Here is a 72089-nt window from a genome sequence, read left to right as displayed (position 1 = left end):
GGGAAAATTGGCCCTGGACATCAGCAAAGGCTTTCAGGACAGTGGCTTGACCTTCACTGCTTTAATTTAGTGCCTGAAATGCCATCATCCTTTGAGCCCAGATGTTCCTATTAAAATTCAATAACAAACACCTACACAAAAAGGCTTGCATCCTAAGTCATTATCCCCTTGAACTTCCAACTTCACTGGGGAGAAAGGGAAGTGTTCAGTCTCCTGTCACTGGCCAGTGTGCAAAGACTGAGACGCGTTCTGGGCCCAGGGACCTGAAGGTCCCTCTCTCTGAACCCCATTCTTCCCAGCCCTCTCCACCTGGATGCCACCTGCTATGTGGCCTCTCGCAACTTCCTTTTTAAGGTATCTTTGTCTAACCCCTACCCTTCCTTCTCAACTGCCCTTCCCTCCTTTCTCCCAGGTATGGACATCTGGGCACACAGCTCCCCCATCACTTATATGTTTTAAATACTTCCTTTTCTTCAACAACACAATCCTCAGGAATCCCCTCCTCTGGAAAGCTTTCTCTGACTTCTTTTTCCACAGTCGGTAACTCCTACCACCAATTGATAACAATAACGGTTGTCATTACAGAGCAATTACAGTGTTCAAGGTTCCATGCCAAGTACTTTATGCCAATGATTTTTAAATATTTTCATTGAAGTGTGAGCTGCTATTATCATATCTATTTAACAAAAGGTGAAGTGCCTTGTTCAATGGGACTGTTTTTAAAAACAGAAAGTGTCTAGGAGGGTAGAGAGAAGGTGGGGAGGGGAGGGGACAAAGGGGGAACCGACCGCAATGATCAGCACATAACCACACTCACACCTCCAGGAGACGAGAACAGAAACCATGGGGGAAGGGAGAGAGTGGTCTGTGTAAGATATGAAAATAATAATAATTTCTAATTGATCAAGGGGTCACGAGTGTGGGAGGAGTGAGGAAGGGAAAAAAGAGGAGCTGATACCAAGGGCTCTACTAGAAAATACATGTTTAGAAAATAATGATGGCAACACATGTACAAATATGCTTGATACAATTGATGTATGAATTGTTGTAAGAGCTGTAATAGCCCCCTGTAAAATGATCTTTAAATTAAGAAAAAAAGTGCACGCTTAGGATTCCCAGTTCTAATTTGGTCTAGCAGATTTCTTGCTGGTTTGTTTGATTCTAACTCACAGTGTTTTTAATAATAATAATAACTGGCTGACATTTTAAAAATAAGAGATGCTATTTAAAATACGTTTGACTAACCTTGCTTGAAACTCTGAAGGGCCAGTGAAATATTTGACCAAAGCCTTTGACTTGGAAAGCGCGCTCTGGCATAGAGCAGTCCTCAGCAACCCCAGGAGCGCATCCTCAGCTGACTTTATCTGCCTGCACTTGCTAGCCTTAGAGGGTGTGACCAGCCACTGCCCCTGGCAGGAACCTTGTCTTATTCATATTTGCATGCCTAGCCCCTGAAAAGCGCCTGGTAAATAGAATGGATACAATCAATAACCTTGAACTGCTATCCTATTAGCTTTATATGTGAGTTGTGTTTGGGGGGCATGTTCCTGGCTCATTTTTTCTTTTTACTCCTTCATAAATTTCCAGACCACAGTATTGCACTGGGCCCTGGTCAAATCACTTCCACAAGTAACCCGCAAACCTAGCCTTCCAGGGAAATCAGGCTCTTCTTCCGTACTCACAAAACCATTAGCAAATGGCACCGAGCAAAACTAACAAAATGCTACACAAGATGGGCAGATTCTAGAGTTGAACCCCCAAATTCAATTTCAGCTTAGTTGGTTTCAAATAAAGTGTATGTATATATGACGATAAAAGTTTGCTAATCTGGGCTTTTTATTATTATTATGATGATGATGATGATGATGATTACCTAATCTGGACCACTCTGATCTCTGAAACTAATATATGAGTTATCTATCAGGGTAGATTTTACCAAGCAAAGTAATAATCAATCAATAAGCGCTCCCTGCCAGTGAGTTGATGCTGACCCGTAGCAACCCAGAGGACAGAGTAGAACTGGCCCTGTGGGTTTCGGGAGCTGTAAGCAGAAAATCCCTCTTTCTTCTGCAGACTAGCCGGTTGCCTTGAACCAATCGCCGCCAAGTACACCACTATGTTGCCACTAGAGCTCCTTTAGCACAGGAATAGTGTTCATAAAATGCACAGCGTCAGTTTAACCTGCTTAGCAAGAGAGGAGGGGGTAACGATTTATAAGTTTCACTGAATTAATTTATGGCTTATGTGCAAATTGTATTGATTTCCATGAGTCCTCAATTACTTAAAATAGAGCCAGTAAGACTTGTCGAAGTATTTTATTGGCAAAGGTATTGACTTCAGTGAAAGAAATTTTCTGAAAGGAATGACTGGTTATTTTCTTAACACTTAAGTTCAACATTTTTTACTAATTCACTGATGGTTCACAATTAAAATTATACCCACAGAGCTATTTTAATCATGTGACTTGACAGTATATACATGTTAGCCAAATCCTTAATCTACTGATAGTTTTTAGTTAAATTTATCTTTTTTAATTAAAAAGATATATGTTCATTATAGAAAATTAGAAGAGAAAAAAAACTAAATGTCTCACAGTCTCAACTACCCAAAGATAAACATTTAGTATTTTGGTATATTTAGTCTTCTTTCTATGCATATTTTTGCATAATTTTAATCATGAAGTAAATCATTCTGTATATTGCCTTCTTTAAATTACAGCTTAAATTTATTAATAGCTACATATTACATTGATGTGTGTACTCTAATTCAAGGAATTCTGGCTGCTCAGTGATAAACTGCTAGGCTACAAACAGAAAGGTGGGTGGTTCAAGCCAACCTACTACTGCAAGGGAGAAAGATGTGGCTTTTCTTCAGATGGTGCCTGGCTATTAAAAGACTAGCGCATGGAGTCTAAGAAACTTGAAGCCAAACAAGTGGCCATCTAGCAGGGAAGCAACAAAGCCACCTGGAGGAAGCACTCCAGCATGTGTGATCATGAGGTGTCGATGAGAACAGGCATCAGAATTCCAAAAATAACCTCACTGAAGTGAAGAGGTCAAACTACAGCCCCAGAGCCCATCTGTGCATCATCGGACATCCTCACACAGAGGGGCTGCGCAGAGGGAACAATGCGTCCTTGGGGCGTTGAACACCGACAAAATACACACAGCACTCTTCTGGTTCTTTAATCCTTCAGTCCAGTATTAAATCCCTGTTAGTCCAGTGTACAGACCATGACACATAGGAGAGCTTTCAATATACAGAATTCAAGAAAGACAACCCCCCTCAGGAACAGTAATGGAAGCAATGATTCCAGGAGGATAGGGAAGGGAAGGGAAGGGAAGCAAGGTAGGAATGGGGAATGGATAGCAATGATGGCAGAATAATCCCGTCAGGGGAAGAATACCAGAATAGTGGGTGAAGAGATAGATTGGGTGGTGTAAGATTGTAAAAATAATAACAATGCATAATAAATTAAGGGTTCAACAGAGGTTGCAGGGTGGAGGAAAGATACTGTTTAGAAATTGTTGATGCTAATTATTGTATATGTCTGCTTGAGACAATGGATATATGGTTTGCTATAATATATGTAAGAGGTGCCAATAAAATGATTTAGTAAAATAAATAAAGACAGAAGCAATATTAAAAAACAAAGAAAGATGTGGCTTTTCTTAAAAATTTGCTTTCTTAAAGATTATAGCCTTGGAAATGCTAAAAAGGAGTGGAGTCAATTCAATGATACACCCTAACTCTAACTTATGTAGCTATTTCCCCATTATTGGACATGTGTTATCTTTGATTTTCTTTAATCTTTCAGGAAACAACTTTATGCATGTTTCACGTTTTGTCCCTCAGGTACATCTCCAGGTTAGGATCACAGTACTAGAATCTCCACTTGTCTTACCAAACTGCATCCAGGATGGACAGAATTTTTTCTGTCCCAGAAAAAGTGAGGAAGTGGGGAGTTTAGCCAATCCAGTCTTAATCAAGAGTTCTCTCTTGTGGATCATTTTCCACGACGAGGTACAGAGAGCTGGCTGTGCACACTGTGGAGAAGTCAGCAAAGCACATTGTTGTGGATTGCACTCTGTCCCCTAAAAAGGCATGTTAAAGTTCTAACTCCTGTACATATTCATGTGGCCTTGTTTGGAAATAGTTTCTCTTTGAAGATGTTCTGTTCAATTAAAGCTGTACTGCAGGACAGTGCGTTCTAATCCATTCTGAGAGCAATCTTATAAGAGGGGAGCTCAGATACAGAGAAGATAGACTTGGTGGGAAGATGCATCTACAATTACAAAACAAGGAATGACAAGAAATGCCTGAGGCTACCAGAAGCTGAGTCTAGAAAGGACCTTACCCTTGAAATTGCAGAGAGCACAGAACCCTCCACCAAACTCAAAACCAAATTTATAGCCATCAAGTGGATTCTGACTCATAGTAATTCTCTAGGACACGTAGAACTCTCCCTGTGAGTTTCCAAGACCGTAACTCTTGACCAGAGTAGAAAGCTTTTCTCCCACAGAGCAACTTGTGGTTTCCAACTGCTGACCTTAGGGTTAGCAGCCCAATGCATACCACCACATAGCCCAGAGCTCTCCTGTATAAAACCTTGTAGGTGACCTGAATCAGACTCCTGGACCCCAGAACGGTGAGACAATATATTTCCTTTCTTGAAAATCACCTATTTTGTGGTACTTTTGATAAAATTGCCAAGGAAACTAAAGCAGATATCCCCCATGCTGCACCACTTCCACTGTCCAATGTATGTAACAACCTCTCCTCTACTTCTCTGTGCCCCTTTTTCATTTAAGGCACATAGTGCATGTAGTGCAGGAATCCCTTCTGCACCTACATGCTACAGGACTGAGAACCATACTTAGTAAGGAGTAGGCCTGATGGCACAAGTGGTTAAGCATTCTCCTGTAACCAAGTTGAGCTCTTAGAGAACATTTGCATCTGCAGTATTTCCAGGAGCTTCAAGGTCAATGGAAGGCCTTGAGGTAAAGGATGAGCTTGGGTCCCTGGAACCTCATCAACTTAGGGGACTGCTAACCTGTTTGGGAAGAATAGTTTTAGTTGTAATGATCTTTGTATATTTTTCATGATTGTAAGATCAATATGTGCTTTTCGGTGGTTGGAGGTGGGTGGACAGCCCCCCATCACTAATCACGGGTCCCCTAGGCTCAATTGTACTGTGGAGATATATAAATAATATATTAAAGTCATCCGGAGCATGAGAGATAAAAGAGAGATTGAAATAATGGAGTCAGACACATTTCATGGTAGCAATGCTCACCTCAACCCCGCTTGGTGGTCCACATGGAGAGAGAGGGAAGGGAAGGAGGACAAGTGGAAAGGGAACAGGGGAGCGAGGAAGGAAAAGGAGAGGGGGAACTGATGAGAGGTCCAGGGAGGAGTTGAGAGAAAGGGACCTATTACTAACCCAGGGCTATATACCTTTGGGGGGCGTGCAAGCCCACTAATCACAGGTAAAGGCATACGTCACAGAAGGGGGTTGCACCATAGGTTATACAGCAATGAAAGAGGGACAATCTAGGGATACACACTCAATAGGAAGAGGAGCAGTTGGGGGTATACATGTGACAAGAAGGGCAGATCCTAGATTCAGGATGGCAACTTAACTTGATGTCACTGAGGGGTTTGATCTGTTCTCTGGATCTCCATAGGAACCAGTATCAGTAGGGTGTAAACCCCACCTACAGGGACCAAATCAATGACTGCAGGCCTGTCCATTGTCCTTAACAGCAGGGAGTGGGGTGGGGCCTACCGTAGTCTGGTGACTGACTGTCTTCAGGGAGAATGTCTGTAAGCATCTCACCTCCCCCCACACTCTTCCTTGAAAATCTGAAAAACATTATCTCTAAAAGTATAAAGAAAACAACCATCGCAGGATCGACTCACCCATATCATGTTATTTACTGGGGAGACTCTGCAGGGGCCGTCCTCTCATCATATACACCTATAGACTCAGTAGCCTCCAGGAGGAGCCTAGGTCCTGCCTGCCTGCCTTTGATTAACTCTCACACATGTCTACTCCCCTAGACTACTAGAATTTAAAGCAGAAAAGGCCATTGTGTCCCATGGAAGCTTAGAGGCTTTTCAGCAGCCCACCCCAGCAGTGCTCCCCCATCGTTGCTTAGATGATAGCACACTTCCTGTCTGTGTTTGACATTCAGTGGTATTTCCTGGAATTCAACTAACTTCCTCTCTGAACAGAGGAAGGGGACAGTTTAGACACCCAGGCTCCCCAACATTTGAACCTGACCTTTTCTTTTTTTTTAATTTTAACAGTTTTATTGGCATATAATTTACATAACATACAATTTAATAGTTTAAACACATTAAGAAGAGTTGTACAATGTCCACCAAAATAAATTTTAGAACATTTTCCTTTTGCTTGTTCTCATTATTATTACCCCTATTTCCTCTGAAAAACCCCCTGCCAAAACCCCAAGAAACTAATCATCTAGTTACTGTCTGAAGAGAGACTTATCCTGGAGTTCATATAAGAAAAACATACACACACACCCACACACACACACACACACACTGAAACACGAAGGGAGCACAACAGAGCAGCAAGGGGACCAAAGGAACTAAGGCCCAGAGGAATCCCAACTACAGACTTCAGTCTCAGAGGGCAGGGCTTGGCAACTCAGCAGACTGATTGGAAAACATACATAAGGGCCAGCAGACAGACCTGAAACTACTGACAGGCCCGTTTCTTCTTGCTTCTTTCTTTTCTTCTTCTTCTCATGTCTTATATAACATAGGCACAATAAACAATCCCAAGGAGAAAACAATGGAAATGACAGTTCAGGGGGTGGGAGTGGGGTATGGAGAGGGCAGCCAACAAACCCAGGGACAAAGGAACAACAAGAGATCTAAAATCAATGGCAGAATGTCTGGTGGGGTTTGATTATGTGCAATGATCCAAGAGGAATTACTGAAAACCAAATGAAGGTCGAACATGACAATGGGACAGGTGGAAAGTAAAAGGAAATAGAGGAAAAAACTAGGAGGCAAAAGACATTTATATAGGTATAAATATAGAAACATACACATGTAAATATATTAATATTTAATGATAGGGATATGTCTATGCACATATATTTATATGTTAAGTATCAAGTCAGCAGACTGACATTAGGTCTCTACTCAAGTCCACCCTCAACACAAGAACACTGTTCTAATAACCTGGCACTCTGTGATGCTCATCTTCCTGACGTGATCACTGAAAACAAAATGGGTGCATAAGCAAATGTGGTGAAGAAAGTTGATGGTGTTCAGCTATCAAAAGCCACAGTGTCTGGGGTCTAAAGGCTTGAAATTAAATAAGCAGCCATCTAGCAGGGATGCAACAAAGTCCACATGGAAGAAGCTCACCAGCCTGTGTGATCACAAAGTGTCAACAGGTCAGGTATCAGGCATCAGAAAACCCAAAACAATCATATTGATGCAAACAAGGGGAGTCAGAGTGGAGCACAAAAGCCTGTCTGTGGACAATTAGACATCCCCTCACAGAGGGGTCACAAGGGAAGGATGAACCAGCCAGGATGCAGTATAGCACCCATGAAACACACAACATTCCTCTAGTTTTTTAATGTTTCCCCCACCCCCACTATCATGACCCCAGTTCTACCTTACAAATCCAGCTAGACTGGAGCATGTACACTGGTACAGATAAGAGCTGTCAACACAGGGAATCCAAGACAGATAAACCCCTCAGGAACAATCGTGGAAGTAGTGATACTATCAGGGTAGGGGAAAGATGAGGGACGAATGGGGAGAAAGGGGAAACCGGTAGCAATGATTGACATATAATACACTACACACCCTGGCAGGGAGCTGACTAATATAAGGGAGACAGCAGACAGCGTAAGATATGAAAATAATAATAATTTATAATTTATCAAGATTCATGAGGATGGGAGGGTAGGGGAAGGGGAAAAGAGGAGCTGATATCAAGGGCTCAAGTAGAAAGAAAATGTTTTGAAACTAATGATGGCAACATATGTACAAATGTGCTTGATGCAATTGATGTATGGATTGTGATAAGAGCAGTAAAAGCCCCCAATAAAATTATTTACTAAAAGAAAAAAGCTAGAAAATTATTCCTCAGTGCAACTTTCCTGTCTGTTGTCTTACCAACAGAGTTTCATTTTCTTAAAATCTCTTCCTAATAAGGTCTGTGATTATCACATGTCCTTTGCAAAAATTTATCAAGATTATACCCTTGGGATCCAAAAGGAGAAACAGCTGCCATGGTCTTCTGATCTTGAACTTAAGTGGTCCAGCAAACCACCCTGGGAAACTACTTTTTTTGTTGGACTTTGCTGTCTGGATCATATTGGTGAGACCAAGATTCGTCCCTGGTTATAATTCACCCCACATTTATAATTCACTATCTTTGACTTTGCTCAAAAGACTAGTGGAAAGATCAGCTTTAAGCTGGCTGATCTTGGCACAAAGCTGGCTGATCTTGGCACAATGCTTTTTTTTGAGTATCCTTTTTTCTAAAGGCATCCTAAAAAGACTAGATTACTGAGAGAATTTGTCTGAAGCCAACTACTGATCATAGAGACCTGTTTAAACATGGTTTGTCTGCAATGAACCTGTGCGTGTATGAACTGGAACGCAAATCTCAATAGTGTTTTACTTGTATGTATCATTTGCTTCAGTAATTCCACTTCTGGGTTGGACATACCCACATAGGAAATGAACATGTATATGGAATTTATTGCAGCATTTTATGAGCACAAAATATTTGGAAACAACCAAAATGTCTAGCAGTAGGAAACTAGCTAAATAATTTAGGATGCAATCACACAGTGGAATGCTATTCAGATATTTGACAAAATGATGTGGCAGACACATAGCATGATAGAGCAAAGACATATCATTCATGGGATTTAAAAAAAAGGATCTTCATTTATAATTTTTTTCAAGGGTGGTTGGAAGGGGTGCCAGCCCCCCACCACTAATCACAGGTTCGATAGGCACAATTGTATGGTTGAGATATATAAATATTATATCAAAGTCACCGAGAGCATGAGAGATACAGGAGAGATTGAAATAATGGAGTCAGACACATTTCATGGTAGCATGCTCACCTCAGCCCCACTTGGTCATCCATGTGGAGAGAGGGGAAGGAGGACAAGGGGAAAGGGAACAGGGGAGCGAGGATGGGAGAGGAGAGGGGAGCCGACAAGAGGTCAAGGGAGGAGCCGAAAGAGTGAGCTCTTTATTGCTAACCCAGGCCTACATATCTTTGGAGGGGCGTGCAAGCCCACTAATTACAGGTAAAGTCATACGTCACAGGAAGGGGTTGCACTATAGGTTATACAGCAATGAGAGGGAGACATTCTAGGGATATAAGTGCAAAAGGAAGAGGAGGGATTGGGGGTATACATGTGACAAGAAGGGCAGATCCTAGATAAAGGATGGCAGCCAACTTTGGATGTTACTGAGCCAATTTGATCTGTTCTCCATAGAAACTTTTATCAGTAGGGTGTAAACCCCACCTACAGGAGCCAAGCTAATGGTAGCAAGCCTTTAGGGAGTAGCCCATTGTCCTTAATAGCAGGGAGTGGGGCCTATCTGTCTGGCAATTGAATGCCTTCAGGAAGGATGTCTCTAAGCACCTGACCTCCCACCATATGCTGGCAAATAGCCCCTAATGCTTGGCATGTCTTTGGGAGACACAAAGATGGGGAAAAGTCTCTTTATAATCCCACATTCAAGTTGCTATTGAGTCAACATTATAACTCCATGTGTGTCAGAGTAGAATTGTGCTCCAGAAGGTTTCAGTGAAGTGTCTTTCAAAAGTAGATCATGGGTTCTTTCTTTCAAGACACTACCCTACCCTTTCATTAATCAATTGCACCATCCAGCGACCATTCTCTTACAATATGTGGTATATGCTATGCATTCATAGCATCTTCTTCATATACAACATGTAAGGAATGTATCTCATAGAATTATATTACTAGGAGGTACACACACCTTAAAATAAGAAACCATGAGAGATCAAAGTGAGAGATTCTTCCAGGGACAACATTTCTTTTCCTTTCTCAAAGTTTTCATATGAGTTTGGAGAGGAGGAATGGAAACAGAAAACACAAGGAGGAAATGGGGAACCAATGGTAAACTGAGGGGTGCCAATGGATTAGAGGAAACAAGATGTGTAGGAACTGTTGGCTGTAAAACTGATGATCTGCTCTGTAAACCTTAACCCAATTCACATGAAAATGAAGGTCAAAATAATAAAAAACCCCAAAAGGATGACATCAAAAAAGACCCCAATGTGAAATGTGCCTCCACCACTAAGAAGCTATGTGATCTTGGACAAGTCATTCAATTTCTCTGTGTCTCCATGCAACCACCGATAAGGTGGGGATAATAATAGTACTTGTCTGAGAAGATTGACAAGAAAAGTAGCACCTCGTATAAGTGTTAACTGTTATTATATATTATTAAGTAAAAGGAAAAAAGCTTAAAAGTGATTGTGTTAGTCTGGGTACTTTAGAGAAACAAATCCACAGAAACTCATGTATAAGAGAGAGTTTTATATAAAGGGTAAGTGCACATCAAGAAAACATCCCAACCCAGTGCTGCCCAAGCATACAAGTCCAACATTAACCCATATGTCCGACACCAATTGACAAAGTCCTCCTCCATCTCACAAAACACACACTATGGTGCTGACTGCAGGAGGAAAGCCGAATCAGTGAATTGCGTAAGCATCTCAGCGCTGGCAGGGGTCGCCACACGGCTGCTCCAGCACCCAGGGCTGCATCTGGGTAGGTCCATGTGGCTTCTCCTCAAGGTTGTCTTGCAGGAAGTAAGCCTTGCCAGATGACACAGGGAACTGGCTAAGGCAGCTGCACCCTGGTCCGACCATCAGAAAGCAAGAGACCAGAGAACTAGAAAGGAGAGGCTCACTGAGCCATTTATCCCTCCGCCCTTCAATTAACCCCACATGTGTTTATCGGCCAGGTTGGTACAATAAGCTAACTACCTCAGTGATTAATACGCACTGATGAAACATACAACATTCCTGCAGTTCCTTAATGCTTTCTTCCCCTTCCCCACCCCCACTATCATGACCCCAGTTCTATACAAATCCAGCTATACCAGAGCATATACACTGGTACAGATAAGAGCTCTCAACACAATGGATGGATGGATTGTCATAAGAGCTGTAAGCACCCCCAAGAAAATGAGTTTTTAAAAAGAATGTAATATTTCACACACATTTTTAAAAAGTGATTCATACACTACCTTCTGTTGGAAAAAAATGAGAGAATGCATATGAACCTGTATGTACTTGGTCTTCTTTGCATGCTGAGCTGCTAACCCCAGATCAGCACTTCAAACCCACCAGCTTCTCCACTGGAGAAGGATGAGGCTGCGTACTCCCATAAAGATTTACAGTCTTAGAAACTCCATTCGGTCACTATGGGTCAGAGTCAACTCAAAGGCAACGGGGGTGTTTCTCTTAGCTTGCTTGTTGGTGCACTGGGGAGATCCATGAAGCTAATGAGCGTGGACAACTACAGTGCAGCAATAAGAGCTTGGGAGGCTGCAAGCTGTTGGAAGCAAACTATTTCATTACATCCCGTGAATGTCCTTTTGATATTTTTTGAACCATATGAATTCAATGCCTATGCTTTTTAAAAATTTTACTTTCAGTAAAAAGTATGGTCCTTGAATTTGGAGTGAGGCTAAACCCTGGCTCTGTCTCTCACTTACTGCAAGGTCGGGCATAAAGTCTGTAATTTCTCTAGCCCCAGATTCCTCCCTCCATATAAATAACATTCACTGAAACTGCAGTATTCAAGTGAAGTATTTGACATGTGCTGGCCTGAGGTGAGCGCACAGGAAATGTCAGCGCCCAGACATTACTCTTGACTTTAACTTTTTTTCCAGGTGGCCCAAAGATACTGATTCTCTTCCTCACACTATACTAATTCCAGGGATGGGGTAGGAACAGTTCATGGAATAGGAGAGCAGGCTTTGGAGTAAACACAAAGGTAAGATCAAATCACAGCTAAGGCCATTCATACTAACAGCATGGACTCGTACAATTGACATCAGCCCTTTGATTCTCAATTTCTACTTTGTTAAAGTAGACATGATGGCAATATTCAATAACAACCACTTAGGGTTATTGCATGGACTAGAAAAAACATTTATAAAGTGCCTAGCACAGAGAGGAGCCCTGAAGGGGTAGTGATTACTCGTAGGGCTGGGATCCTTGAATCTACCCTCAGCTCCACGGAAGAAAAAGTGGGCTTTCAACTCTCGTAAACAGTTAGAGCCTCAGACCCCACAGAGGCATCACTATGAATCAGCATGAACTCAATGACACTGAGTTTGGGGTTTTTTGGTAGCGCAGAGAAAACCCGAGTTCATGGGCATTATTATGAGAAGAAGGAAATTATCAAACTTAAAAATCTGTTGTGCTCAAGTTGACTTCAACTCATAGCTGCCCCCTGTCTACAACACGGTACGTTTTCAGTGGTTGATTTTTCTGAAGTAGAGCATCAGGCCTTTCTTCCAATGGGACCCTTGTGAGATTCTCACCTCCAACCTTTTGCAACCTTTAGCAACCAAGATCTTTGACCATTTATACCACCCAGGAACATTATTATCATAGTTAAGGGTTCCTCGTAGACTGATTTCTGGGTAGATTACGAGTCAGGAAAGATGTTTGGGTCAATTAAATAATTAAAACAACAATTATTTGAGCACCTACTATGTACCAGACATTGCTCCTGGCACTCAGGATAAAGCCACAAACAAGACAGACGAGACCCCTGCTCCCACCTTACTTACATTCTCTCACAGCCATGTAGTCCATTCTGACTGGTAGCCACCCTTTCGGACAGGATATAACTGACTCTGAGTTTCCGAGACTGTAGCTCCTTATGGGATTAAAAAGCCATGTCTTTCTCCCATAGAATGGGCTGGTGGTAACGAACTCCTGACCTTGCTGAATCACAGCCCAGCTCACCAGGGCTCCTGACTTACGTTCAAAGGAAGTGAAATGACACCAAACAAAGATGCATAGAGCAGTCGCAAGGGAGCTTGGGTAGTGGACTTAGGTTTTTCAATCTGATATTTTCTGCCTGATTCTTTTCTAGTCTCAGTTTTGAGAAATTAAAGAGGTTGGAAAGGTTTTTACTTGTTTGTTTTTCTCATCTGAAAAGGACAAGTCACTTTAAAGCTTGACCACCATTTAAACGGTGGCTGCCCCACTCACAAGGGTGTGTTCCCTCCATTGACAATGGTAGTGATTGGGCTAGAAGACCAGCAGCGTCCTCTCCAGTCTCCAGCATGACACTGGGGTATCTTGCTTCAACTAAGCCTTAACCAACCATAATATCATTCGGATGTCATTTCAGAATTAACCATTATATCAATTGTATGCCTATGTAGGCCTTTATCTCTTCCTTCCCATCTTGCTAAAAGCTGTGTTCTCTGGAGTCAGGTTTTTACTATTCTGGAAACGAAACACCACATTTTGGCAAGATGCGGATAAGTGAAAACCGGTGTGTGGCTACAACACCGAATAGAATTTGCAAAGAATCTCTGATTATGAATCCAGATGCTTCTCAAATTATAAGTATATAGTTTTTAATCCACACTTCTTTTCAGGACTGCAGGAAGTAAACTAAATCTTCTCTTTTATATCCAAGTGCCTCAGGAAAGACTGGATTCTCTGTAAAGAGCTACGGGTGATGATGTAAGGCTATTACAGCAAGCCTCTATGCATGTTGGAGTTTTCCGTGTGGACCATGAGCAAAGGCTCTGTCTACATCTTTGCAAATGCTGTATCCTTTCTCTGCAGTGCCCTCTGTGTTCTTCCCCACCCCTTATCCCAACTCACTGCTGTGGAGCCCAGTGCAATGCGTGGAGACCCCAGAAGACAGAGAGCCCAGCTCCACAGCAGTGCTCAAAGCTGTAAACAATTCCAGGAACAGACAGCTTTCCTCTTTTCCTACAGAGCAGCTGGTTTGAACCTCCAACCACGGTGTTAGCAGTCCAACCCTTAACACACTGCACCACTCAGGCTCCGTTCTCCCCATCCTGCTGATACCTCACTCACCCGAACCATTTCTAATTGTCCTTCTGTTTCAACCAAGACATGCCTTCCTCTAAGAAGCCTCCCTTGATTTCCCTAAGACAGGGTTCTTGACAGTCCTCTCTAGTCCCTTAGCGACCAGAGTATTTGTCAAACGATTTCAAACATCTTTGCTACATTATTTAAATAAAGCTCTTTTTTTACTCCTGACCTCAGACACACAGAATGGGTAAAAAATAATGCCTGGTATGTGATCCCTGGTCCAGCCTTGGTTCTGCTTTATAAGCATAATTGTATTTTATCTGTTTATTAACTTATAAAAGCACTGCTCAATAAAAATATAATGCAAACTACATAGTTAGTTTTACACTTTCTAATATCCCCATTCAAAAGGTGAAATTTAATTCAAGGATATGTCCATTAAATAGACTCATTAATAACATTTTGGACCCAAATATAAAATGCTATCGCTTCAATGTGCAATCAATATAAAAACTCCTAATGAGATAGTTAGGTTCTTTATTCCATAGTATGCCTTCAAAATTGATTATGTGCTTTCAGTTTAATGTATACTACAATTAGGTCTTGGGGAAACCTGTGGCTATGTACTGGCTAACAAAGATTTATAATATAATCAACCCCATGAACTCACTACCCCCAATACAAAAACTAAATTACCAATGACTAGCATCTCCTATGGCCTCTGAACTCCGCCCTCTTCTTGCTTCTTGTCTGCTACTTCAAACTAAGTTCAGACACACACACACACACACACACACACACACACACACACACACCCGCCAGCAGTCAGAGGAAGTACATTCGAGATGTGTGTGTGTGTCGCATTGACTTCTCAAAGTATGATCACCAGACCCATGGAGGTCCCTGAGACCCTAAGTCAGAGCCATTTTTATTATACTATTAGGCATTATTTGTCATGTCACATTCCCAGGAGCTGTCAAAGTAACGGTGTATGATAAAGAGGACGGACAGAAGTGGCACAAATCAAGGCAGTAGCGCCAAACATGTGAGCAGTCATACCGCTCAGTGCTGTCCTGTCCCCGACATGGCAACCTTAGAGGAGTCCTGGTGGTGACGGAGGTTGGGCACCGGCTGCTGAGGTCAACAGTGTAAACCCCCAGTCACTCCACTGTAAAAAGATGACGGTTTTTACTCCCGTAAGACTCTTGGAAACCCACGGGGCGGGTCTCTGTTCCAGAGAGTCAGCATTGAGTATGAATTAACTTGATTGCAGTGAGGATTGTTGGGGTTTGATTCACGCCACGAGGAGCCCTGGCGGTGTAAAGGGTGAAACATTGGACTGCGAACGAAGAAGTCATCATTTCAAACTCACCAGCTACCCTGAGGAAGAAAGATGGCGCAGCCTGCTCTCATGAAGAATTGCTGTCTCAGAAACACTGAGGATCGGTTTTACTCTGTTCTATTGGGTTGCTCTGGGCCAGAATCGACCCAGTGGCAGCTATGCACCATTGGTTTAAAAAAAAAAACCAGGATCCGTGATGAAGCAGTAAAATGCATTAATTTTATCAAGCCTTAACCCTGGGACGTTTGTTGTTTTCATATTTGGGGCGATAACTAGAAGGATGCAAAAATGCACTGTGACCCTCAGTGGTTGTCCTGGAGAAACACGTGTGCAGTTGCTTGTGAGCTGAGCTCCTGACATTTGTCACAAAAGACCACTTTTTACCTGCAAAAACAACTGGCAGACAAACAATGGCTAGTCAGACTTAGGAATTTAGTGGAGATTTTCTGAAAAATAAACAAAGCAAAGTTGACATTTCAAAGAAAACTGGCAATGTTTATTACCAACGATAAAAATTTGAACCTTCAAGTAAACACTCAAATGTGGAAAGTTTGTACCCACCATTATAATTTTCAGAGATACTCAAGGCCCGAGGACTTTTCCGATGAGCCCATTGGTAATACTGAGGGAGGCGATTTGTTGGTTCTGTTAATGCATCATGACATCTGGAAGATACATTCAACTCCAATCCAAAACCAAACCCACTGTCATCGACTTGATTCGGACTCGTAGCGCGTCATAAGAACCCGTAGGAGGGAGTAGAACTGCGCCTGTGGGTTTACAAGGCTGTCCATCTGTACAGGAAGAAGCAGTCTCATCTACTCCTGTGGAGCGGCTGGTGGTTTTGAACCACCAAATTTGCTGCTAGCAGTCCAACATGCAACCCCCTACCAGAGTTCCATATATAGAATTGCGGCAGCCAATATTTTCCAAAAGACTATGAATGCTGTTACAAAACCAAGGAAGACCTATTCAAAGTACAAGAAATGCCAGTGAATCGTAACGTTATTAGAGAGCAAAAAGTTCAGTGAAATGGTTTCAAGTTCTGCATGGCAACTGACTGTTAAGAAACTGCTACTTGCTGAATTTTGGTGTATTATCAAGGAAGATTATATACAATTATCTAAAAAGACAACTAAAATGCTTCTTCCTTTCCTAATTATATATACTTACTTTCTCCTCATATACTGCAACAACAACAACAAATGTCACAGCAGATTGAATGTACCAATAGATAAGAGAACCCAACGGTTTGGGGTAATTGGTTTGCAAAGATCTAAATCAATGAAACTAATTTTTTGATTGCTTTGAGAAATAGAAATATTTTTCCATGTCGCACGGTGTTCATGATATGACTGTTGGATATTCTTGCTGCTTTTACACAAATCAATATTTCTTTTTTATTTCTCCAGCTTAATTTCAATTATAGTGCATATTGATAGGTGTAACCTACATAACTAAAAGCTCTTGGGGACAAACCATTTTTGAGAGTGTTACACATTTCTTAGTTTAGAATGGCATCAAATAGTTTTACTTCCACCTTAACCAAGTGACCAAGCTGACCTCATCGGGATGGCAGCTGTCAACACCACACGCCTCTGGATGTGACGCTCTGAGAAAGACACAGCATCTCTGTGGGACTCTGAACAGAAATGCGTCACCAGGATCTAAGCATGAGGAAACATCAAACAAACCCAAACTGTGGGGCATTGTTCCAAATACGTCACCTGTGCTTTTCAAAAAAGTCCATGTCAAAAAAGGCCAAGCAACTAAGAAACAGTGTAAGTGTAAAGGAAACAGGAGACATGACAGGAGGGTGGCCCGTGGCATTTGAGAGTGCCTTTGCTGAATAAATTAATTCCTGGCAATTGGGGGAGAACACGGAATGCGCTCTGTAGATTGTTTTTAGCTGTCATAATCATGTTAATGTGCTGATGTTGATGACTCAGCGAAGAAAAGGAAGGCCCTCCGTGAGACAGGGTGCCGCCGTGCCTGCAACAACAGGCCCAAGCAGAGCGGCAACTGTGAGGGTGACGTAGGCCCGGGCAGCATGTCCTTCATTGTCTGCACTGCAGCGGCTCCCTACCTGTGGGTCACGAGCCCTTTGGGGGTCGAACGGCCCTTTCACAGGGGTCACCCGATTCATAACAGTAGCAAAATTGCAGTTATGAAGTAGCAAGGAAAATAATGTTATGGTTGGGGGTCACCACCACATGAGGAAGTGTATTAAGGGGCGTGGCTTGAGGAAGGTTGAGGATCACTCTGAGCGTGCCCATGAGTCACAGCTGGCCCTATGGGACTAACAGCAGCAGCAGCAGTCACGTGATAGGGTGTGATTCTTTGTAGCGAGCGTACACTGAACAGAATGAGAGGGTGTCGTGTCCGCAGCACTCAGATCATTCAGAAGGCAATGTGAGAGAGGAGAGAGAAGGAAGCAAGTGTGGTCATATGGTAACATTTGTTAAATCTGGAAGAAGGGTTCTCAGGAGCTTGTTAGATGTTTTCGAACTTTTCTGTTAGAAATGATGCCAAGAGACTTGAAAAAGGTAAAAAACGTGACTAACTAAGTCTTTTTCTAGATACTGCACGTTCTTGAGCTTCTGAGCTTAGGCCAGAGTGTTCCAAGACTCAAGTGAGAGAACAAGAAAAGTCCCCCGTGGTTGCTATTCTCACAGCCTTACATCCCTTCAACAATATGTGCGAAAACTGCCTCTAACATGCACCTCGCCTTGAGATCTCTTTCCTCCTCGATGAGGAAAATTCCTCCCATCTTTGCCTTCCCCAAGTTTGAACTTTCATTGCATGAAGCCCTGACCTCAACATTATTTTCTTTCAACTATGATGTGGGAGAAGGAAGATCATGTGGCAGCCTCCAACCTTGAACCTGAAGAGAAAAGAGTAATGATGATGTTACTCTTAGAAGACTTGAGAGGGGGTGGTTTGCAGGGAATGTGAGCATAGCTGCTTCTCACTTGGAGTAGGCTTTTGGTGGCCAGCCCAGGATCAGGGACCCCCACTCCACCATCACTTTGGTCTTAGAGTACACGGCTTGCGGCCTCATATGGCCTCACTGCCAGGACAGTCGAAACGGAGTCTGGACCTTCTAGGACTGACTGGAAATGTGTGTGGTTAAGAGTCTAGTCTTGGATATAATTAGAAGCAGATCATGAGAGTAATCAAGTGACTCTGGGCTTTTTTTAAACAGCATGCCTTGGCTTTTCTTAACATTACCATTCTGCAAAGGGAGTCTCACGGGCCTCCCTCTAGTGGTCCTGAGGAGGATCCCTTTCTCCAGAGAAGCCATTGTGTCTTTGACAGTGGTGTCCCTGGGGCTATGAGCATTGCTTTCTCTGTTTTCAGAGCAAGAACCTTAAAATGAGTTTGATTAGCCTGGGTGAAGGTAGTTACAATCCATAGAAGTAAAGGACATCTCCCAAGGTCACGGAGCAAATTAAGGGCTCCGGCAGGGCAAGAAGGGCCATCAAAGCTGGCCCCAGTCCAGCGTCCCTCCTCAAACACCTTGAAACAAATACATGAACTTCCCCAAAGCCAGACTAGTTGCAACTGTGTACCTTTTGCCTCTTGGTGGCCCCACATGGAACAGAAAAGAGTTGTACTCCAGGTGGTTTTCAATGGCTGATTTCTAGAAGATCATGTCGTGGTCTACATACATGTTGGGTTGTTAACCCCACGGTGAGTGGTTCATACCCATCAGCCACTCCACAGGAGGAAACTTAGGCTTTTTGCCTCTGAAAACTGACTGCTAACCAAATGGTCAGAGGTTCAAGCCCACTCTAAGGGGCCTCACAAGAAGGGTTTGATGATCTCTCCAAGCTCAGAGCCATTCAGTCAATTTCAACTCATAGGGTTCCTGTAGGACAGGGTAGAACTGCCCAGAGCTTAACCCACTCCACCACCATGGTTCTTTGATAGAATGGGAGAAAACATATGGAACATAAACTCAAATTCTTAAGAAAAGAAAAGTTAGGAGCCATCCGTAGCCTGTCATCTGACCTGCTATGTGACCCACCAGTCTTGGATTCATTTACCTCTCTAATCACAAGTCTCGTTCAGCTGATCTTGAATTCGTTTACCTGTGCAGTCTGTGGTGTTTCTGCTACTCCGGGGTTTGCTAGCCCTCAAAGCTATGCAAGTCAAGAGAGACTCCCACTTAACACCTGACCCACCAACCTCACCTAGCCACTTCTACAATAGTGTGAGCCATTTTCTTGATATAAATGAGTCTATCTGTGTGTGTGTGCAACAGAGAGACAGAGAGAGAGAGACTGCTTTTGCTTCTCTAGATAGTTCAGCCTAATGCAGATAGAGTTTGGTGGAACCCCTAGACTATGCTCCTTGGTCACGCATTGGTTCTAAAGCTGAACCAACTCCCATGACTCGGTTTTCAACGAAGCAATAGGTAGGTCTATGAACTCCGAACTCATGGCCATTGAGTTGATTCTTACTCAAAGCTGCCCTTGAGGACAGAGCGGAGTGCCCCTGTGGGTTTCAATGAGCAGAAAGCATCACCTTCCTCCTGCAGAGTGACTGGTAGGTTTGAGCTGTTAACTTTATGGTTAGCAGTCTAACACCTAAGTCATGGAGAATAATGAAACTCTTGGTGTGCACACACCTTAGAATATCAGTCATTTGGGATCAAGGGGACAACCCTGGACCAAGGGCAAAGTACAGAAGGGTGAGGAAAGAAGGAATGGAGGCTGGAATCACAGGGAAGAGGTGGGACAGATGATATTCCATTAAGGGGAATGCACTGAATGAGATGAAACAGAAGGTGTGTGAATCATTGAATGTAAAAACTGATGACCTGCTCTGTAAGTCTTTACCCAAATCATAATAACAAGTTAAAAACAAACAGAAAAGCTGAGAGTTCTTGGTAAAATGAGCCCCAGTAACAGCTGCTAGCTGAAAGGTTAGAGATTCAAACTCATTCAGTGATTCTTCAGGGCAATGGCCTTATGTTTACCTAAACGTAACACCCAAGAAAATCCTATGGGCAAATTGACCGTGTCACTTAGGGTCACTATGAATTGACTACAACACCCCAAAACAACAAAAATCATCTCTATGTAAAATTCAGCATGTGGGATGGGGAAATGAGGGACTACCACATCGTGACTGCCCCACATCAGGGGATGACTGAACCATTCCTTGACTTTCAGACAAGCTGGGCTAAGAAGTGGGTGAGTGGATGATGAGATTTTTCTGAGTCAAAATGTCCAGCGTGAGACTCTGCAGACTCAGCAGAGCTATAAGTATATAGTTAAACAAAAGTTTTAAGTAACGTTCTAAAATATTGTCAATAGAGTGAACTCAAAGGGAAAAAAATTATCACTAACTCCTAGACAAGCAAATTTTAGTTTCTTTCATTACTACAGGACTTGTCATAGCCTTTCATATACTAACATAAATTGTGAGTCTCAAAATTGTGGTTGTTAAGTGCTGTCAAGTTGGTATGACTCATAGCGACCCTGAGCACAATAGAACAGATCCTTCTTACCCACTCCTGCACCATCCTCACGATCCTCACAGTTGCTACCCTTGAGCCCCCATTGTGACAGTCACCCCATCCATGCATCTCCTTGATAGTCTTCCTTTTTTAACTGACTTTCCTAGTACACATTTTTCCCACTAGGCGATCATCAAGCAACTCACTCGGAATAAGTGCACCCAGTGGCGTCCCCTGGAAAGGTTCTTGGTAAACATAGTGAATTTTTTCATGACAGCAGTTTCACCCATTTAAGAGAACAGCGTGCAGCTGTGAAATTTTGTTTCCTACTCAGGAAAAAATGCCTCAGAAACTGTTATGACATTGAACTTAGCTTACAAAGACCACGCTTTAGGAAAAACTCGTGTATAAGTTGTTTTCTCATTTCAAAAAAGGTGAAATGTTGATTGATGACAAACCTCATTCTGGCATCCATCAACTTCCCTAATGAACAAAAATGGTATCTCGTAGTGCATTTGGAGTTCATTCCACAGGTCAGATAGTTAATCAAACTTTCTATTTAGAGGTTCTGAAAAGATAGCATAACAGTGTACAACACAAAAGGCCTCATTTGTGGCAGATGAGGGACTGGTTTTTCCACCATGACAATGCAGCTGCTCACACAGCCATCTCAGTGCACCAATTTTTGGCAAAAAACAATGTGGTAGATACATAATCTGGTGTCATTTGAGAGGATTAAGAGTGAAGGGGTGGAGTCTAGACCGTCAATCAGGACGTAGCTTGAGGACCTCATTTGGAGGTGCTAAGGAGATAAATAGGTCGCTGGAGGTGGGACACGCACTCAGTCCCTGAGAAACTCTCTACTGACAACACATGGCTCTGTGCTGATGGCAGAGAGAGCCCTGGACCTGGAGGAGCCACATGAAGACCAATGCAGGGCTGAGATGATTCCACCATCACTGAACCCACAAGACTATCCACCCACTGGTCTGTGATCTTCCTGCATTCGGCATTATTGTATCACTGCGTGAATCTAACAAGGAATTTATGGACTAGTATTGGACATTGGGCTAATATTGAACTTATGGACTTGATCTGGGATTTTTTATCAATATTCAATTGCTCTTGTATACAAAGCTCTTTCTTATATACATATGAGTGTGTCTATGAATTTGTTGCTCTAGTCTAACTGGATTAATACAAACAGCATGCCTCTCTTGCCCCATGCACCTTACTCCCCTGACCTCACTCTGTGCAACATCTTTTGGTTTCCATGAATGCAGAGGAACATGAAAGGAAAGCAATTTGATGATATAGAAGAGCTGAAGAAAAAACTGAGGGAGGTGCTATCAGTCATTCTAACAGATGAGTCTGAAAAATATTTCCAAGAATGGAATAACAGATTTGACAAATATATGAGGTGTAATGGAGAGTATTTTGAAAGTGATAAGGTCATTTTGTTTAAAAACAATATCTAAATACATAGTTTGGGGGAAGAAATAATCCAGTTTTTTTGGGTTCCCCCTCATAAATGTAAAATTTCACAAGAAAATTCTAGCCAATAGAATTCAACAAAACATTTTTAATGCCTCAGGATTAAATGGGATATATACCCAGTTTATAAGCACAGTTCAATATTAGAAAAATAATCAATGTAATCCACCATAAAAATAAAACAAAGGAGAAGAATTACATGATTATATCAATTGTCGTAGAAAATACATTTAGCAAAATCCAACATCCATTCCTGATAGAAGCTCTCAACAAAACTGGAGTAGAAGTGAAATTGCTCAGCATAATAAAGGTCACACATGCAGAACCAGCAGCCAACATCTCACTCAATGGGGAGAAATGGTGAGCATTCTCCTGGTAAGTGGAAACTAAACAAGGTTTCCAATTGTCACCATTCTTATTCAATATTGTGCTGGATGTAATAGTCAGTGCTATTGGACATGAAAAAGAAATCAAAGGCCAATAATATGATTCTATACTTAGAAAGCTCCAAAGATTCCAGAAAAAAATAATTAAGAGATTAGACAATGTGACAGAGTACAAGATTAACATACAAAAATCAATCAGAATTTTATAGACTAATGAAGAATGCTCTGAAAAGGAAATTAAAAAAAATAAAACCACTTATACTAGCCATCCAAAAGATGAAATATTAGAAATAAAACAAAACAGAAAAAACAAAAAAAATTGAACAAAGAAAACTATAAAACACTAGTGCAAGAGACCAAGAAAGATTTATTATATAAGTGGAAGAATATACCATGTTCATGGAGAAAAAAGATGTAATCTTGTGAAATACCAATACTACCTACAGCAATCTATAAATGGAGTGCACTTGCAATCCAGATCCCAGCATTATTCTGTAAAGAGATGAAAAAATAATCACCAACTTTATATCAAAAGGAAAGGGACTGAAGATAAGCAAAAGCACTACTGAAGAAAAGGAATCAAGTTTGAGGGCTCTCACTTCCCAATCTCAAAGCCTACTTTGTAGACACCATATTCATACCACCCTGGTACGAGTATGATACATATGTAGAGGAATGAAGCAAAATAGAAAAGCCCAGAAGTGAATCCACCCACCTAAAGACAATTTATTTTTGATCAAAGGGTGAAATGCATTGAATGGGAAAGATACAGTCTCTACAACAAACGTGGGTGGCAAAATTGGATCTCCATTTGTAAACAAATGAAACAGGACTCACACCTCACTCCATAAACAAAACAAACTCTGTTGGATTAAAAGCCTAAATATAAGCCCTGGAACTGTACATCTCATTAACAAAGGAAACGAGGGAGAATGTAAGGACCCAATACATGGCATAAACATGTTGTCAAACATAATAAAAATATGCACATACTCAAGCAGAAGACAAAAGAGATGAATGAGACCTCCTAAAAATAAGAAACTATGTACAAATAAGGACTTTGTCAAAAGTTAAAACAGAAAGCACAGACTGGGAAAAAATTGGAAATCATATATCACACAAATTACTGATCTCGACAATCTATGGTAACCTTTAACATTTCAACAAGATCAAGATGAATAATCCAGTTTAAAAATGGGCAGGGAGCACGAACAGACCGTTCACCGAACAAGACGTCCAGGAGGTCAACAGACGTATGAAGAAATGCTGACAGTCACTAGCCATTCAAGAGATGCAGATCCAAAGGAAAATGGAAAGCAACAAATGCTGGAGAGGGTGTGGAGAGAGAGGCACCCTCATCCACTGCTGGTGGGACTGCAAAACAGGATCACCACAGTGGGTGATAGTACGACACTGCCTCAAGCACTGGGAGTAGGAATACCACGTGACCCGACAATTCCTCTAACTTACTATTCACCCTAAAGAATAAAAACATCACACAACCAGGTCCATGCACATTCATGTTCATCATAGCGCTGGTCTCAATAGCAAGAGGATGGAAGCAATCTAAAACAACCATGGGGAGAAAAATGGATAAATGAACTTTGGCACATACCCACAATGGGATATTATGGATCATTAAAGGATAATGAAGAATCTGAAGCATCTCATGACATGGATTAATTTGGAGGACATTATTAGTTAATCACAAGAAGGATAAAGAATATATGAGACCATTTGTGTGTGTGTGTGTGTGTGTGTGTGTGTGTGTGTGTGTGTGTGTGATAAAGGTTTTCATGCCAAAAGAAACAGACATTGATGGTTCCATGGAGGGGAAAATGGAGGAAGGAGAGGTAATAGACTAGATCTGTGTAACTTGGGTGATGGCGCAGATAAAGACCTCTAAGAGGAAGATTGGGTGGGGGGAGAGTGTTAAGCACAGGATTGGGGTCAGTGGTAAAACAAGGAAAGCTAGTGGGAGGTTTAATAAGTTATTTAAGGTTTTTAATGCAAAAATGGTCATCTGTTATGTAAACCCTCACCCAATTCACATTAAAAAAAATTTTGTGTTTTCTTTAATAAACAATAGAAATATATTATTTTCGAGTCCCAGGAGTCAACATCTGGAATCAAGTTGTCAACAGGAGCATGACCCCCCTGAAGGCTTTCGGGAAGATTCCTGCTTTTCCTCTTCCAGCTTCTGGTGGCCTAGATATGACTTGACCTGTGCAGCTGAACTCCAGTCTTTGCTTGCCTCATCTCCACACGGCCTTATTAGCTGTATATCTCGGTAAACTCTTATTCTTATAAAGTCACTCAATGATTTAGAGTCAATTCTAAATCCACAATGATTTCATCTTGAAATCCTTCTCTAACGATATCTGCAAAATACCCTATTTACTAATATAGTCCCATCCTGAGCTTCCACGTGGCCAAGAATCTGTGGGAAGGGCACCACTCACCCACTCAGAAAGAACCCAGGTCTGGCTACCTACCACGTGTAAAGCCAGTCAGTAGATTTTATTTATCATGTACCTTTAACCACAAGGATGGAGCGATGCATTATGAATATCCCCCCAACGTTGGAGGACTGGACAGACTCTCCCATAGACATCTATTCAAATCCAATAGTTCATTGAAAATACGGCTGCTTCTTAAAAGCACTTCGCTCCCTTCTATGTAAATAAAGAAATATAATTGCCTCTGATGATGCAGGAGCCTTCAGTTCCTCAGCATCTTGATCCAGAACACGAGTTTTCCTCCGTGGGCATGGACATACGAAGGGGTGCCCCCTCAAAACAGAATTGCTCTGAATGGAGCTGAGTTTCGTAGTATGCATTTTTCATGCTAGGCAAGTACCAAGCAACTCGCTCTGAGTTAGTGCACCCAGTGGTGTCCCCTAGGAAAGTTATCTCTGGTCACAGTGAATATTTTTTGTGAAATCAGTTTCACTCCATCTTGTTTTTTTGTTGTTGTTTTTTCCACTCCAGTGGAGAGTTTTTTTTAATTATTTTATTGGGGGCTTGTACAGCTCTTATCACAATCCATCCATCCATCCGTTGCGTCAAGCACATTTGTAAATATGTTGCCATCATCATTTTCAAAACATTTTCTTTCTACTTGAGCCCTTGATATCAGCTCTTCATTTCCTCCTTCCCTCCCTCAGGAGCCCTTGATAATATATAAAAATTGTGTTCATGTCTTACACCAACTGTTGTCTCCATTCACCCACTTTTCTGTGGTCCATGCCCCTGGGCAGGGGTTATATGCAGATCCTTGTGATCGGTCCCCCCTTTCTGGCATGCCAATGTAAGAGAACATAGCAAGCTCTCTGGGCTTCACAGACCAACAGAGTTGCAACGCCTTCTTCACTTTTCAAAGTATAAAACCTTAAAATTACGCCAGGCTTGCTCCTGTGAAATTTTGTTTCCTGCTCAGTTTAAATGCCACAGAAACTGTTGTGATGTTGAACACAGTTTACAGGGACAGCACTATTGGAAAAATTCAAGTGTACGAGTGGTTTTCTCATTTCAAAGAAGGTGAAATGTCGATGAATGACAAACCTCGTTCTGGACATTCGTCAGCGTCCCTCATGGACGAAAATGTCATCTCATCTCACAGTGCATTGAAGTTCATTCCACCAGGTCAGACTGTTATCAAGCTTTCTAGTAAGAGGTTCTGAAAAGATAGCATAACAGTGTACAGCCAAAAAGGCCTGCTTTGTGGCAGACGGGGGACTGATTTTTCCACCACAGCAATGCACAGTCATCTCAGTGCACCAGTTTGGGGCAAAAAGCAGCTTCCCTCTCTTGCCCCACTCACCCACTCTCCTGACCTCACCCCATGTGACTTATCTTTGTTTCCATGAAGGAAGAGAGACATGGAAGGACAGGGATTTGATGATGTAGAAGAATTGAAGGAAAAAATGAGGGAGGTGCTGTCAACCATTGTGCTAGTCCAGGTTGACTAGAGAAACAAATTCACAGACACACATATGTTTATAAAAAAGAGATTTATGGGGAAACCGATCACAAGGATCTACGTGTAATCCCTACCCTGGGGGAAGGGCAACAGAAAAGTGGGTGAAGGGAGACATTGGACAGTGTAAAACATCACAAAATAATAATAATTTATAAATTATCAAGGGTTCGTGAGGGAGGGGGAGCAGAGGGGGAAGGGAAAGATGAGGAGCTGATATCAAGGGCTCAAGTAGAAAGTAAATGTTTTGAGAATGATGATGGCAGCAAATGTACAAGTGTGCTTGACACAATGGATGGATGGATGGATTGTAATAAGAACTGTACGAACCCTCAACAAAATTATTTGGGGGGAAAAAAGAAAGAGCTTTATATACAAGAACAATTAAATATTGTGGAAACATCCCAACCCAGTCCAGATCAAGTCCATAAGTCTGATATTAGCCCAGATATTCAAACCAATCTATACATTCCTCTTCAGACACAAAACACATGTATTGACGCCAAATGTGGGAAGATCACAGGCCAGTGGGTGGAAGCTCTTGTGGATCCAGTGGTGGTGGAAGAATCTCAGTGCTGGCGTGGGTCTCCACATGGCTTCTCCAGCATCATGAATGTCTCCCAGGGAGTGTGTTTGTATCCTACCTCCTCCTTATCACCTTCTTGTCTCCAAATAAAGTCATCGAGCTGTGACTTGAGTGACCAGCTAGACTCCAGGCCTCCGCAAGTTGACACCAGATAATGAAACAGCCACCCAAAGTGATGAGTTTGAAAAAACGTTTCCAAGAATGCAATTGCAGATTTGACTAATGTATTAAGTGTAATAGAGAAAAATTTGAAGGTGATAGGGGTTTTTTGTTAAAAAAAAATTTTTTTTTTGAAACATAACTTTGGGGGAAAAACATCGGTTTTGGGGGGTACCTCTGGTCTATGCAATATGGAGGATATGCTGACAGCGCTGACTATCTCTGAAAGGTCGATTAGCACAAGAGAAGTTTTGTTTGGGGGAATGTTAGTTTCTCTCTAAAATTTGAATCATGAGGGAAATTTGGTTGAGTAGCAGTATTGGTGGTAACTTCACTGTGCCAGATTTCCATTGTCTGCAGTCACTAACCCAAACCCATTGCAACTGAGTTGGTCCAAAACAGCAAGAACCGATAAGAAAGTAGAACTGCCCACGGGCTCCGAGCCTGTAACTTCACAGAAGCAGACTGCCACACCTTCTCCAGGGGAGCAGCCGCTGGCTCGAACCACCAACCACCCGTGTCACTCGGCTTCTGCCTTTCAGCTATTAGATCCTCCATAGTTAATGCCATCATTTTGGAAATAGAATGACTTCAATCGTGTTTTTTTCTTGCTCTGGAAATTTTCTACATTGGCTCAAATGGATTTTTCTTTTCCGTTTAATTTATACAGTATAAATACGATGTTGGACTTCTTTGGAGTTAATAGTTTCACTGTGCAGCTGTTTCTTGAAAGCCTTTTCAATTCAGAGGGTTAGTTTAAAAAAATTTTTTTTATTAGCCTGGCTAGCTGCCAGGAAAAAATTTTTTTAAAATTACTATTCCGTTTTGCATGAAACGGTAAGATTTTTCTTTCTTTCCCGGTTCCCTCCCTTCCCCCAGCTACATGGTTGTTAGGATTAAAGATACCATAGTGACCTCTGGTGGCCAACCACCAAAGCAGCACAAAGTGGTTGAGGCGCGCAGCTAGGAATGACCAAGTTCATTCTCCCACAATGCGTCTTGATTTATTTGATTTTATTTACCATTTGCCTCAAATTGTTCTATAGTTCCAGGTTGTTTGTCCTGCTTTAAGGAAAATGCTCGACTTCAGCCCCATCCAAAGGTTAGACACGTGTACATATGTGCTTGACTCAATGGATGTATGTATGGACTGTGGTAAGAATTGTACGAGCCCTCAATAAAATATTTTTTTAAAAAAAAGAATAATGAGGATAACAAATGTACAAATGCGCTTTATACAATTGATGTATGATTGGATTGTGATGAGTTGTATGAGCCCCCAATAAAATGACTTTTAAAAAAATTAGAAGGGCGACATAACTCGAGCTTTGACTTTTTTTTTTTTTTTAACATTTTATTAGGGGCTCATACAACTGTTATCCCAATCCATACACACATCAATTGTGTAAAGCGCATTTGTACATCGTTTCTCAATAGCTTTGACTTTTTGTTGAACTCGTAAAAACAGTATTTCGCAAGTTGCTCAGTTAGGGTCCTGAAAAGGTCGTCAAGCCTCCTCTCTTCAACATGAGAGCAAACGACGATCCTCCATGCAGGCTCCTTCAGTGCTCTAGTTCTGGTCTTTCAGAAAGCAGTCAGTGCGCTGTCTACTTCACTTAGCCCTTCAGGGAAAACGGGTCAATCGAGTTTGCCATCCCTTCTCCCAATCCAATGCCAGTGGAGATCAAAAGCTATTTGCGTAATTCCTGACTTTTCAAACAAAGTGTGCAAAACTATGATGCAATAATAAAAATTACACTTAAGGAAACGTTTGGACAACCAAGATGCAAGATAGGATATAATGTTTATAAAGCAAAAATTATACGTATATTCCTACATACATATCTAGATGTATGTACTTGCTTGTTTAACATAGCAGAAAGATATGACATTATGTTTAAAAAGCCAGGAAAAAATGATATATACCTAATATGCCCTTGTATACCTATCAAGATGTATATGTGTTGTATGTGTACGAGTGTTTGCCCTCATACTTATACACAATGATTGGCACAGTGGTTAAAAATACACCTGCTATCCAAAGAATTGATGATTCAAAACCAACCAAGCGGCTCTGGCAATCTGCTTCCATGGAGACAATAACTGATGCAGTGGTTGATGGGAACGGGATGAAGAAGACAAGAAATTGGGGGGCAAACAATGAATGTGGGGGGGGGAGCATTAGAACTAATCGTGATGATGTACATACAACTCTTTTTAAAAGTGATTTAATTATGCAAGTGTATAATATGTGAATTTTATATCAAGAAAACTATTTTTTAGAAAAGAAAGAAAGAAACCACATGACCTACGGTTACCATGGGTGAAGGAGGAAGAGTTTGTATTTAGGGGAGGCATTGAGTTTATGTTAATGGTGGTGGAATAATCTGAAAAGGGATATCAATAATGGTTGTACAACACAAAGAGTAGAATCAATTGCATTGAATTATACGTGTAGAAGTTGTTGAGTTGGAGAATGCTTTGTTGTGTATACCTTTGCCACAATAAAAAATATTACACGAATAGCAATGAGTACAAGAAAGAGGAAAGTGTTCTAAAATTGATTGTAGTCATGACTGTATCAGTCTGGGTTGACTAGAGAAACAAATTCATAGACACTCATATGTGTATAAGAAAGAGGTTTATATACAAAAACAATTGAATATTGTGAAAACATCCCAGCCCAGTCCAGATCAAGTCCATAAGTCCGATATTATACCAATGTATAAATTCCTCTTCAGACTCAAGTAACATATGCAATGACACTGAATATGGGAAGATCACTGGCCAGTGGGTGGAAAGTCTTGTGGATCCAGTGGCCATGTAAGCATCTCAGTACTGGCATGGGTCTCCACGTGGCTCCTCCAGCTCCAGGGCTCTAGTGTAGCTCCATGTCTCTTGTCACCAGGAATATGAAGCAGTGAGTGTGTGTGTATCTGGCCTCCAGTGAGCTGTTTATCTCTGGCACCTCCAAATGAAGTCATCAAGCTGTGACCTGACTGACAGGCTAGACTCCACCCCTTTGCAATTTGACACCAGATTACGTAACTACCACAGATTAGATAACTCTTCTTGATTGTTTGAACTATTGAATTGTATGCTATGTGGATAAAGTGCCAAAAAAACTGTTATAAAAAAAAAAAGACTGCAGCCAAAGAAAGGGGGCAGATCTCCTGTCCCATGGGGCTGATGACTCAGAATTGACTTGACAGCACACAATGGCGTATCTATTTCTACACAAGAATAATGTCAATATCAAGGTCTCTGCCCATGGGGGTGAGGATATGGGCACAGAAATAAGCCCAGAACGAAATACAAGGGGCTTCCAAAAGTGTATGGAAAAATTTGAAGAAAAGAAATGGCAACTTTCCACAATTTTTTTAAGCTTCTCCACATTAATAAGTCTTTTATCTTTTGTGCTACCATAACTAACCTTTAGTTTTCTTTTATTCTATTTCCCATTGTTTTCTTAAGTGTGCATAAGTTAAAATCATACCATATATATTCAAGTATAAGTCGACCCGAAAATCAGCCGAGGCACCTAATTTTACCACAAAATCTGCATTTAAAATGTGCTGAAAAACTCGGCTTATACATGAGTATACATGGTAATTAGGAAAACACTACATTTTGGGTTTTAAGGATCAACATTCTGTTTGTTTATACATCAAATATCTCTACTTCAGGGTGACTCAGAGATGTGAAAATGTTCACTGCAAAAGTGTGATGTGTGACATTGCAGAGAGACCCAAGAACCTGAGTGAATCTCAGACAAACACCAAGACACGTGTGAAGGACTGAAACTCCAGCGCCATAAAGGCTGTTCTGCCTCTTAGGAGTGGGAATGGGTCTCCCTGGAGGGCACAGGGCCAGCTCTGTAGAAGTTTGCCAGTGCCTTCAGGGAAATTGTAAAATAAGTATAAGTCGACCCGAAATTCCTTTAAGATCCATAAAAATGTATCTGTCTGTCAAGGGTCCCTTGAATTCTACTATTATGGTTGATATTATAGTCACCTGTTCCTCGTGTTTCTTTGGAAAGGTGAGATTTCTGTTTTCCATGGGAAAGAGTGGTATTGGGGAAACACTTCTGGTAGCTCTCTCTACCTGTTATCCCCCTTGTGTTCATAAGTACTGTTGTAGCTGGTGGGTAATTTGCGAGAATCTGACATCCCCTGGATCACACTAACTACAGTTCACATAACATAGAATTTCATTGTAAAGGTAACATTCCTAAACTAACCAATACAAGTAATAAACTTGTATTGTCAGCTCCCTCTAAACTAACCAATACAAGTAATAAAGTATTGACCTTTTAGCTAAATGATTGGATTCCAAAGTTTAAATGAAAACAAATGAAGCAAGAAGAAAAAATTCAACAGATAATTAATTCAGAAAAAAGAATTATTGTAACAAGATATGAGAGGGTACCCAAAACAAACAGAATTTTTTAAAGCTATGTATTTAATTTTGTTGACAAAACAACCTTGTCACCTTCAAGTACTCTCCATTACACTTACCACATTTTTCAAATCTGTGATTCCGTTCTTGGAAGCGTTTTTCAAACTCATCTGTTTACATGACTGATGGCACCTCCCTCTTTTTTTTTTTTCTTTCTTCACCTTTCTACATCATCAAATCGCTGTCCTTTTATGTCTGCATTCGTGGAAACAAAAAGGAGTGAGGTCAGGTAAGTAAGGTGCCTGGGGCAAGAGAGGCATTCTGTTTTTTGCCAAAAACTGGTGTTATGAGATGGCTGCGTCAACAGGTGCTTTGACATGGTGGAAAAACCAGTCCCCACCTGCCACCAATCAGGCCTTTTTTGTTGCACGGTTACATGATCTTTTCAGAACCTCTAAATAGAAAGCTTGATAAACAGTCTGACCTGGTGGAATGAACTCCAAATGTGAACTACAAGTGGACATTTTCATCCCTTCAGGAAATTGATGGACATCCGAAATGAGGTTTGTCATCAGTCAACATTTTACCTTTTTTGAAATGAGAAAACCACAGGACACTTGAGTTTTTCCCATAACACTGTCTTGTAAGCTTGGTTCAACATCACAACCGTTTCTGTGATCCTTTCCCAGACAGGAAACAAAAATGTACAGCTGCTTGCTGTTCTCTTAAAACGGCCATCACAAAAAACGAGGTCAAGTGAAACTACTTTCATGAAAAAATTCAGTGTGACCAGAGAGAACCTGCTGGATTACCTAGTGCACCACTGGTGCACTAACTCAGAATGAGTAACATAGCGGGGGGTGGGGGGTGGGGGTGGTGAATGCATACTATGAAAGCTCAGCTGCACCCATCGCAATTCTGTTTTTGGGGGGTACCCCCCACATATTTGTCCAAGGCAGACATTAAAGCACATTATAACATGATAATGATTTTAAATGTATGGTGCTGAGTAGACAGACAGACCAACAGAAGAAAACAGGAAGTCCAGAAGTAGACCCAAAGATATACGGAAACTGAGTATGTGACAAAAGATTAATGTATGTTAAAATAGAATCTTAAATCAGTGGGAAAATAGATTGCTCAACAAAAAGCTTTAGGTAATTGAGATGGACACCTAAAACAAAAGCTATTGGGTTCACACTCACTGGATGATCGTCTAAAGAGCAAACAAATTTAGTTCCACACCTTACGTCTCATACCAAGATATATTGCAAATGTTCCAAAAAACGTAAGGGAGAAATAATGGAATAGTATTGAAAGTAATATAAGAAACTCTGAGAAAAGTATTTGGCAATGCCAGAGTGGAGAATATCATTTTACTCATCATGCACAAAACACAAAGGCCACAAAATTCTGCAGAAAAATCAAAGTGAAAAAAAACAAATGAGAAAACTGAAGAAGTTATTGGCAACAGAGTACTAATTTTTCAGGGTACATAAAGAATTTCTAAAAATCAACAAGGACAATAAGCAAAGGATATGAACTCTCACTTGCAGCCAAAAATTGAAAGCAATGGAAACAAATAAACCTAAAGGGGGCCTTAAGCCTATGAAAAATGGCCAAGTTAATTCACAATCAGAGAGAAGTGATGGTTTGAACCTAGCACATCGGCACCAGTCAAACTCTTGGAGCAGGTTGTGCTGGTCCAGAGGTGGGGAAACAGGCATTCCCCTACACCTCGTCCCCCCAAAGCTCGTCAAGTGAAGTCCATGATCAAAATGATGCTCATTTGTTGTTTTGATATATAAAGAAACTATTATAGGAAAAATAAACAAATAGGGGTTCCTGTGGGAGAGGGGGGATTTAAAGGGGAGCTGATATCAAGGAGTTCAAGAAGAAAGAAAATGTTTTGAAACTGATTGTGGTAGCAATTGTACAATACTATTTGAAGTGATCGAACTATGGAATGTCTGTAAGAGCGCCCAATAAATTTATTAAAAGACTAAACTAAAGTAGAAATGCTGAACCATGTGAGTTCCCAGCTTCAGTCACTATCGCATCATTTCCGATCCACGGTCTTCTTCCAGTAATTTCTGGATTCAGCCACTGTTCCTTCATTGCTGGAGCTTGGCAATCTCCCCCCTCGTGGCTCATGTTTGAGGTCTTCTGGACTTTGCTGGATCCCGCTAAAAGCTAGTGTTTTATGTGTGGCAGGATTCTTGTAAACTTGTTACAAAACCTCAATAATTGGGGGAAATATCCACTTGAGAATTGTTAAAATTTTGTATTTGCAGTGACCTCAAAATCATTTTTTTCCCATGGCACGAGAAGTGTCATTTTGTGAAGTCATTCCAAAAAGACAAAGGCGAGCGTAGTACAGAAAGAACTTGTCTGCAGCCATACATTGCTGGCAGAGACGTGTTTAAACATGTTTCATTTGGAGTAAACCTAGACATCTATGAACTGGAACCTGCGTAGCAAAACGTCTTGAATTATGGATATCTTTTTGAACTATGGACTGACTGAGTCGAAGAAAGAGAAAGCAGATGGTTTTCTGGCTATTAGAACGAAGAGCATCTGAAACCTTCAAGGTTTGTCTTAAAAGCAGCAGCTTTGTAAGTGAAAGCATACCTGCCCGTGTGAGCCAATGACTGGAAAGTAAAATCCAAGACCAAAGGGAGGGATTGTATGCCAGTTTACACTCTGAACACCGAGTTGGCAGAGGCCCCATATGGAGTAGGCCTGTGGGGCACCCCTCTGACCACTGAACAGAGATGTGACTAGCCTTGCTGTCAGCCAGAGAGCACTCAAAAGGAGATCACTGCAGAAGGAATTGGGTTAAGATTTAACAGCGTATCATTATTTTCCCTTTGGATCCATTTTACCTTTGCTCTAGTTTTTCTTATTTTCTGCTTTCTTTCTGGCTAGAGGGTTTTCGATGTTTTGTTTTGTTGTTATTGGGTTTTATTGGGTTTTGTTGAGGTTTGTCTGGTTTTGTTTTTCGGAAGATTTTCTTTATATGAACTCCAAGAGTAAATCTATGGAGACAGTAATGAAATAAGAGTTTCTTAGGGTTATGACAGGAGATGTTTGTGGGAAATGGGGATCAAGTAATAATAAGAATGCAAGAATGAAAAAAATGTATTAAAATTGATTGTGATCATTATTGCACAGCTCTTTTAAATATATTTAAACCATTGGATTATATAGTATGTGAGTTATATGTCAATAAAATTGTCAAGATTTTTGACAAAGATGGACTTTGACGCATCTTACACTAATATTGCCTAATTGCACAATAAAAAAAGAACCATTCCTAAATAGTGGTATAACCGTAGGTATGCCCCCAAACCCACTGCAAATTAATTCTGACTCATAGCAGCCCTGTCGGACAGAAGAGAGCTGCCCTGTGGGTCTCTGAGACTATAAATCTTCACCATAGTAGAAAGCTTCACCTTACTCCCGTGGAGCAGCTGGTGATTTTGAACAGTTGACCTTCTGACTAGCATCCCAGTTCATAACCCAGCACACCATCTAAGTATAGGAGTGAGGATTTAAAAGACATATTTTGCAGGGGACAGATTCCAATGCACAGTATTATCCAATACCCTCATAAGAGTAAGAAATGCACTCCCATGGTGTTTTAGCCCTTATAGATTTTAGGATCTCTTTCTCACAGCTATTACTTTGATTCAGATGCATGTCAACGCCATGTGTGTCACAGATAAACTGTGCTCCGGTTTTCATGGGCCGATATTTGAGGAAGTCGCTTGCTAGACCTTTATTCTAATCTTGGTGAATGGGAACCTCCAACCAGCCAATCAACAGTGGAGAATAACTGTTTATGCCAGGCAGGGGTCGCTTAGCCTTTTCGATTTAAGTAATTATACATTATTCATAGGTCACGACACTTTGAAACCAATGACAGGAATCCCCACACGTGTGTGGGATGAAAAACAACGATGATTAGAATGGCAGCCTCTACCACCACCTGGCTTCCCTGACTCTGTACCAGGGCTTCTGGGGAGTGGATAGCCTCCACACTCTCACCACCCTGAAATCGGAGTTTGATATTTACTAGGATTCCCTGAGTCATCTCTGCTTCTGAGGCGATGATTTCCATCTCAAACCATAAGCATTCCAAACAAGAATTTTTCAGTAATGGTCTGGACTGGAGGAAACGGGTACTTCGAGTAACATCTGCTACAGACAGGTTTCCGGAGCACGTGAACAAAACGGTGACCTTTCTCAGTCGGATCAAATATCCAGGAGTTAAAAATAGAATCTGTCTCTACAGGTCTTTTTGTAGTGCAAATAACCATAGCCCACAGTCCCTCTCTAAGCACTTTATTTTTTTAATCATTTTATTAGGGGCTTACACAACTCTTATCACAATCCACACATACAACAACTGTGCAAAGCACACCTGCACACTCATTGCCCTCATCACTCTGAAAACATCCGCTCTCCACCTAAGTGACTGGCATCAGCTCCTCATTTTTCCCCTCCCTCCCTGCTCCCCGCTCCCTCATGAACCCCTGATAATTTACAAATTATTATTTTGTCATATCTTGCCCTGTCCAACGTCTCCCCTCACCCACCCTTCCGCTGTCCGTCCCCCAGGGAGGAGGTCACATGTAGATCCTTGTGATCGGTTCCCCCCTTCCAACCCACCCTCCCTCCACCCTCCCAGTTTGAAATGCCCATAGACGACTATTTCTTTTAGTGAAAACGTATACTCTGCCGAAGTTATCAGCTATGATTCCATTGAAGTAGGGACAAGAGGAGAATGGAGGGAAAGAGAAATAGAAAACCCTAAGGTGCAAGAGAAGCAAGCCAAGCACAGAAGGACAAGTACAGCGAGGCCACTGAGGTAAGCTTAAAAAGCACACGGGTGTAGGGGGAAAGGCACTGCAGACTCAACCCAGGGATGCCTATGGCCGCCAACTAAAGAGGAGGGAAAGAAAAAAAAAGAGGAGATGGGTAGTGAGGAAACAGAGCACTAACCCGCCCACCAGGAAGGTACTATTGATGTCTCCACAGGAAAGGGGGAGAGAATCAGACCTCAACCTGGTATGTCAAGCCTTGAGGGCAACATACCGACAGGAAGAGAGAGAGAGAGTGGACCGCATCCTGGCCCACCAAGCTCCCAGGACAACATTCCTGCTCAGAACAGCCAAGGCACAGAGAAGACTACAGGGCCAGCCGCACCATGAGACATGAATTCTCCTCACTGACTCACAGCATTGCAGAGAACAGCACTGGAGATACAGTGCAGGAATTGTACCCAGTCTGACCCCTGAACGCCAGGGCGAGACATGAAGGGAACATAAGAGAGCAGCAAGGGGAACAAAGCAACGAGGTCCCCTAGAAATCCCCAAAATAGACTTCCGACTTGGAGGGCAGGGCTTGACACCTCATCAGACTCAATCGAAAAACATACACAAGGGTCAGCAGACAGACCTGGAACTACTTATAGGTCCCTTTTTAAATCTTTTTCCCACCCCCTTTGCCTCTCTAGATAGGCAAGATAGGCAATCCTGAGAAGAAAACAATGGGACTGATGGTTCCAGGTGGATGGGGAGAAGAGGAGGTGGGAGGAAAAGAGAGAGATCTAAAATCAATGGCTTGGAGGATGTAGAATTCTTGGTGGCATTTGATCAAGTGCACTATAGCCGAGAAGAATTACTGAGAGCTGAATGAAGGTCGAACATGATAGTGGGACAGGAGGAAAGTAAGAGGAAATAGAGGCAAGAACTAGGAGGCAGAAGATATTTATAGAAGTCTAGATGCAGGCATGTGTACATGTAAATATATTAAAATGTAATGATAGATCAGTACATCACAGTTACAGGGGGACTACAGAAGCAGGATTGGGACCATGATTGGGACATGTGCATTATGTTAGAGAAGCTTACACGGGGCCTTGGCTCTCACCCTTCCTCCTGCTGTGGCCCTGCCAGACAGTGCCTCATGTGGTGGGGACCCCCAACCCTAACATGATTTTTGTCGCTACTTCATCACTGTCATTTTGCTACTGTTATGAATCATCATGTAAATATCTGCTATGCAGGATGTATTTTCATTGTTACAAATTGAACATCATTAAAGTATAGTGATTCATCACAAAAACAATATGTAATTATATATGTGAAATATTTATTTCTAATGACAAATAAGTGAAATGTTGCCTTGAAGCACGGTGTAGCGTGGATAGCAGTCTTTACTCTGGGTCCTCTAGGTGGACATATCTGCATGTGGGTGGACTCGCCTGAAGACGGATAGTTCTTCAGACCACCAGAAATCTGTTTTCTGATGGTGACCCCAAAGGGGTCGTGACCCACAGATTGAGAACCACTGGTCTAGGGCCTTCCATCCACAGCAGTCAGGGCATGGCTCATGACTCTGGACCCTGTATAGCAGTCTCCGCCGAGGACACACCAAGGCAAGCCCCTCAGGGAGAGTGTCTCTCCACAGGCTGGTCGACTGTCCAAGGCACTGCGTTCACGTCCATGGTTCATGGTCAGAAGGAATTCAGTGGGGGATTCTGCAAATGGATCTTTGCATTCATTGTTAGCCACAGCCTTCTGCAAACCAGGTGTTCAGAATTGAAGCTCTAATACCGGGGCTCGCAGGGGGCGGTAGGAGAGATGCCAGACCCTCCGTGACCCCCAGTGCATGCACAGACGAACACATGCAGGACTGCACGAAGAACCGGTGGAAAGCACTTTTAAACAAGAACACACAAGGAAGACACAGTTCTCACCTGTTATCTTAGAAATCTCCATGTCAGGAGCAGCACATACCTCCTGCCTTGGCCCAAATTTTCTTCAATAAGCACATATAACCTTTTTTTCCCCTGATTCAAAAATACCAAAGAAGAAAAAAAAACCAAAAAAAGCATCAGCCTGAGTACACCAAGTCTTTCATTTCAGCTCAACTCAGATATACTGAATCAAAATCTGCAAAAGAATAACCTGTGGATTTGTTAAATGTAGATTTGAGTCACTGTGTCTGCCTTGAAAATGCAAATTTCCAGCAGGGGGTTGAAGTGGAATAAGCCCTTTCACAGCTCTGCTGGACACCCGAGTCTCTTAGTACAGTCTGGAACTGTACTAACTCTTAGTACACTCACTGCCCTGCAGATCTGCTGGGAGGGCCTTGCCAGCCTGTCTCCCGTCCCCACCTGGTTATCCGCTGTAGCTTTCTCTGGCCTCATTCAGCCACTGGTGCTCTGTGACTCTAAATGGTAAAATATGCCCCTTCGAAGGGTCTCCTTGAATTGTTCCCCCATTATTTGGATTGGATAGAAACATGCTCAGGAACATCGGATGCCAACAACTCTCCAAAGACATCAGCTCTAAAATCTCTCTTCTCCACTAAGCCTTTTCAATACGCTTCCTTTTCTTTGGCTGAAGGATCTAAGCAGAGCCTGCTTCGTGTACACGATTCTTGTGCCTTTGCACAGGGCCTCGCCCTTAGAACATTTGATGCTCTGCTGTTGGCTGGAATTGCTTCATTTATTTTCAGGCGGCCCTTCTTCCTGTGGATTCCTTAGCTTCTTCGGGCTCTCCCCACGCTTCTGTCAGTTTGTCGTGCAGTAGGTTTCGTTTACCTGCTGCTGAGCTGTTGGCAGCTATGCCGTGGGTGTTTCAAATATCAGCAGGGGCGTCGATGGTGAACAGGTTTCAGTAGAGACCCCAGACTAAGACGAGACTGTGGAGAAGGAGGAGGCTATCCGTTTTTGAGGGATTAGTCTCTGTAAGCTTTATGACTAGCAGCAGAGCATTGTCTGACCTCGTGCCAGAAGATGAGTCCCTCAAGTTGGAAGGTACTCGAAACACCACTGAAGAAGAGCTGGCTCCTCAAAGGAGAGTCAACCTTAAGGAGGTGGGTGGAGCAAAGCTTTCAGGACCTTCATTTACTGATGGGACACAACTCAAAAAGCAAAGAAACAACTGCAAATGAGGAGAGACTTCAAAAACCAACACTAAATTTGGCACCATCAAGTCGATGATGCCGCATACCACCCTATAGGGCAGGTATGTTGCCCGGGTAGACTACAGAAACAAACCCAGGGAGACTCATATGTGTATATGAAAAAGCTTGATATACAAGAGCAACTGAATATTGAGAAAACATCCGAGCCCAGTCTGGATTAAATCCACAAGTCCGATATTAGCCAATACATCCAATATCAATCTATAAAGTCCTCGGCAGACTCACGAAACTCATGCAATGATGCCGAAGGCAGGAAGATCGCGGGCCAGTGGGTTGAAAGTCTTGTGGATCCTGTGGCATTGTAAGCATCTGAGCACTGGCAGGGGTCTCCATGGGGTTCCTTCAGCTCTGAAACTCTGACTGCCTCAGGGGAGCTTCCTGTGACTTCTGGAGTCAGCCTTGTCAGTAGAGAGTCTCCAAGGAAGTGAGTTGAGAGAGAGTCAGTCTCCCACGCCCAAGGAGGAAATCCATGAGTTCCCAGAATCCTCAGGAGAAGGCCAGGCCCATACAGAGGTCTCACTGATTGTGATCTGATTGACAGGCTAGACTCCACCCCTACACTCTTAATCCTCAAATTGACAGAAGATTATATAACTACCACAGCAGGGTAGAATGGCCCGAGTGAGTTTCCTCACTGGGAAGAATGGAATTCTTTATAGGAGTAGAAAGCCTCATCTCTCTCCTGCCGGGAGAAACTAGTTCCTGGAAAAGGACATCAGGCTTGGTAAAGTAACCAACCAAATAGAGGTCAGCAAAAAAGACGAATATCACCAAAGAGCTAGGCGGGCACAGTGGCAGCAACAATGAGCTCGAACACAGGAACGATTTCGAGGCTGCTGCAGGACCGGACCAGGCTTTGTTCTGTGGAATGCAGGGCTGCCAGGAGCCTGAGCCAACGCAACGCACCAACCGGCTTCTGCGTCTCAGAGGGGGTGGAACTGGGTTTTCGTGCCATTCTCTAGTAAACTGTCCATCAAATATTAAATTTCTTGATAATGATCTTATTGACCTTAGGCAAAACTAAGATGAGAAGTGTCTCCCCCTATCATCCTATGAGATTCACTTATTGTTTATAATGTCTTCCCGTCGAGGTCAATTAAAGTCCATCAAGGCTAGATCCACATCTGTTTAGTTCAACACAGTACTCACATACGTGGATCTTAATCAGTTTAGTGAGTTCTCGTTGACTAGAGATTTATAGGAGATGTAGCAGTGTGCTTCCGTAAGATTTACAGCCTAGGGGAACCCTGAGTCAGAACCACGTCGATGGCAAAGAGATGGTTCCTTGAAATCTATTAACTGAGCTGCAAACACAGGGAATCCAGGACAGATAAATCCCTCTGGAGCAATATTGAGAGTAGCCATACCAGGAGGGGAAGGGGAAGGTCGGGGGAGATAGGGGGAACCCATCACAATGATCTACCTATAACCTCCTCCCACGGGATGGCCAACAGAAACATGGGTGAAGGGAGACATCGGTCAGTGTAAGACATGAAAAAATAATGATAATTTATAAATTATCAAGGGTTCATGAGGGAAGGAGGGAGGGAGGGAGGGTGGGAGAGGGAGGGGGAAATGAGGAGCTGATACCAAGGGTTGAAGTAGAATGAAAATGTTTTGAAAATGATGATGGCAACAGATGTACAAATGTGCTTGACACAATGGATGGATGGATGGATTGTGTTATGAGCTGTACGAGCCCCCAATAAAATGATTTTTTAAAACTCTATTAACTATTGTAACATATTATTTTCTCAAGAGTAGCACTAACATTTTCCAGAGTATGAGTGCTCATGAGGCTGAGCAAATTTCAGCAGAGTTGCCAGGCCACGATAGACTAGCAGGAAAGGCCTGGTGATCTAGCACATGATCATGGGCATGGTTTGGCCTTTTTTGTGATGCTGAAGCCCCTCTAACCCTAACATTGTGTTGTACATGGGGTCGCTTTGCTTGTGAATCAACTCAACGGCATCTAGCAACACCACTGACACCTACTCTATGAAGCATCGGTGTTTCAATACTATGCTTCCTGCCTTCCTTGCAGGAGGCCCGGTCTGATTCCCAGTCGTTGCACCCTGGGTGCAGCCTCCTCATGCGCAGTCTGTCACTGGAAACTTGTACACACAGACCTGGTCTCCTGCACCACGCCATGAGGCTGAGCAAGTTTCAGCAGAGCTGCCAGGCTACAATAAGCTAGCAGGAAAGGCCTGGTGATCTAGCTCCAAAAATATGCTACAAATTGGTCCAGTCATGTCCAGCCATGGTCCAGTCAGCAGCTGATAATGGGGAGGGTTCAGAACCAGTTAATGTTTGTCCCATTAAGCCTGGGACTCCGGAAATTGGGGTCTAACAGGAGGCAGCTAACTAGAATACAGTTTAATCTAAAACACTCAATGTGCAGGCCTGTCTCTGCTCTAGTACCACACCCACACTCAGTGTGCTTGCTTCAGAGTAGAAAACTGCTGCTAACTGTAAATGAGTAAACAATACCAGAGCCGTCACCATGGGCAACTGCAGTCCTCATGCAGAGGCAAAGGACACTAACAGAGCTGCAGCTTTGTGTCTCCCAGTCATCTTGCCGCGTGGCGACAGCATAAACCACCTGACAGCTCACGCAGGTTGTCAACCAGGAACTGTGAAACAAGGTCCCCATAGTTGGGATATTTGTATTATCTCAAACTCCACATAGAGACATTCTTCATCAATTTCATATTTTGTGCCATTAGCATAATTAAATGCACACAAAGGCTACCATACTTTATGCCACTGGGCTCTCTGGGTTTTTTATGTGTGCAGAAACACACGTCTTTAGACCAAACCCAATAAATAGTAGTGAATAAGCAAACAAGCAATAGCTTGCGGCAGTTCCAGATAACCTGAAGTGGCCTTGGCCACACGATCAACTGCAAGAAATATTTCTCTAAATCCATTTTCTCCACACAGCAAATGAGAGATGAAATGAAATATCTAATACCTAATATTTAAAGCCCAGACAAAACATTCCAGCACAAATAGGGAAGATCTTTATTTACTCTGATCCGAGTCAGAGGTAGCTGGATAATTAGTTTTCTTTAAACAGCATTCAGCTTTGCTGACATCTCATTTTCCAAAAGCAGCTGTTAGCCAAATATAGTATTGTTTATTCACTCCCTGAAAAGCTGGTTTTTAAAATGAGCTTCTTCTGGTAAAAATATTGCATCACATAATTGGAGATAACAGGAAAAGTAGGAGTTGCTGTTTATATTTAAATAAACATCTGCACAAAAGTCCAGTTTTCAGCTTGTGAATAATCCTTTTTGTTTGATTTTATTTTCCATTAGGCGCCATTGAATTATTGCTGCATTCATTTCTTGCTTTCTTGGCCACCATAGGAAATAATTCAAACATGCTGACCCATGAGAGAGTTCTCTTGGAAAAAGGACAAAAGGAAGGAGGAGGATCGTTTGTCTTTTCCATTAATACACATGGCAGATGATCCTGTGCCAGACTTGATGACTATGTAGTGTCAGTTAAGAAATATGCTTCTATCTATCAAATCCTTTTAGGCATGTGGATATGTACATATGTAGGTATATATGTCTGTGTGTATCTACATATGCATATATTAAGGTCTGTAGCATTTGAGACATATACAGGTTTGTTATGAGCCAGAATCTACTCAATGCCCATGGCTAGGTAGTATCTGGGCTAATTTCCAGATTATTCTCTAAAGGAAGGTATGGGATGAAAAACATGATTCCTCTTACAGAGAAGACACCCAATAAGTATAATTTAGAATGTGCTAGTTATATAGCTACTTGCATGGGAATGGAAAAGTCTTTCTACACAGCTTCTCTGGTCTGATTCTATTTTCTCTCCACTAATCATTTGGGTTTGGGTTCTCTCATGCCTCAATACTTAAGGAGCATTTCACCCTTAAAGACATTTTTGTCCGGGATGCTATTCGTTTCCATTTCAATACTGAACTTGTTGAAAATAGGGTGAAAGTGTGTTTACACTATAAATCAGAAAACCCCATTGGGAATCTCTGGATGGTGCAGTTAATAGGTTAGGCTTCTAACTAAAAAGTAGGTTGGATGTTTCAGTCCATCCAGAGGTGCCTTGGAAATAAAAGGCCTTGCCAAAAAACTAAATTAGCCTTTGAAACCGCTATGGAGTACAGTTCTACTCCGACACACATGGTATTGATTCCTCATGAGTCAGAATGAATTCAATTTCAACTGTGTTTGTGAGGTGTTTTTCTTTCTTTCATTCTTAGTCACTGAAATCCACAGGCTCACCATCGGGAAAATAAAGAGGGTTGAATTGAATGATGTCCAAAGTTTCATTCATTTCTGAATTTTATTTCATTAATTAGGAAGTAAAATTTGCCAAGAGTGGATGGATTGAAAAAACAAAAAAACCTAAAGAATATCGAGTGGATGGATCCACAGAAAGTGAATGGTAAAATTTGGGAAGAGGTGAAATGTTTGTCATTAGGGTTACCAAGCGGCTTTGACTTTCTTCTACTGAATCAAACCACCGCCATTGCCATCCAGTCTACGTCACAGGGACTCGTCAGAACAGAGAGCAGCTGCAAAGTGGTGGTGCCTTGGGCTGCTCCCTGCAAAGTACGGTAAGCAGGTCCAAACCTCCAACTGCTCCACGGGAGAAAGCCGGGCATTCTACGCCCTAAAGGTCTACAGTCCTGGAAACTGACAGGGCACTTCTACCTTGTCCTACAGGGTCACTGTGCGTCAGCTTCGACTTGATGGTAGATGGTGGTTTATCTGTTTTGAGGGGTAGGGGTCGTGTCTAGGGTTACCCAGATTGTAAAAACTTTATTGAATCAGAAAGCTGTCTTTCTTTGAGGAGCAACTAGTGAGTTGGAGCCTCTGACCTTGCAGTAAGTAGTCAATGCTTAACCCACCTCACCGGCAGGGCTGATGAAAATTTTCTGGCACATAAATACCATTGCATTTGTTATCTAGTTGATGGTACCTCTATACAAAAAACAAACTCCTCCCAAATCCTCAGTCCTCAAGCCTAAACAGTGTTCTGCATGGCTTAAAGGAAAAAGGAGAAAAAGTAAAACTGAAATGGACTTGGAGTCTTTAGTGACAAGTCATTTCAAACAATAACAACACAAAAAACAAACAAAAACAAATTCACTGCCATTGAGTAGTTGCTGACTCATAGTGACCCTATAAAACCGGGTCAAGCTGCCCCTGTGGGTTTCTGGAACTGGAACTCTTTAAGGGAGTAGAAAGCCTCATCTTTCTTTTGTCAGGTTGGCTGGGCCAGGAGTCTTTGTAGTTTGGCAGGTCTGATATGGCCTAACTTCATGATGGGATCTGCTAGAAGCAGCCATCAGTTGTGGAAAGATTGCGGTGAAATGCAACTCCTTGCTCAGGTCACATTTCTAATGGCATTTCTTTGGGGGTGTAACCTACAGTATAAGTAAATGCTGTGGAGAGCTTTTTGCTGATCTGAATCCTGCTTCTGGCTTATTCACCTTCAGTTCTTAGGACATACGCCATGGCCTGCCACATTGCCTGCTGACTCTGGGAGTCATCAGAGCCTGCCATTTGACTTGCTGATGTTGGACTCATCCACCTCTGCTTCCATCAGCCTCCTGACTTTCTGCCTCCTGGTTCGTCAGCTCTAGCAACTTAAGATCTGACCCAAAGGACTTGAATGAGACCGAACTTACTTTCTTCTATTACTGCGGGAGTCACTTTCTTGCTATAAACTTCTGTCATATCTGTAACTGTCTATCCATGTATAATCACTGGTTTGCTTCTCTAAAGAATCTAACAAAATCCCTAAGATAGATTTTGACTGGGCAAAAATGTAGCATTTTACCTTCTCTCAGGAAAAAACACTTAACAATATGTGTCTAGAATTCAGGGGGAGAGAGAATAAGCCTAGTACTATATATTCCAAATTGGATATTTTTGATGTACTTTTTTTGCCCCTGATGACCCAGGCCATGTGCTATAGACTACCTGGACTTTAGACTGCGCTTTTGAGGTGCACAACATCCTCCACAGACCACAGCAGACTCAATGGAGAAACCCCAAGAAGTGAAACTGGGCTTTCACTAAATGATCCTCAAACTTACCTGTAGCTCTTGGGCTTACGGCTGCAACTCCCCTGAGGGAGAAGATGACTGTGACCCCAAGGGTGTAGAACTGGTGGTCATTGAACGTTGGTTTGGATCTCTTATCTTGAGAATGCCCAATGAATGGTAGCTTGGAACTACCATGTACTTAATTGTTTAATGCCCTCCTTGCTTTATTACGATATGTATTAATCTGCTATGTGAAGGAACATCATTGAAAGCTTTGCTCTGTCACCAACCTCCATTGTTTGTATATGTAAAGTGTCGAGTTACTTAAGAGTTTAATCTGTACAAGTCAACAACTTATGTAGTATAGTTTGTAGCTGGCCTATACTTGTATAATTTCCTTTCCTCAACAGTGCTTTAAGTTCTATATCGTTGGAAAACGAGCTGATTCCAGGAACCCAAGAGGAAAGCGAATTTTGGGAATAATGAGGGCAACAAATGTATAGATGTGCTTTACACGATTGATCTATGTATTGTGATGAATTGTATGAGCCCCAATAAATTGATTTTTTTTAAATTATATATCGTTGGCTAAATTAATGACACTATCAATACCCCAGTGGGATGATTGATGTTCTCTAACTTAAAATGACAATGTCTCTATAGTTAACCAGAGGCATATAGAAACTATAGATATATGAATGGATTCGGGGGTCACACTCCATTCTAGCCTAAGGTGACCAGATTTTAACATTGGTAAAGTGGGATACCATTGGTAAAACTCATATCCTGGCGAAATAGCCACATGGCAGCGGGAAACCGTATACCCTAGCTTGTCGTGCATTCTTTCCAAAACTCGGGACTTTTTAAAAACGCCGCGGGATGCAGAAAAATTTGTTAAAAATCGGGACTGTCCCGCCCAAAGCGGGACGTCTGGTCACCTTATTCTAGCCCCAATCAGAGAACAATTAGTTTTTATGATCTGGCCCTGCTTGATGCTCACCCTCACGAAGAGGTCACTGAAGATATGAGTGCTTTATCCAGGTGGTAAAGATGACACCCGGATATAAAGAAGACCATCTGGGGCCCTTTAAAGGCTTGTCTTCAAACAAGCAGCCATCTAAACGAGGTGTCAACTAAGTCCATATGCAGTAAGTACACCAGCCGTGGTGATCCGGATTGTAAAGAATAGAATCCAAGTCCAACGGAGGGAATGGTGTCAGTTTAAATTGTTCCCATCTAGTTTGCAGAAGGCTATGGATGACAGTGGAAGCTCCAAACCCATTTGCAGGGTCCACACATGGATTAAGCCTCCAGGGAAGCCCCTCTGACGACAGTCGATGGATATGAATAGCCTTATTATCAGGCAGAAAGCATTGCAAAATTGACTATGGTAAAATCTTATTATTTGATCTTCCTTTGGACCCATTGCAAGTTGTTTCAGTGGGGGCGGGGGGAAATGAAGGGGAAATACACATGCATTAAGTTTCTGGTGAATCCTCTCTGACCGTAGACCAGAGATGTGAATAGCCGTGCTATCCTGTAGTGTATTGAAAAGTGGGTTATTACAGATGTTGTTAGGGTAAAACTTAACCCCTTATCATTTGCCCTCCCACTTGTTCTGGTTTTTTATATTTTCTGCTTTCTTTTCAATTGAGGTTTTTCTGTTTTACTATTATGGTTGTGTTTTTGGTATATTATTTTTGCATATGAAATCCAGGATAGGTAAATTTATAGAGACAAAAACTGAATTAATGGCTTCTTAGGGGTATAGCAGGGGAAGTTGGGGTAAATGGGGAGCTAATGACAATGAGTACAAGAAAGAAGAAAATGTTCTAGAATTGTGGTGATGACTACAACTCTTAATATGATTGAACTATTGAATTGTATGATGTTATATCATACATTGTAAAACTTAATTTGTATAATTTCTATAATATACGTTTTATATTATATAATTTTATAATATAATTATAAGACTTAATATTTTAAAATAACCATTTATAATTTAAAAAATCAAGCAAACAAAAAATGTAGCATTTTGTATTCATTTGAGCACATATGTTCCAAGCTGTTTTTCCATGTAGTGTTTGTGCATGAAAGTATTTCAAACAAGAGTCAAAGCATTTCTAAAACTGTCCAGATTCTTGCAAGAAGATTTAAGATGGAGCAAATGCTTTTTCCCATTGGATTCTTGAAGCAGTGAACACAGTTCATGAAGAATACATTTATATTGTCTTGCACATAAATATGTTTGTCATGATACCAGAACCATTGAGATAAATGACTGTTCAATTGGGAAATAGATCTTTTCTCTGTGAATTATAAAGAATGTTTTATAGTATAATTATTCTTGGGATTTTATACTTCAAAGGATTTTTATTGTGTCTAAGGCATCTGCCTATTGAAACAGCACATGCTGGTTAATCAGTAGAAAGCTCTTTGTAAATATAAAGAGCCACTAATACTATTAGCACAAATAAGTTCTCCAAACACATCCTGCTTTTGTTATTGCATTATTTCCTTAACAGGTAAGTGTAACATGGTTTTGAAATCATCTTTCATAATGTAAACTCAAGTGTATTTTATAGATTTCCGCCACACTGGCAACATTCCTCAAAAGCGTTAAGGTTGACGGGCACCATACATTAAATACGACATATCTATATTAGCACCATTATAGACCCTCAGTACTAGGAGCTGCAATGAAAGCAGTGGTGAAGGGCAATGCAAAGAGCTTTCAGTGCAGGGAGTCATGAATATGCTGTGAGAAGATGTGCGACTGCAGGGTGCGTATCTACCCGCACGACTTGGTGTCGCCGCTATCTTAGCTGAGACACAAGAGGCAGAAAGGACTAGAAACCCAACAAGTTTAAACAAACACAAAACGTCATGTCCCTAGAGTACGACACGATTCACAAATTTCAAGTGCTGTGGGACCCAGAAGCAGCCCTGGGCTAGGCAAAGGGCTACAAACCTCAGTCGGCAGTTCACCCACCAATTGCACCCCAGATGAAGTTGTCCACTCTGGTAAAGATCTAGAGGGTCAGGAGCCCTAAGCAGCAGTTCTGCTCTGTGCTCTGGGGTGGCTGTGTGTTGGGAGTGGACGCGATGGTGAGAGCGGGCAGGAACCTGGGCCTTTGGACATTATAATCCTGGATATGGCTCTCCACTCATTCCTCTCTTCTCTGCCCTCTCCAGAGTGGAAACGCTCCTGCTATACTGTCAAGTCATGCCAGTGTTGAAATTCCGCCACAATGAGATCCAGTCATCTCATGGAATGCAAATGGTGCATGCCTTCTACTAACCTAAGGCTAAGGGGTTCAAACCCACCCAGGGGCACAGCAGAAGAAAAGCCTGGTGATCTGCTTCTATTAAGATTATGGCTACGAAAACCCTGTCACAGCTCTATAGCATGCAGTCACCAGGAGTCAGCGTTGACTCCTCAGTAAAGGATTTGTCTTGCCCAGGGTTTTATAGCAAAAATGACTCTGGTCTAGGATCATTTTCTCACCCATTGGACTAATGACTTCTGCTGGGAGCATATTGTGATCCACCCAGCCTGAGCCAGGGCCCCACCAAGAACACACGCAATACTGGAGTTTCTCAGATGAGAGGGGATTTTGACAAGAAAATGGGCTAGCCTCAAAACTGCACTAACTTTGGTGCTTTTAAGCTTGAAATAAAGGTTTCTAATGTACTTTCGGATGATGAATCAGGGGCTTCGGTGCTATTGTGGGGTCACTGGGCCTGCGGGCTGCATCACCTTTAGTATTTCCCTGGCTTCTTCAATTCCTTCCTAAACTTCTGGTTTGGATTTAGCTTGGGAAACAACAGGATGCCAAAGAAAAGCACAGCCTGAAGTCAAATCTCCGCATCTGTGCAGACACTACCAGCTTTGCACTTTCCTCAGGTTACTTCAGCTCTGTGAACACTAATATACCGTCTGTAAAATGGAGAAATCCCTTCAAGATGGCTGTGAAAAATAAATATATTTCTAAATCATTTTATTAGGGGCTCATAAAACTCTTATCACAATCCATATATATATCAATTGTGTAAAGCACATTTGTACATTCCTTACCCTCATCATTCTCAACATTTGCTCTCCATTTAAGCCCCTGGCATCAGCTCATTTACCCCCCTCCCTCCCTTGTGAACTCTTGATAATTTGTAAATTATTTTGTAGTATCTTACTGTCCGATGTCTCCCTTCACCCACTTTTCTGCTGTCCATCACCCAGGAAGGAGGTTATATGTAGACCCTTGTAATTGGTTCCCTTTGTAACCCACCCTCCAAGTATCGCCACTCTCGGCACTGGTCCTTAAGGGATCATCCGCCCTGAATTCCTTGTTTCCAGTTCCTATGTGTACCAGTGCACATCCTCTCGTCTAGCCAGATTTGTAAGGTAGAATTGGGATCATGATAGTGGGTGGGGAGGAAGCATTTAAGAACTAGAGGAAAGTTGTTTCATCATTGCTACCCTGCAAACTTGACTGGCTCGTCTTCTCCCACGGCCCTTTGGTAAGGGGATGTCCAATTGCCTACAGATGGGCTTTGGGTCTCCACTACGCACTCCCCCGTATTCACAATATTATTTTTTGTTCTTTGATGCCTGATCCCTTCAACACCTCGTGATCGCACAGGCTGGTGTGCTTCTTCCATGTGGGCTTTGTTGCTTCTGAGCTAGATGGCCGCTTGATTACCTTGAAGCCTTTAAGACTGCAGATGCTATATCGAAAAGTAAATATTTCTTTTTTTTTTTTTTTAAGTATCATGTGTTTATTTCTTTAAAAATGACAATGTTTGTCCTCTAAATAATGGCCGCCGTGCTAATTGAACATGATGGATTCAGGATCCTGGTTTGCCATCTGGGTCATGTCTCAGAACATCCTTTTTTGTGATGATGCCAAGAAGCCTCCCACTCCGGGTCACCAGGCACTGCCGGAGCCCGTTTCCGGAAGATGTCCACTACCGTTTCCATGGGGGTGTGGTCAGTGACTGTGAAGGGACTGAGGTTCAGGATGCACCGCAGCTTCAGAGGGTGGGGGCTGTTGGCTAGCAGCTCAGGGGGATCTTCGGTGAAGTACATGATGGAATTGCTCACGATGCCCTCCTGCCTCTGTCTGGCATTCTCTCCCACTGGCCTCTTCCAATGCTGCAGCCCACACCAATGGCCGATGGCCTTCACTCGTAAATAATCTAAAGAACATGTTGATAAAGTTTTTCCTCAATATCTAGGGAGCAAAGCTATGGATAGAGGTATAAGCATAGGTGTGTACCTATGTAAATACAATAATTCTTAAAAATAGAGGTATTGGCTTATGTACATATATTTATAAGGCAATACTGAGGTAGTGGAAGGACTTCAAGCCTCTGCTCATGTCCTTCTTCAATGCAGGAACACTTCCTCAATGCAAGAACTAGCAACCTGAAGACAAAATGGGTGCAAAAGCAAATGTGGTGAAGAAAGCGGATGGTGCCCGGCTGTCAAAAGATAGAGCGCCTGGGGTCTTAAAGGCTTGAAGTTAAACAAGCGGTCATCTAGCAGAGAAGCAACAAGTGCACATGGAAGCAGCACATCAGCCTGTGTGATCATGAGGTGTCTACAGGATCAGGTAACAGACATCAGAAGAGCCCAAACAAACCATAATGTTGAGAACAAGGGGGGTCGGAGCAGACACCCAAAACTCACCTGTAGACAATGGGACATCTCACAGCAGGGTCACAAGGAAGGGATGAGTCAGACAGGGCACAGTCTAGCACCAAAGAAACATACACTATTCCTCTGGTTCCTTGAGACTTCCTCACACCACTACCCCCTACTATCATGACCCCAGTCCTTCCACTTCAGCGTAAAGTGGAGCATGTGTACATATACAGGACACGTGCAATCCAGGAACAGGAGTAGCAATACCAGAAGGGTAGGGCAAAGAACAGAAACCGTGGGGAGAGAGAACAGTTGGTGTAAGTTATGAAAATAATAATTTATAATTTATCAAGGGGTCACAAGGGTGGGAAGGAAAAAAGAGGAGCTAATACCAAGGACTCAATAGAAAGTAAATATGTATACAAATATGCTTGATACAATTAATGTATGGATTGTTTTAAGAGCTGTAAGAGCCCCTAATAAAATGATCTTTAAAAAAAAAAAGTATTTCAAGACACGAAGAAAAAGACTTTAAAAACTCAGAGAAAGATATCGCTTCTATCTCTAGGGAATCTTTCCCAGGTATGGAAGTATTTGAACTGGAAGGTTGAACATTCCAAGGGAGTGGATGTGAAGATAGGAAAAGCTGGAGATAGTTAATTAGGGATCATTTCACAATGGGAATCTATTATACGTTTGCTTAACTATTCACTCAAACCAGTGTTGCCCAATCAGGGTTTAAAAAACTGAAACCCCAATTACTGTGGCAGAAAATGACTCTTAACTCTCAATGTTTGTAACATATTGAAACGCTAACACAGAGCTTTTGGGGCATCCTGACAAATCTAAGGTACATGATAAAACCATTAAGAACATGTCCCTCTTGCAACTCTACTTCCAACACTCACAACATGTGTATGCACGATACCCCCTTTGTCCAATTGTTGAGAATCAACACCACTGGAAGCAACAATCAGGAAATCATTGCATGGGCAATTCTACTCCGACTTCTTCCTAGTGTTAACAAAAAATAAAGATGTCACCTTATGGACTGAGTCCCTGACCCAGAGGATGGTATTTGTAACTACCTCATATAGATGTAAAAAGTAGACGAAAGATGTGATGCCTTTGCACTGATATTGTCACTGTTAAATAGACCACAGACAGCCAAAAGTGATTTGAGGTGGAAGTAGTGAGAATGCCCCTTGGAAACAATGGACTCAAATATAATTGCGGATGAGGAGGGCGTGGTCGTATTGCACATATAGGGTCACTATGATGGCCTCTTCCAACATTGTCCGATCAAGGGAACTGACTCAGAGCTAAATGACTTTATCAAGACTACAGACAGAAATCTTAGAACCGAGAGCCAAATACTCATGTTTGCCTCTGAAGCCTACACTGCCACCGCTGTGTTTACCTGAAGTCAGTTTCTTCATATGCACCTACTTGTCTCCTTTACAAACCTGTCATTAGGGAAAACAGATTTTTGACACACTAAATTATATATATATTACCATTTTCCTCAACATCCATACTTTTCTGAAGGGCTTTTCAGAGTGCACTTACGTGGGATGGAAATGAAAAATGCCTCTTCCTTCCAAATCTTTCGCTACGACTTCACTCCTCTCACCAAACTACCACTCCTCCCGGTTCCCATTGGTTCACTGTACCATTCTGCCCTATCCCCGTTTAAACCAGGCTAAGAGCTGACATGCTTAGTCCCAGCAGGGGACTGAGATGTACTCTCCCCATACCCCAGCCAGGGTATTTTCAATGGTCTCATCTGCATGTGAATAAACCCCTTATGGACAGCAAATAAGATGCATTTCTATTATTGAGAATCTCCTAGGCTGCCAATGGAATAAAGAAATCTGTCTTGCATATACAACCAGGATGTTTCTGAGGCAAGGACGGGAAGACTTTGTCCCAAGGGCTTTGGACATGGCAGGAGAGCCCAATCCCTGGAGAAAGATATGCTTCCTGGAGGGGTAGTGGAAGATAAGGTGACCACAAGAGGCTCAAACAGAACAATTGCAAGGATTGGGCAGTGTTGCGTTTTGTTGTACATTGGGTCGCTACCAATTGGAAATGGCTCAATGGCACTTAACCTTTCCTCTTCAGAGCCATCACGCATGCCCATACCACTGAAGTCCCTACGTGGTCCATGATTTAAAGACATCCGTTTTGACCTATTATTTCTCAACTCCCAAGAGATCCATCTTGTTTAAATTTGAATTTCAGTGTTACTAGGAGTACGTTTCCACAGCCAACAGGTTCTCCTGTGACAATCTCAATTCATGATCCGGTGACATTACATTTCATGTGTTGACACTATTCCTTCTTCCCTGGTTGGATGTTAATCTCGTTTCCTGCCCTTCTTCCTCAACTTTGCTATCTGGTCTCATGCGGATGATTTTAAGAGTCCAGTACTCCCACGTGATATTATGCATCAACCTGTTTACAGTAGAACCTGGACCTTGACGCTAATCCATTCTAGCATCGAAATGCAGTCGAGTTCCGAATAAAGTTTTCCCATAACTGAAAACTGACTAATCTGTTCTCGACCACCAACTTTTTACCCTAACTTTGCCTTTTTATATAAAACGTAACATAGAAATTTCAAAATATGTTCAGTTAAAAAATATAAGCAAGAAACACACTTAAAAAGTTTTTTTGAAAAAATTAAAAAATAAATTTAAAAATTAACTACAGTATGACCCATACCTTGAAGAGGACCTGGATCTGTGGAGAGATGTGGGGAGGAGGTGTGGAGAGAGTCCTTGTTTGGAAGGGAATTCCCTCTCCCATAAAATCTACTGACAGCTGCTTTTCAGCTTTTTGCCTTCTTTCACCAGGACCTGGCTAGCTTTCTCTAAAACAAAATCTGTCTAATGTGGCCTGCTATTGGCATTTCTTTAACTGTTTTCTAAGAAGGGTTTACTAAATTATCAACAATATCGATAACAGTTAACTAGCTCATGATTCTTTTCAAAAAACTTTCTTAGGACCCGTTTTATATCTAGAAACCGTACAAAAAGCCACAAAAACTAAGAAAATTATAGCAAAATGCTCAGAGCACAGCCACAAAAGGTTTAAGCAAGGCATACTAACAATGCTAACTATCAACCTTTCGGGTCAAAATCCAATTGTGTCAAGTACTGATGCGGTCAAGTACCAGGGTTCTACTGCAGCTGAAGGTTGACTTCCGGGAGTGACTTTCAGTAGTTTTACGGGTGGCCCACGACAATCATCTCAGGGCTCCTCTGATCACGGAAACCTTTTAGGGCAGTACATCTGGCCTTACGAGAAAAAACAAAAACAAACTATGTTCTAAAAATAAGGCCGTTCTTTCAAAATGAGGGTGAGGATGAAATGACTTCCATGAAAAGTGAGTCTTAGAAACTAAGCAGCAGTCAGTTCTACACCGTCCTACTGACTCAATGGCAATGGCTTTCCAAATGGCTTCACACATGCAATAACAACATAGAAATTAGTAGAGGTTTATTGCACATTACGTTTAACTTCAGTATCATTTCCTCTGTATTTTAATTTCAAAATGAAGGAAAAAATCCTATTACAGAGATTGGAGACATTAAAAGTCCTTGTTAGAAAAGGGTCATATTCAATTTTATGGGAACTTTATATTGGGGAGGAAATATATAGATCCTCTGCTCCACCAAAGTGTAGACTGAAGCAGTGTCAGTCATAGTTACACTCCAAGCCAGATAACCTAAGAGACACAGTACACATTTCCAGAAAACTGAAACTAGGCATATGCCTTAAAGCTCTCTAACTTATGGTAACTGGCTATATCAGAAGCACCGAGTACCATCTTTAAAAAGATAAGATTCCTGGGGTACCTTTCTCGATTTACAATATCAGAGCTAATTAGGCTAAGGCGAGAGCCAATACCCAGGCATCTCTAGTGTACAAGTTGTAAGAACCATGGTGGTAAAGATAACACCCAGTTAAATATTCACCAGAAGCACCATAACACAAACCATGAGATGAAACCTCTGATATCACTCATCTCTTTTGAGTTACATAGTTGAAATATTTCACACAAGAACTCAAATGTTTGAAGCTGGTTACTCACATTACAACCAAGTATGTCCTAAATTGATGTATTGCCTATTTCCAAACAATTCTGATCTCATGCATCAAGCAATATGGCTGAATACTGCTTCCGGACCATATTCAAAAGACTGCAAACATGTGGAACACCCAAAAATGGTGAAACAAAAATTATCTTGATACCAAGACACTATTCATACTAAGATTAATTGCTAGTTTTTGTGTGTGAATGCTGATCCTAAAAATCTGAAAGGATTACAATCCACATTAAAATCTAATCTTCAATATGTCCCTGGAATTGTGAAAACATGCCTGTAGGCATTAATTTTACAATCCCTAACAGAAATCTTGCAACTGGCATCAATCTAACCCCAAACTGCTTGAATGTCCAGACGCTACTGACTGCCATTCAACGCCCTAGAGCACAGCAACCCACATTGAATATGGTCAAGAGACTAAACTACACTCTCCTACAGAGTGTAAAGCCCAAGACAAGGGGCTTAGTTAACGCTATCTAATCAACTGGGTCTAAGGATCAGCAACACAAGACTGACTACCCTTCTGACCACATGTAACCAGAAAAATAGAGAAGATACTGGCTGGTCAAAGTGATAAATGCACACACACACAAACTACCTTTACAGACATTTCTCTGGACTTTATCCAATAATATAAAACAAGCTGCTTATAGGTAATAATCAGCAGCAATATAAAACAATTTAGTGATTTTTAGCTAAATATTTGAATCTTAGAAGCCTTTAAGAGGTTCCTAACAAACACTATGCCAAAAATATGTAATTTTTTAAAGTCAGATTACTGACATCCAGGACAAGCAACTCCTACATATCGTTATTATTTCTAACCAAGGGTTGAGAATTCACTTAGACAAATAGCTTTTTTTTTTCTTTCTGAGTCCCCCAAGGGGGTGCACCGTTCCTGGAAGTACTGCAATACCAGGTTGATGCGTGGAGTGGACGGAGGAAGCTCCTATTCCATCTCCCTGCTCCAAAATTCCATTTAATATATTGTCCTCGGATAGAGGACATATCAGATGTTAAACTGATAAGAACAGATACTCCACTTGATCTGAGCCAAAAGGCCAAGAAGCGATAGACAAATAGCTTTACAACCTAACTAAAAATAGGAAAGCTTATAAATTTTCAAAATTGTTCTTTCCAGATATGGACAGCTCTTGATCTTTGACAGTACAACTTAGCATAATTTTGGCATTCCTTAGTGGTAGTTTTATAATTCACTGAAAACTCTCCAAAACCTAAGCATCATATTTGAGCATTTTTCTCATTCTGAAATCTTAACCCTAAATGGTCGAATTGAAATGCCAGTAGAAATAAAGCAATCTGTAGACAACATATATAATTATGTGACAAGAAGCTGACATAAAAATGTAAACACCAGGGACTGAAAAACACTTCCGAGCAGTATAAAAGTGAACACACTAATTCCAGCGTGGAAATCTCCAGGAAAACAGGGTTACTGAGAGTTGAGGTAACTGAAGCCAGCTCACATGTGTCTTGATTCCTGACGTCAATACTAGATCTGCACTTTTATTGCAGTAACAATTGTTATATTGGGACCTACACACATATACAGAATATACTTAAATTCATATAGAACAATATTTACATTAAGTTACACTTTAGAAATCAGAAAATGAAGTACAGCTTAAGTTTTACAGCGGAGAAAAGCACAAAAAGCAAAACAGAGTTAACAGTGAGAGCAGGGAGGATTATCTGTTCTTGAAACACAAATTTCTTCATTTTTGTCGGAAAACTACATCTTCTTAATCTGCTTGTCCAAATCATTAAAGTATGGATGATTCAGTGCCACTTTCCCAGAAATGCGTTTGGCAGGGTCATAGACTAACATTTTCTATGGAAATGAAGAGAAAAAGAAATATGGTTTTTATTTATCTAGGAAATGAACCATTGAAACCATTTACCTCATCTACCAATAAGCAGGAAGCTTAAATTTTAATGTAAATGTACCGAATGGGCATTTCCGTTGGCTCCATACGAATCCACACATGGCGCCAGCTAGCTCTAGCCTCCTACTTCTCAATAACGTTTTGTTAGGGATTATGGTTAAGACATGCAATGAGAGATCATGAAAACCAAGATTTAAATTTAAGATAACTAGTAATTATATTTATTTGACAATTAAATGGTCATCCTAAATTATTGACAACATTCTTAAAATAGTGGCATTAGTGGTTTCTAATATAGCTTTCCCTGCAAGTTCCACATTTAAAAGAGGAGACATGATATAAACACAGCCCAAAACGAGACACTAAATTACGGTTAAAGAAACCTAGTCTGATTAATTTACATATCTAAGAAAACAGTAAAGTTCACTTTATTTAAAAAGTCTAACTGGCAGACTAGAAATACCTGTGTACTTTTACTAAGAAGTCAACATGGAACCTGACACATTATCATATTATGGCTACAGGCATCTATTGGCCAAACATTCTATAATTTACTAACACAGCCCCAGCATCAAAGAACTAAACAAGCAAGTCAACAGTGACTAGGGTTCAGATACTGATTTACAGTACTGCTTTTGTTTCTTTCTAATTGAAGTGAGTCTTTGTGTCCAAGAAATATATGTCCTTAGAGGCAGACTGAGTCCAGAATATGGAAGGGACTTTGAATCAAATCAGCATTGATCACGTAAAACAAAATTCCTTCGGCAAGACTAGGACAATCATATTTTGCTTTCTCTTTAAAGAGAAGGATTTTTAAGCATCAGTTTTATTCTTTCTGATATGGACACTAAGCATTAAATAAGAAATGGCACTCATGCAATAAAAAGTTTTAAAAACTCACATGGATCAAGCAACAGAAAAGAAGCCATGTCAACATTAAATACAGGGTTTAGTAGTTAAGAGACTACAAATGCCACCAACAAAAATTTGAAAGCTGAAAACGGTAGTAAAACTCAGCAACTTAGTCCGTATAAAAGCTTTTCCTCACCGAGAGCAAATCCAAGCCATTTTCATCCAGGTTTTTTACATGGGTCGCCAGGCTTCCTGGTTTCCATTTAGGAAAGGTGTTCTTATAGTCCTGCAAAGATTCCACTTCAGGCCACACTTCATTATTGGGAGTACCCAAAGCTCTGAAACCCACAACAAAACAAAGAATTATTAAAGCATAAATATAAGCTCATACACACACACACACACACACACACACACACATTTCCATTATTTCTCAACTTAAAATTATTAAACCATAAGATAAAACACCAAAATTACCTGAAAATCCTGAAGAGTTGATCTATTTCGGAATCCCCATGAAAAAGTGGTTTCTTGGTTGCTAGTTCCGCAAATATGGTGCCAATACTCCAAATGTCCACTGGAGTCGAATAGCGAGCTGACCCCAACAGGACCTCCGGAGATCTGTACCAGAGAGTCACCACCTACCGGGAAACATGTTTTTACATGGAATAAATACAGTGCATTAAATAAGCTAAATATTCTATTCACACGGATGGTCTTCAGCTAACTATACACAAAATATAAAAGAAAAAGATTTCATTTACCAAGGCCAGCTATTAGAGGGAGCTGGTAAAATCATACCAAATCATGAAAACAAAAGGAACAGAGCATGAGAAAGCCTCATCTTTTCACATCATTGAATATGGATTTGGTGTTGACATCAAAAGACAGGTATAGATTACAAGCTAAAAGGATATCCAGAAACAGACCGGTTTACTACTAGTCCAGAACTAATCATTTAGTAAATAAAATATTTCATCATGGCTGAAAACATCACTTCAAACATTGAACAAGAGGTTTCTTTTATTTTAACCAATGGGAACCAAATAATCTTTATTTAGGTCATAGGTCCCAATTTTATTTGGCCTACCCCGCCCTTCCCGCTACAATTAAAAACCTTTGTAGGGTAGCCCCATAATCTAGCTTAGTGTAGATATCTACTTTTGCAGCTCCCTGGATCATTCCAGGACTGCCTTGGGCGGGAGGGGAGGGGTGTTTCAACAACATACTTACTTTGGACAACACTGATTTAGAGCAATGGAAGGGAAGATAAAAAGAGAGATAGAAAAAAGCAAAGCTATCTAATCAGATGAGCTGTTATGTTTTTCATCAGGGAACAATCTTCGGAAGACATTTTTCCAATAAGCTTGTACGTATTTAACATTCCCTTCCCCCTGAAGATACCAAACGAAAAGCCAAGTCATTCATATCACTGATAACATGTTTGGTAGCTTCTGAATGTATCCCTTGAATCCCCGAACAGTACCCTTTGAGCAACAAAATGTCCTTTAACCTATCTTTTTTCAGTGTCTTTTTTCAGTGCACTGTCTTTTTTCAGTGAACTTCTAATAATAAATAAACTGTACATTACTAAGAAACAAAATTTTAACATAATTAAATGGAACAGGGATTGAAATAGAGGTGTAACTACCACCAACAAGCAGACTTTTAGAGAAAAGTTTGCTCTGCGTACATCGTTTCTCCAACACCACATACTCACAAGGCTGACACATGACAACAGTTAAAGGTCCTAGTTCATAACTTCACATTACATGCAATGGAGAGTGAATTTGGAGCCGAGAGATAATAAATTAATACTGACTCTGTAGGGCAGGGAGGGACTGCCCATGTGGGGTTTCCAAAATTGTAACTCTTGATGGGAGGAGAAAGCCTCCCACTGTTGACCCCAACCCTACGGAAGCAGCCCAACGTGTTGCTACCACTATGCCACCAGGCTCCTAAATGAACACTAGCAACAGGAGAATCTGGATAATTACGGCCTTGGCTTACAGAATATAGAAAGTAACACAATAACCACACACTCACACTCCGCCTCTACTTACTTCATGCGTGTATACTCTAATAGGTATTCCGAATGCTCTGGCAAGTCCAAAATCAGCCAGTTTAATTGTGCCTTTGTCATCAATCAATAGATTCTGTGGTTTCAAGTCTCGGTGCAGAACTCTTCTAGAGTGACAAAACACAATTCCTTGTAGGATTTGGTACAAATAACTCTGGAAAAACACAAAATATAAATGAGAAACAATCACATGTTCCTAAATAATCTTTATGAGCTTGTTTTAAGGCCATTAGAAAGCATAATACAGGAAATCATTTACTCTCCAAAAATGTTCTCAGGCCTTTGGAGGTTAATAGGAAGCATCAGAAGGTATGAAGTCCATTGGGATGGACATAGTCACATGAATCCATGCAGTCTTATGTGGTCCCTCCTCTAACTTATTTTTTATGATTTGTTTTAAATCACTAGTTTTCTGTATAGAAAGCTCCTGGAACTTTGTTCTAGATTCACCTGTCAACCCCATTTCTACTTTGCATAACAAGAAAAAAACACCAAAATTCTTTTGCTACTGAATCAATTCTAACACGTGGTAATCACAGTGCTAGAACAGAACTGCGCCACTCGGTTCTCTTGGCTGCACTCGTGACTAGCAGACTGCCAGACCTCATCACGGTACTGCTGTGGGGGTTGGAAGAGCCAACCTTCAGGACAGCTGTACACTGATCCTTTCCACTTCCATCTTTACTTACACATCAATTTTCTCTCTGGGAACACTGGTCAGATTTCAAAAGAAATGGCATGTAGTTATTACAATGAATTCAATCATCATAAAGTACTATTAACAAATCAGAAGTAAATCTTGTGTAAGACCTTTGTCACTAAGGTGTTTGACATTTGGAGTAAATATTGTTATTGAGCATACATAGTAACAGCATTGGCATAATACACAAAACCAACCAGTTGGAACTGACTGGTCATTTGGGGAGGGGCAGGGATCAAAGCAACACAAATGTTACCAAGAGGCACTACTCTTCCTGGTACTTAAGTGAAAAACTCTCCAATAATAAAAACAGGTTCACCAAGCCAGCCCACGGTTGTGGGGTCCATTGCAATTCTTAGCAAACCATTAGGGCTGATATTTGCCCCCAGGGTTTCTAAGACTGTGGTCATGACCGAGGCAGACTGCCACCTTTCTCCACACAGCACCTGGAGGCCTTGAATGGCCAACCATGTGGTAGGCAGTCGCATGCTTTAACCAATGCACCATCGGAATTCCTTACTAAAATGAGTAACTGCCAGTAACCTTATCACTGGAATACCTGTTTGGGGGAAAAATGAACTATTCTGCTCTGCATTCTCCTAACATATATCCCCACAAATTACAGATTACATGTAGTTGATCCAGTTGCCTCTTTAACTTCACAAAGGGACAAATTACTAATGAAACAAGGTACTGGTTTTACCTTGACGAGTGAAGACTCCATGAACTGACCAGGAGGGATAGAGTCCAAATATTTCTTGAGGTCCATGGAAAGGAACTCAAAGATGAGATATAATCTGGAATCCTGCATAAGCACATCTTGAAGACTAAAGAATAAGACAATTATGAGAAAAAAATCTAGTAAATACATATTAATGTCTCTTCCACAAAATAAAATTCTTCTCTAAATTCACTGTGGCTAGCCATAACAAACTCTCTATGTAGCAGTGCATTTTAGGAAAGTTTTCCCTAATTCAAAGGGGCTTCAAAAAAAAAACCATTTAAAAAGTCCATTTTCTTTAATTCCATTATGTCCAAAAACCTTTTGGCTTCACTTCGTAGATAAAACCTTAGAAGTAACCAATAGGATGGATTTAAAATGAAACCTGAGGTTTCATACAGGAGCCATCCACCTGTAATCTACATTACAAAGGAACATATCTAAGCTGTTCCCCTGCAATAACTATAGAAACAGCGCTGTCTCGGTTGTCAAGCAGCTCAAGCTTGCACTTTCCACTACGCAAAGCGCAAAGCTCAAAAAATCCTGCTCGGTGTTTGTAACTTTGCCCCGTAATCAAACTGAAAACCCTTTTTGTTACTGACAGGTGAGCCGCATCCCACCACACATCCCGCACTTCAGTCCAAGCCCTGGTCTCCTCAGACAACACATGTACATGTTGTGTGTTAAACCACTTAATTTATGTAGAATATGGTAACCATGGCTCCATAGAAATTTAGCGATACCAGCAGTAAAGCTGAAAGGGAAATTGTGAGAACCACCGTACAGTGAAATCATTGTGAAACTGGAGTCAGCAGTTGCTTGTCTGATTTGCCAGCAGAATACATGGCTAAGTCTACATTATCAACATTTGGGGGGGGGGGGGCGCGGAATAATTAAACTAATGTAATGCAAAGTTTGAAACCATTAAGCATGAAACAAAACGCAGACCATGGAAGAGGTTGAAAAGTTACTGTTAATTTGGGAAAATCCAAACAACTAGATGGTAATAGAGTATCGGAGCCGTGACACGTGAAGGCTAAACGTCTCCATGACTTAATGAAAAGCATTGTCGGAGCAAGTGCTGAGCATCCCGAAATGTCCAAAGCCAGTCGTGGCTCGTTTGAAAACTCCAACAAGAGAACAGGCAAGCACATGGGGAAGAGGCAGTGCAAATACCGATCAAGCCAATAAAGGAGTGGTCAGTTTACTGAATTCAAGGAGACTGAGGGTTTTGCTCCCCGATACGTGTTCAACTGTGACAAAATTGCACTTTTGGGGTAGTAAATGACCCATAGGACCTTTATTACTAAAGAGGAAAAAGCATTGCCAAGCCTCTATGCTATCACTCTGATGTGTGGGAATGCTAAAGTGAAGCCCATGGTAGTGTACCATTCCAAAAACTTTAAACAGAACATAATAAAATTAAGTTATTTTATTTACTGTATTGTGTTCAGATATCACACATCAAGTTGATCGTGATTCACAATAATTCTTTCTATATAGGATTTCTGAAGTTATAACTATTCAGAGCTAATAGCTTAATTTTACTTCAAGAGAAGTAGCTGATGGGTTTGAACTATCAACGATGTGACTACCAGCCCTGAGCTTAAGGAACAGCCCAACAGGGACTTCTTCCTACATACATGTCTTAGAACTGTAGGAAGGAGTATTCAGGAGAATGGAGCTTTCGGACGAGGAGAGATCATGACTATAACCTCTTCTCTTTCATCCATTCTCAACTAAACAATGGATTCTATCCACTTATCCAAATTACACCAGAAACGAAGCAAATCTAAGAAATTCCACGCTGAAACCTCCATTTGAAATGGCACACAGAACATGTCTTCAGTTCACACACTGTGGCATACCTTACTATATTGGGATGACGGAGTTCTTTTAACAGAGAAATTTCTCGAATTGCAGTACTTGGAACCCCTTCTTCTTCACTCTCTAGCCGGATTTTCTTCATAGCTACAATTTGACCTGTAGTTTTGTGTCTCCCCTTATACACAACTCCGTAGGTACCTGTAAGACAGAAGCCTGCTGTGTGAGACCCACAAAACTGAAACAAAATATTCTAAATATGTTTGAATTACTTATTAGAAATGTTTGTTGTTGCCATTTGAAAAGTATTCAAGCATAATTATAACATCATTTCTTCAAGAGCAAAATTGAAAATAATTGCAACCTCTCACAAATACATGTTACCACACATTAACACCCCAGCATAGTTCAGAGAAAACAGATCCTCTACAATTTGGTATTGTCTTCTATCAGCTACTCTACCCAATAAAATGCAAAGTAAACACTGAGTCCAGAAAGTACTGCCACTGTGAAACTTCCAGAAAATTCTAGTGCTATGCTTTGTAAAGCTTTTATATATATCTCAGAAAGATCAGCTCTTTATCCAGAAAAGAATGAAAAGTTAAAGACCAGGCTTTCTGTGAAATAATTGAAGCTAAAAAAGTTCACATCCTTTATTACATAGTGGGTGAGCCACAGGAAGTTCAATGGCCTGATTAAATGGGCTTCAGACCCTGAACAGAAAGGTCAACATCAGCAATCTTATGGTAGGGGCGTGGCTGCAAGGTTAGATCAAACATGGGACTTGGAGAAGGGCTCTTTATCCCGGGGCGTGGCCCTGGCTTCCTCAACTGAAGTGCTGCTAAATCCCAGCCCTTGGTTTCTCTGGAACCCAACAATTGCAAAAGTGGGAGAGTGCAACCGAGGACGGCCTACAGCTTTTCTCGAGAAAAACTCAGACCTTAATATACTGGCCTGCTGAGAATATTAAAGACTATTTGAACATTCACCAAATGTTTTATAATCTTTGTTGTATTTAATGTTCTTTTGAAAAGGAAAAACTACATAACAGGGTTATAAAATGGCTGCCTAAAATACTGGCTTCACTGTGCCAGATGTTGTTGGTGGAGGCTGTGTTGGCTCTGACTCAAGAGGAGAGATAACCTCGTTTATCAGCAGAGAGCACTGCCAAGTCTGGTGCCATCTTCATGACTGTTGCTGTGTTTGAGGCCCATCCACCTGCAGAAACACTAACCCTTTTTCACGACCCTCCAACACGATCCAGCCTTTCCTCGTCTTCCTGGTGGTTTGTCCAAAGCAAGCGAGCCTCACTGGCCACACTTCTAATGAACAGTCTGCTGGTGACTTCGCCAACACCGCAATGTTCCCGTTTTTCACGGCCCAGTTTCCAAATGGGTATAGGGCAACCAAAAAGACGCAGCTTCAGTCCGGCCCACCCTATTCCTCATAGTAACATCTTTGCGTAGAAACCCTTTAAAGAGGTCTTTTGTGCAACACAATGCATCGTGGACACCAACTGTTGCTTCAAAGTCGAACAAAATAATTGGCAGTTTCTATTTTTCCTCTATTGATCATGATGCTGTGTAGCACTTCAGCTGTGAGAATCATTTTCACACTCAAGTGTCTTCTATAGGAAATCAGTTAAAGGGCTTCAAGTGGACTTCATTTTTGGCAAGTGAAGCTTTCATCTGCATAATGCAGGTTGTGAATGAGCATAGCTCCCATCCTGAAGCCATGTTTCTCACATACACATGGATTGTTCTGTTCAGTGTGAAAACTGAATGAGGTTAAAGAATCCACTACACAGGTCTTCCAATTTTGAATGATGATGCAGCAGTCCCTGTTGCTATCTTTTAATTCTGCAGCAAAATTAGCTTAGGATGAGTTTAAGAAGTATTTAAGTATATCTGGGTTTTTTGTCAAAGGACTACTTGCCATCCTTTCGGTTCTGACTCACAGCAAGCCCACATAAGGTTTCTGAGACACTGTCTTCATGGAAGCATTTAGTTCATCTTTCTACTATGAAGCAGCTGGGGCCTCGGACTGTCAACCTTGCGGTTAGCAGCCCAAAGCCTAACCAAAGCACCACCAGGGCATCTTAAATACAAGAAAAAATATATGAAATGAACATATAATGGATCCCACCACACACAAGCCATCACCGTTAGTTTCAAAATACCATTAACTAAGTTTACTATTAAGAGAACTTAAGATTTTGTGAGAGGGGCCATTAGGAGCCACAAATGTTACAATGATTTTAATTCTCCAGACATGAATATTTGTTACATCTAATTCATTAGGTAGCAAACAGTTTTTAGATATTAGTACTAGGGGATACCTTAGAGGTTGAACTCACCTTCCCCAATTTTCTCTATTTTGATATAATCTTCCATGGTTACTCAATACTTATTGCAGATCCTAAAATGAGGGGAAAAACAAAACTGGTTTGACTACACACTACTAACTCAATTTCTAATGTGTGTGCTGCTGAAAGGAGCACACTACCACTAATTCAACAGGTGGTTTTAAGTAACTATAAGCAAAATCTTAGCTGTGTGAATACAGTTCATAATAAGTATTCTACATACATTACTGTATTCATATGTATTTTATACTGATGGCATACTGATGGTTCAATAATTGTATTAGATACATAATATTCACATATATTATTATGAAATACATAATATATACAATAAATACATAATATTCACATGGGAGGTATTAACAAAAATAAGGACACTTGCAATAACATTGTCCCAGCCTCTTTGAATCTTATAAACTGAATATTGCACACTAGCATTGAGCTTCTCCTTAAATCAACTTTCAAATCAAGACACCAACAAAAGTCCATCGCTCCAAACAACCAAAAAATGGGCAAGTGAGCAGGGTACCTAGGTCAGTCATACCAATATAGTAGCAAATAGTACTGTTTGTATGCTGATTTTTCTGAAGATGTTAATTAAAAAGAAAAAAATTGCAAATGACATGTGTAAGAAGCTGAAAAACTGCTGACTGCTCATCCATTGGTGTATGCCTAAAACACCAAAACGATGTAGAGTTACTCATGTGGCAGTTTTAAGGTTGCTTTTTCATTTTTAGCAGTCACATACACAAGCATGCTTAACTATCACGTCTTTCCGGGTATTACTTGCAAACATAGGTACTATCACTGAGCATCCTAAGAAAGGAGGAAAAGTACAAACCCACATATAAACATCTAATCATGCCCAGTACAGCATCAAGAACCAAGTGAAAAAGTAGTGAGCAAAACACCCCAACCCCCACCCCCCAAACAAAAACTTCTGTTGACAAAACAGAACTTCTATAACTTTATCTCTGTATCCAGAGACAGAGCTTAAACCAAAAAACACCCTCAAGCCTTCTAAAAGGAAATAGTTCAGACCAACTAGTAAAGAATGGCTGCCTTAGGCACTGGCCTCTTTCAAAGAACCATCTAAAGGGAATAAGATTGCCAACAGCAACTCAAAAATAACCACATAGCCCTTAGGGGAGTTTAATGGAGGGACTAAAAGGAGTGGAAATAGTTGCACAAGTGATGAGCTGAACTTGCACAGCAGTCAAACTGGTGCATGTTATGCTGTGTATATCCAACAAAATATTTTTTAAAGGGGGTAGAGACACTGATTTGCTGACACCAGACCCTCAAAACTTTCTCTGCAGTTGACCAATGAAGGAAACCGCAAAGTCCAAAATAATTACCTGGCAAAAAAACATAGCCTACTGATGACAAAATCATGAAAGGACCCAGACTAGCAGGCCCTATTTTTAGTACCCATCTTTGTACCAAAACCAAAACCACTGCCATCGAGTCAATGCTGACTCACAGGGACTGCACAGGCCGGATTTTGGGTTTCTAGGATTGGAAATCTTTATGGGAAGAGAACCCCATAGTTTTCATCCCACTAACGGCTGACCCCTGCCTGCTACCTCCATGGAGGGGTGCGGTGAGCACCAAAACAAAGTGGCAGTGATTAAATAATTTTATGGAACCAAAGCTGCGCTGGGTGTGGATTTCCAATTTTATAAAATGTCCGTGGAGAACTTAGGACAACTGTGGGTTTTTTTCCTGAATAACTACATTTCATATGCCTGATGCACAATACAATTGCTTATTTCTCCCTCTGAATCACTATCTAAAAGGTCCATTTCAAAGCTGGATTCCACTCTCCAGTTGTACCCATTTGGAGCAAAACATGCTCTAGAATGCGTCTGGAATATACTCAGGCTCGGCAGTATTATTAGGTGTATTCTGTTGAAGACATTCTGGGGGAGCTCAGTCTTCCAGTGCAGAGACCCTCAGACTAGGAAGCAGAACATGAGACAAAGCTTGATTAAAGGCCTTGACATTCGTATTAAAAGAACACGTTTCGATCCCCCGGAAGCTTTGCACGTTACGCCAATCCCGTGGTACGTAACTACAAACATTGTTCTTTTTAAAGCGTGGGTTGGGGAGGGGAGAGGGCGCTCTGTTGTCTTGGAGCTCAGGGCACGCATGGCCTAAGTTACACAAGTTCATCGGTCAGTTTCTGGGGGCCGACCGGCCGGTTTGGGGGTCTGGCATCGGTCCCCAGGCAGGAGAGGGCTCTCTACCCACCTTGAAACCCTAGTGAACAGCAGTCAGGCCTGGGCCGCGGGGTCGAGGCCGTAGCCCAGCAGCTCCTCGAACAATGCTGATGCTGCTGGCACCCCTGTCCGCACGGTGACCGGAAACCTCCTCAGTTAAGTAGGTGGCCTCTGCCCAAAAGAGCCGCCTCTGACCGCGACCCCGACCCCGACCCCGGACTGCCACTCCGAAGCCAGAGGGGCCCCGGCACTCCGCGGAGTGGGTCACCGCGGCCGGGGCGCCCCCTAAGTCGGGCGCGGCCGCCACATACTCGTCTAGGCCCGGGGTCCCGGGGTCCCGGGGTCCCGGGGTCCTGAGGTTCCGGCCCTGGCCTCCCTCGTGAAGCCCAGCAGCGCTCCCCAAACACCACGGCATTCCTCAATCCCCCACCCGCAGCCCCGCCGAAAGGACCCCGTGGGCACGACCCTGTGCCCTGCGACTCTACCCGGCTTACCCGGCGGCGGTACGGGCGACGGCGGCCGCGGCGGCAGTGGCTACCACCTCCCGGTCGCTTTCTCCCCTGTCTCCACCAGCCAGGCTTGAAACTGAGTGAACGCAGTTTCAAAGTCACCGCGCTAAAGGGCCTCGGATCCACCAATCAGATAGCCCGTAGACTTTCAAAGGAGCCAATCAGAGGCCAGTGACGCTTACGCCTGCGTTCCTGGGTGACTAGAGCGCGAAAGAAAGAGGAAAGGGCGGCTGGAGAAAAAGCAGGAGGGCGGGCGCCAGTTGAGTCTGCAACGCAAGCGCCGTCCTTCAGTCTACGGAGCGTCGTCCTATTGGTTCTCGTCATCGAGAAGCTGCTGTTCGCCAAGGGGTTCTTCTCGCTCCCTTTATTGGTACAATTAATATTATTGCTTCCCACAAAAATGATACCTCAAGATTCCATTCCTTCTCATACTAATACTTAAAGTTAATGTATATTTATGTTTTTCTAAGTGATAAGCTTGCAGGCTGAGCCCAACAATTTCTCCAAAATAGTTACCATCAGAAGGAAATAATGGAAAACTGAGTCTCAACAATCTAAAGAAATTACCTTATTGTGTTATAAATTACCTTTTGGTGTTAGACATGATAAAGAAATTACTTCTTAACGTGATAAAGAAATTACTTTCTCAACGTGATAAAGAAATTACTTGACTGTTAAAAGCTTTTTAAAAGGTTTTAATGTTTTCATATAAGAATTTTAAATATACTTTAAATCAAAATGCAAACTCCCTGCTGTCAGGCCAAGGCTGACTCAGAAATCCCTGTGAGTTTCTCTTTCTCCCGTGGGCCTGCTGCATAACTATGACACCAGGGCTCATTGAAAGCACAAAAATGAACAGTTCTGTGAGGGAAACTGAAAACTGAAAAAAAAAAAATCCTTACTGCTAACGAGTTGATTCCAACTCATAGCCACCCCATAGGTCAGGGTAAAACTGCCCTTATGGGTTTCCGAGAGTGTCACACTTTACACGAGTAGAAAAACCTCATCTTTCTCCTGCAGAGCGGCTGGTGGTTTCGAACTACATACCTTGCAGTTAGCAGCCCAACAGGTAACCACAATGCCACCAGGGCTCCATGAGGAGAAATAAAAGAGATCTAAACAATACTTTATATAATCTTGTGTCCAAAACTCACTGTCCTCCATCAAGCCTTGGAGAAATTTCTGCACTCACACATCATTCTTAGGCCTTTTACGAAGCTTAGTACTGTAAAACTAGGGGTGATGGAATCCTTCGGTAAGGACTTTTCTTTGCATTGATAAGAAGCAGACATAGAGCAAAGAGTGACTTCCATGGCATAAATATGTATTAGAAGGCTTTGATCATAATAAAGAATGGAACCAGGACAATACCATTATATTTAATACCTTGACACACACCTAAGAAGGAGCAGGGTCTGTCATCTGTTCCCATCTCTCTACTCAAAAAACAAAACAAAAACACATATATAATCTTTCTCCAGCAGAGGGCTAGTGGATTTGAACCACTGATGTTCCGTTAGCAGTCCAACAACCTAACCAACAGTGCCACCTTAGACCCCTTAACTCTGCATGTGGCACTAGCTCATCCTTGACAGCGCTATGCGTCCAGGCTACAGAGGCAGAGCATTTGGGGGGTTTGGCTGGAATAGGAGTTCAAAGATCTGCTGACTGAGCCTAACAACTTTTAAAACTGAAACTGACCTCTCAGAGAAGCACTACTAATTTAACCCAAACCCGTTCCCATCTGGCTGATTGCAACTCCGGTGGTTTCCGAGGCTGTGAATCTTACAGATGGTCTCATCTTTCTCCATCAGACCAACTGGTGGATTTGAACTGTCAGCCTTAGGTTTAGCTTACCAGGCTTACCTGGAAGCACCCAGGACTGATTTTAGTGAAAAATTGTAACTTTCTCTTTGAAAGGCATAAGAAATTCAATTTTATAATCTAAAGCAGCAAGTTATCCATAATATTCCATGAACAGTCAGCATAAAGAAGACCACCAGTTTCCACAGCTAAGTTATTCAATTTAACTAAGTTATCTTTCGTTTTTAAGGATCCCTGGTGGCATTGTGGTTACCTGTTGGGCTGAAAACTGCAAGGTTGGCAGTTCGAAACCACCAGCCACTCCACAGGAGAAAGATGGGTTTTCTTCTCCAATAAACAGTCTCAGAAACTCACAGGGGAAGTTCTACCCTGCCCTATAGGATCCGTATGAGCCGTCATCAAGTTGACGGCAATGAGTTGAGGTTGGCCTATGGATTAGGCAGATGCACTGCTAGTCATAGGGCTGGAGGTTTAAACCTACCAACTCCTTTCACCTTGAAAGGGGGTTATCTGCTCCTGTAATGATTTACAGTCTGGGAAACCCTATATAGGGAAGTAAGTTGGAATCTACTAGATGGCATTGTTTTTCTGAGCACAGTGGTTTAAACATTGGGCTGCTAGCTTTAAGGTCAGTGGTTCCAGCCCACCAATTGCTTTGTAGAAAGATAGTCTGTTTCTGTACAGATTTACAGCCTGGGGATGTGGGGGACCATTCTACTATTTTGTCTTGCAGGATTCCAATTTTGTCTTGTAGGATTGCTATCAGTTGAAATCAAGCAATCAGATATCAAGTAGGTAGGTTTATCTTTGTCTTTTGGAGCCCTGGTGACACGGCGGTTGTGATCCTCATGGTCAGCAGTTGGAAACCACCAGCAGCTCCGCAGAAGAAAGACGGGGCTTTCGACTCCCGTGCACAGCTGCAGTCCGCATTGACTCCTTGGCAGTGAGTTGGATTTCGGTTTGGAATCTTTCTCTTTAAAATTTCAGAAGTTATTGTAAATGCATGCTATCACCTTTTCCAAACAGTAGCGTTGACTGCACTTTTTGCCAATTTGCATTGTGTCTCTCAGTGCCACGCTGCACTTTATCCACTCCAAAATGAGTAAGAGAGCGCTCCTACCCTGAGTTGGGGGGGCAGATGGAACACAATGATTATTTCCAATTCCCTTCCATCATTTACTGTTGTAACATGTGCCATACGATGACTTGAGAACACAGAGGAAGAAAAGACAGTCTGATAAGAGAAATTACATTTGAAGAAATGCTTGAGAGAGAAAAAAAGTACATTCCCAGCAGAAGGACATGTGCATGGGTAAAGCATAGAGGCCAAGGAGTCAGCCTGCGGGCCTCCAGGAACTCCCCCTGGTG

The 72089-nt window shown here is 41.7% G+C and overlaps 1 protein-coding gene and 1 non-coding gene across 2 annotated transcripts; both read right to left on the bottom strand.

Annotated features, from left to right (window-relative positions):
• Nucleotides 1–56599: 56599 nt before the first annotated feature.
• On the bottom strand, nt 56600–56790 carry LOC115870057. Its single transcript, XR_004046525.1, has one exon. It is a non-coding gene; the product is annotated as a U2 spliceosomal RNA (small nuclear RNA).
• CDK1 (cyclin dependent kinase 1) lies at nt 56761–68938 on the bottom strand. Its single transcript, XM_045291535.1, has 8 exons — nt 68883–68938; nt 66158–66219; nt 63846–64002; nt 61960–62083; nt 60540–60710; nt 58954–59117; nt 58673–58814; nt 56761–57569 (listed from the first exon to the last, which is right to left on the bottom strand). The coding sequence occupies exons 2-8, from the start codon at nt 66192–66194 to the stop codon at nt 57471–57473; spliced, it is 894 nt and encodes a 297-aa protein (XP_045147470.1). The 5' UTR covers nt 66195–66219; nt 68883–68938; the 3' UTR covers nt 56761–57470.
• Between the last annotated feature and the right edge of the window lie 3151 nt (nt 68939–72089).

This window comes from Echinops telfairi, unplaced genomic scaffold (genome assembly GCF_000313985.2).
Source record: "Echinops telfairi isolate 266 unplaced genomic scaffold, ASM31398v2 ScPeMD7_70;HRSCAF=299, whole genome shotgun sequence".
In the NCBI taxonomy this organism is placed as follows: Eukaryota; Metazoa; Chordata; class Mammalia; order Afrosoricida; family Tenrecidae; genus Echinops; species Echinops telfairi.
This window is presented reverse-complemented; position numbering and strand designations above follow the sequence as displayed.

What these genes read in the sequence shown, in the direction of transcription:
- CDK1 (XM_045291535.1), bottom strand. Translation starts at nt 66,194, where the DNA reads ATGGAAGATTATATCAAAATAGAGAAAATTGGGGAAG. An exon ending in AATAGAGAAAATTGGGGAAG is followed by an intron (nt 64,003 to 66,157) that starts GTGAGTTCAACC and finishes TCTGTCTTACAG; the next exon opens with GTACCTACGGAGTTGTGTAT. An exon ending in TTAGAGTATACACGCATGAA is followed by an intron (nt 59,118 to 60,539) that starts GTAAGTAGAGGC and finishes GTTTCCCGGTAG; the next exon opens with GTGGTGACTCTCTGGTACAG.